At 37.2% G+C, this 72,089-nt stretch overlaps 1 protein-coding gene and 1 long non-coding RNA gene across 2 annotated transcripts; one reads left to right on the top strand and one right to left on the bottom strand.

Annotated features, from left to right (window-relative positions):
- Positions 1-25,068: 25,068 nt before the first annotated feature.
- Positions 25,069-59,217, bottom strand: LOC311069452. Its single transcript, XR_014603521.1, has 3 exons — positions 59,114-59,217; positions 32,180-32,256; positions 25,069-25,722 (listed from the first exon to the last, which is right to left on the bottom strand). It is a non-coding gene; the product is annotated as an uncharacterized lncRNA (long non-coding RNA).
- Positions 59,218-59,779: 562 nt separating this feature from the next.
- six2a (SIX homeobox 2a) lies at positions 59,780-62,808 on the top strand. Its single transcript, XM_084092958.1, has 2 exons — positions 59,780-60,846; positions 62,279-62,808. The coding sequence occupies exons 1-2, from the start codon at positions 60,287-60,289 to the stop codon at positions 62,586-62,588; spliced, it is 870 nt and encodes a 289-aa protein (XP_083949084.1). The 5' UTR covers positions 59,780-60,286; the 3' UTR covers positions 62,589-62,808.
- The last annotated feature ends 9,281 nt before the right edge of the window (positions 62,809-72,089 follow it).

Raw genomic sequence — 72,089 nt, 5'->3', positions numbered from 1 at the left:
CAGGCCCGTAGCTTAAGCTAGAGTTACGTTATATTTTTAGTCAACTGATCTCATATTTTCAACTAAAATTCTATGAAAAGGAATGTCAAAACCGACCAAGCAGTGAAGGATCTATCAGAAGAGTTGAGCCTAGTGATGATAGGAATTGGAGGACCTCTGAGGAATTTTGCAGACTTGAACACCACAAAAAGCACCACATACCGGAGTATGTCAAGATTTGTGTGATGAGGGAAATTCCGCATGGTAACTCTGTACATGTGTAGCCTAGGATTTTTGTTATGTTGAGGACTTGCTCGCATTTAGACATCTTAGAATACACCGTTGTTTTTCAGATCACTGTTTTCTGGCTATTCACTGCTATTTTTCTTCCTTCTGAAAGGTATATTTTTCCTAAAATAACAAGCGAGAGCTGCAGATTTGAGTCTTATTTCTAATAGTCCAGATTAATGTTTTGTGGACCCTTGTGAAGAAACTTAGGAAATTGTGGCATTTATAAAAAGCATGTGAGGTGGAGTGAAAAGACTGAGAGTGAGAAAGGAAAAAGACAAAAAAAAAGAGAGAGGGGCGGTTTTTGTCATCATATCTCCAAAGCCTCAGTTCTACATTAGACTCATGGAAAACTACTTAGAACTCCAGACGTGCTAGTCTTGCCAGAATCAGCTTCCATTCCAAAAGGAATTAATATTAATATTAGAGAGAGTCGACCCTGACATGTGCAATTTAGGCCAGAACCCGTATAAATCTATCCCAGAAGCCCTCGCTTCCGGTTGGCCGAGACCTGGAAAGCTGCAACTTCGAGAGCTTAGCGTCTGAAATATCCATCGGCCAATTATCTCCCTCGCCCCACTCGGGCTCGGAGCTCCATAAAAACTTGTCTGAGATGGACTTTGAGGCATTTCTGTTCCTCGTGTGGATGGGGCTCTGTGCCTCATATCCCATCTGACAAGCACTTAAATGTGAAGGACAAAAAGAATTCTGCAGTTCATCTATCACCTGTTACAGATCTGGGCTGTAGCTGAAAAGTAATAGTGTAGTGTTACCCGCAGCTAGAAAGAGATCCATGAAGTCTATTATTGAAACGTTAGTGTCGGCCTACAAGTGCTTCAGTGTTTACACATATGGTTAGACGTACATATAGGCCTACTTTTTGTGAGTTTGCATTTAAATGGAATTGGCCATGACCCACAGGAAGTTGAATTGGATACACAGGAAGTATAATTAACTGAATTACAATTTTCATAAATCAAGAAAAAATGAAGTAAAACATAATTCTATAGGAGACATTTCTATAAACCTTCAAGACTTTTTAAACGTCCTTAAGGTTAAAAATGGTGGCTTGACAAAGCCTTGTCTGAAAGTTTTTTCTTCTTTCTAATTAAAAAAACACATTGCAGTTTTGTGAAATTTCTTTAAATCTCAGTTCATTTTAATTCTACTTTGGAAGTATATAAAGAATTAAAAAAAAATATCAATTCAATTGTCATTGGCTTTAATACTATTTTAATAGAATAGTAAATGTCATTGGCTTTAATGGATTTTGCGCAGTTAGTAACTTGTCTTTATGATTTTTTTTGTTGTTGTTGTTGTTGTTGTTGACCAAACTATGCTAGGAGAGATGAAACATATTATTTCTGTGCAATGGATGGTTAGTGCGCTGTGCAGTCAATGAATCACTTCTTGTAGACTCCCATGAGAGACTTTATAAATGGAACATCTAGCTGTTGGAATTACAGTTAATGGAACATCTAGCTGTTGGAATTACAGTTAAAGAATCCGTTTCCACTGGAGTGTTATGAGAATGTGATTTTCATTTCCAGATTTATCGAACTTAATAGATAATATTCGGAACTTAATACTACATCTACAAAATCACTTGACTGAGCCACTAATGTTAGTAATTCCAGAGCTCCGTCAAGACCCTACTGTTCTCGGGCCTTGTTCCACAGCCTCTCTGCAGGTTCAGTGTGTAGCCAATGCTAATATTCTCAGCACCTGTGTAATGTGTGCTAGAGATTTGACTGCTCAAGTTAGCTGTGTCTGTCATGCTAGCTGTTTTCATCTTGCCGTTAATTTATTTCTCTTTGCCTCTGGCATGCAATCGCTCGTGATGGAGAAAAGTTGAGGGTGTTAATGTTTTTTTCTTTTGTGCAGCAGAACTGGCTGGCAAGGAGGAGAGCTGTCCGCCTTAAAACTCAAAATGACTAAGTATGACAAAGTGAATCAAGTGAGCTAATAGTTGAACTTTTTTGAGCCATGATGAATTGACTGTCCAACACTGAGAAATATTTTCATAATATTTACTCAAATACTCCAGGAAATGAATGTCTCCAAATGGCAGTTTCAATTTACACCCTCTAAAAAGTTTCCTTTGCTCCCACACGCTCTTCCCTTTACATCATGTTTTCGTTATATCTTTTTACTTTTCTTATAAAAGGAAATGCTAGGTGGTGGGATTGTGCAGATACTTAAAGTGCCACCGCATAGTATAGTTGACATATATTTGAGTATACTGTAGATGACAGAGAACCACATACAGCAGGTGAGAAATTCAGAAAGAGGGAGCAGTTTAAATGTTCAATATAATATAATATAATATAGTTTACTATTACCTGAGTTTTCCCTGAAAATGCCTAAAAACAGAATACATTTATTCATAGAGAGTTTTCACAGAACATCACGTAGGAGTATGAAATATGAGTCTAGTAATCTAATCTTTTTTTTATATATATTCATGAATACCGTTTCATAAACTCAGGAACTGTTTGGCAGTTGGAAATGTAGTTTACCCAGAGTTTATGAAACATAAAAATTAGGCTACTTATATAAGCTAGTACTCAAGGAAAAAACAAAAAGCTAATTTAATCAATATTGAAATTATTTTTTATAACCAATTCCGATTTTTTTTTTTTTCTTCTGTCAGTCCAAATCTGATGTTTATGCATAGGCTATCCAATTGGAATCTGGTCATATTTAGCAAGTGTGAATAGCAAAAAATCACATGAAATGCAGTTTTTAAAAAGTCATTTTGAGCTACATTCATATGTGGTTTGATATCCTTTTCAAATTGCATTTCTGGAAATCCTTTCCATGTCTGACCGCTCAAATCGGATTTTGCGTGGTTTATGTCACGTTCTCACACTGCGTAGGCCTATACGTAAACATGATGTTGTTAAAGGAAACAAGTTGGAAGCTGAGGGTTGTTCTGTTGCAAACTGCTGGTCGTACGGAAAATTACAATTGAATTACATTCATTTAGACGACAACAGCGTTTTGGGGTCCTGGAAACGCAAACTTTGAAAACGGGTTTCAAAGTGCAAGTTTTTTTATTATCTCTGTGCAAACCAAACTACAAAAACGTAAATTTGTGAAATCGTCGTGATGATTTTTATTTTTTTATTTTTTTACAAAGTGACATCACTACTACTGGATGGCATTCATAATACAGCGTTTTAAATCATTTTCGCGGATCCATGTGAACGGGGATCGTTTTGACAACGTTGTCGTCTGTATGCGAAAAACGCACAAGAAAAACATTTATGTTTTTAGTATATCGTTGTCGTGTAAACGTACCCAACCATGAAATATGCACCCCCCTCCACCTTAAAAAAGAGCATTCCATAAAAAACAGTGACACCCCCAGGTTGAGACATCATGGGACCCTTTCAACAGCGTGGTCGTAAGTAAGTAGCCTACTCTCATATTTTATCTGTTTTTATTGTGAAGCGTTGTGTAGACTGTATTTATCAAACCTGACGAGTCAACTCTGTTCATCAAACTTATTGCAAGAAAAATGATCAAATAGTTATCAGTAAATCTAAACTAACATTTGGGCCAAACTCCAACTGGTTAAAAACTTATTGTAGGCTAAATCTGCAACCCTGTTACCCATTCTGCTGTGTTTTTCTAAATGTTATTTGAAATATTTTACACACACACACACACACACACACACACAGACAAAAAAAAAAAAAAAAATTCATTAATATGTTTTATTCAACTTTCATGTTAATTTAATGTTTATTGTGAGAAATAATTAGATCACACACTGTTTTAATCTAGACATGTTGCTATATTTTGGTAACAGGGTTGTAAATATATCCTAAAATAAACTAAAATGGCTTATTTAGCTTGACCTCCTGAGGTGGACAAACAACATCTCAGTATCAGTGTTGGCTGTACCCCAAAACAAAAAACAAATAAAAACATAAAACACCGAAGATTAATTTTTACTTAATGAAATAGTGTATCACAAAGAACATTTAGTATTTTGTGTAAAAAATACAATTCTTTATGAGATATGTCAAACATGCTGTCATATATAAGTATGCCTGGAATGACACTGCATTGTGCGCCCAGTGTTTATCAGACATTTAGTGTAAATGTCTGTGATACACTGTTGTGTGACTTTGTGCTGTATACTGAGTGGTTTTATTAGAGTATTTATGCTATGTATGCTGTGTACCATGAGTTGGAGTACAGTTTGTAGTGATCCTGGTTTAGGCTCGGGGCAGAGGAACGGATCCAGGGCAGAAATGAAGTGGTTTAACTGAACGTGTAACCTTGAGAGTTCGGGTAGAATTACAGGTGTACTTCCTTTCCCAGGCTCAAAAGAGGGAGTGTAAATCTTTGTGACTGAGGAGAGATGCAGCCAGGCCTGCTATTGTCATACACACATTCACACACAATGAGTCAGGCAGGTGAGCGAGTGGGTCTTGAGATTTGGCGCGAGTGAGGGAGAAAGAAAGAGACGTGAAACCAGAGGCGCCTTGCTGAGGACCTCACCTGGGGATGGAGCGGCGTTCAGGCTTATTCAGGTGTGAGGAGGGGTGTGTTGCCTCACCTTCACGCACACACAGATACATGATACTTCCTCTGGTCCCACATCCCCACATGGCTCATTTCGCATGAACACAATCTTGCCAAAACATCAATGCACAGATTAGCTCTACTCAGATGCATGTATTTATAGTTAAAGATATTATTTGGCACAGGTTTAAAGGGAAGAGTTCACCCAAAAATTTAAATGCAGCCACGTCATTCCAAATGTGTGCGACTTTACTTATTCTGTGGAACACAAAAGATATTTTGAGTAAAATGTCTTAGTGTACAGGTTTTTTTTTTTTTTTTTTTTTTTTTTAAATCCATGCAATGAAAGTCCATAAAGTAAAGTAAGTCATGTAGGTTTGAAATAAATTATGGCATTTTTCATTTTTTAGAGGCAGTTTAGTATAACTGTTCTATAAAAATGTAACTTATACTGACAATATACTGTAACTCAGTTATTTTTTTAACCTGAATTTACTTGAGCCTTTAATATTTATGTAATTGACTCTCAATGTCAGTAATTATGTTTTATTTAATTGTTATCTTTATTACATTTTAATTAAGAGACAATGAGATCGCAAACTCTTGCATGTAATCAGGCAATCTTGATTTTATGGGTTTTTTTTTTTTTTTTTTTTTTGCATAAAAAAAGCACATGATGATGCATTATACACATGCTCCACTAAGCTAAACCCTTTGTGATCATCTTCTGGCTGCTGTTTGCAGTCTTTATGTGGATTGATTTCAGAAGAAACGTGATTATCCTCATCACTTTAGCGTCCACAGCCTCTGCGAGGCAGTTTCCCTTTTCTCAGCGCTGCAACCCTACACCAATATAGCTAGAGTTTATTTCACCCGTTTATTTTTACTAGCAAATCTCTTCCTTCTCTATTCCTCCCACTCGTTAGACTTCCATTGTTGGAGAGGAAGAACCGAGAGGATGAGAGTTTGCTAAACATGTGCGCTGTTGGAATAGTATTCTGGCTTCCCTTTCCCTCAAACTCAAAGTTTTCTTTCTCGTCAAACATGTTGAACACAACAAGACTTTTTTTTTTTAAATCATGTAAAGTAAATTGAGTGAAATGTAGTGTTTTAAATCACTATCTTCTTAGTTCACTTCATACAGTTGGCCTATGTCTTAACACTCAAATCATAGCTGTTTTCAGTATGTTTCATTGTGTGGTAATGTCAATAACATCTGACTAATATTTTTCCCTGAAAAGTGTGCTTCAGCGGGCCCAGATGTGCGATCTGTGGATGTTTATCACATTTTCTGTTGAATTTGGTAGAATGGATTTAAATACATTTTTCACATTTTAGTTCATTCAACTGTTCAAAAGTTTGTGGTCAGTAAGATTTTTTTTTAAATTATTATTACTATTAATTTAATTTAACTGATCAAAATTGATAGTAAATACATGTATAATATTACAAAGAGGTTATATTTTAAATAAATCCTGTTCTTTTGAACTATTAATTAAAGAATCCTGAAAAAAAAGCATCATATCCAGACAGCAACATAGTGTCAACCCAGATCCGGCCCACATCTGGTACACGTGGATTGCACACGGCCTAGATGTGGGCCGGATCTGGGCCGACAGTCCCAACACTATGTTGATGTCTGGGTAGTTGCATCATATTAAGCAGCACGACTGTTTTTCCAAATTTATTATAATGTTTCTTGATCACCAAATCAGCATGTGACATTGAAGACTGGAGTAATGATACTGAAAATTCAGATTTGCCATCATGTGAATAAAAATATTAAAATAGAAAGCAGTTCTTTAAAATTGTAATAATATTTCTATTACTATTTTTTTAAAAGCAGCTTTGTTGAGCATAAGAGACTTCTTTTAAAAACATTTGTAACATTTTAATTCCACAGAATTCAGCAAATTTTCCCCTAGGAATTAAACCTATTACCGTGCAGTGATGCTCAACTGTTTGAGCTACAGAAATGCTTTTACTACATGCTTTACAATGCTATTCTGCAAATTGTTCACCTGTATGAAGATGTTTGCGTTGGCCAGGAGTTGATGTGTAAGATTTTTTGTTGGTTTGAATCTTACATTTGATATTTCTAGGCAGTGCAGATGATATTTAGCAAAAACAAATTACATGTTCTTCAAGAACAAATAGAACAATTTATTGGAGATGATCATGTCAGTGCTTTGCTTTGTCACCAGTAGAGGGAGATGAAGAAATCAGTCTCTAGGGAGTTCAACAACACACTGTATGTGCTAAAGTGAGACGTGTTATTCAAAGGTCACTTGTTCTTCATTGAACCAGAGGCCTTTGAGAAAATAAGTTGCTGGAGGTCAGCGCTAACATGTGTTTGGGAACTAGATGTCCTGTTGGGCACCTGAAAGACTGTCTGAGCGGCATGAGAGAGGTGTGATGCTTCCTGCATCAGAGTTTGTTCAGACTTGACTCTTCTGGCAGCTTTTCTCATCGGCTTGGATGAACTCTTGCTGACATTAGTCTGAGTGTAACGTCTACCATGACTGCATCCGTATTCACACACACACAAGACCAGTGACCGACTGAATGCAGGTGAGAGGAGAGCCTGAAGGTGGATCGTTTTGAGTAAAGATGAACAAAGGGCAACCAATTTTTAAGAAGACAGACCCAGCAAAGCCTGCAAGACCTGTTAGACCTAACTGTCACCGATTAGGAACAAGGAAACGAGACAGAGTGTTTCCTTTTTGTCAAGCCAAATCATTTAAAGAGCGCATGTACGTCTGGAAACACATATTTGTACAATGAAGGTACTGTATATGAGTGTGTACATGCTCTTCTCAGGTTTCCCAGTCAAATTATTCAAACCCGGTGTCAGTTTCATAGCAAGAGACAATGTCTACACGAGACGGATAATAATGTCTTTGTTTGGCTTGTATCTGAGTTTTCAAAAATGTTTGGCACAAATGATTGGCATATGAAATATTTTCGTTGAACATGCACAATGGCAAAAAACACGATAGGCTTATCTAATTACCTTGCCATATGTCTACAAAAGTTTCACTCGGGATTAGAAGCACTTGAGGATCTCAGAGTTTAAAGAGACTAAGAGAGCTTTTAGGCTCCCGTATTAAGGGTGATGACAGGCCGGAGCTCTGTCGTGCGTTGGAGTGATGGCGAGAAGTTAATGACTACCTGTTCAGGTGAGAACAGCACCTACTGTGAAACCAGTCTGAAGACTCTCACTGACAGCTTCTCATGGGAGGGTGGGCAGAGGCTGATAGGCCAGAACTTCCTCTGAAAGACAAGGTAAACAGCAGGGTGAGGATGACAGCACAGGAATGTGAAAAATGCACTTTAATGGATCCTCTAGTGTTCTGCAGGGCAGGTCAGTGAGGGAGAATAGAGACGTAAAAGTGATGGGCTGAGTCTTTGGAAGAAGTAGAAAAAGGGAGGATGGAGGGGCGTGATGAGAGACTGGCAGATTGTCAAACGCATCTACAGATGTAGGTGAGAAAGGAGGGACCAGCTAGATGTACCAGAGATGGGACTCTCTACACAGTTACTTATTGTTCAAAGGGAAACGGCTTTCAGTAGACCTTTCGCACACAGTCATGCTCGCTTTGCGCTGCTGACAGATTTATCTTGGAGGACGTTAGCGAAAGGCTTAAGCTTTTGAACTCTGCTCTTGTGCCAAAAATATTACTCAGCTATGGCATTACATCATTAGGACTTTGTATTTTTAGGTGGTTGCAATGACTATGTTGGCAACTTATTTAGGAACATATTACAAAAAAATATGCTTGAATTTAGCATGAACTTGCTTATATTTTTACTTGTTATGTAAAGACTTAATGCGATTTAAATTTGGCTCAAGAATAACAGCCGTATTCTGTGATTAACTATAAACATTTCAGTCGGAATTTCTGTGCAATTCTGATAAACAGAAAGACTTGTTGAAATGCATTTAAAAGTGATTCATTAATTCATAAACAAGTTTAATATAACATTTTGCTGAAATCTTTGAATTCCCCTATTCTAATCCAAGCAGATCTGCTATTGTTAGAAATGTGATTTCAGTTGTTGACAATTGTGCTTAACCGCCACGGGATATCCCGTGTGAATGGGGTGTTAATGGGTTTCTTTATTGCTAGCGTAATACCATTGGTCTTTTTGTGTTCAGTGACACTTTAAAGAGACAAAGTGGAACTATTATGTACTAGCCTAATTCTTAAATTACATAGATTCCTAGGTGGCATAGAGCAAGACTTGCAAGACTATTTGATGGGTTTACAGAGTAATTGGTGTAACTGGTTTTGGTTTCTCTGACCTTTGACCTTTGACCACAGAGGGCTAAGATGCACCTGCAGCTGTGTGTCACGACCCATGTAACCTCAGTCACATAGGCTTCCCTTCCACATGAGAATACTGGTCAAGACAGCAGATGGATCCTAAAACAAAAATAGCTTTTAATGGTTTACTCTTTCCTCTGTCTTTAAAAAAGGTCTGTTTTAAAGGGATACTTCACTTAAAAAAATACTGTCATCATTATTATGTCTTGTGTCATTCTAAACAAAGTGTTTTCTTCCAAAAGAAGACATCTGAAAGAATGTTCACGCTGCTCACTTTCAGTGAAAGAGAATTGTGATCAAACTCTGAAATTGTCAAAAACAGTATCATCAATGTAGTCCATACAATTCATTAATTATATTCCAAGTGCACTTAATCTATATAATAGCTATGTGTGAGGAACAGAATACTATTGTGAAATTCTTTCCTTATTTGAAAATTGGTATTGTCACTATTCACTTTCATTACATGGAAAAAGTGCTATAATTTTGACATTCTGCTAAAGATTTTATTTTAAAATGACACAATTGTGAATAAATTATTTCAGATTTTTAATTTGTATAAATATAAAAATATATAAATTCAATACCTCACCTTGTTGATCTAAAGCTTTATTATGGTCCTGCTCTTGCTTATCCATTTAATGGAAGAGAATAGTGACTTTAATCAAGTTTTTTTTTAAAGAGGATACAAACATGTCATATAATAATTGTATATTTCAAGTCTTCTGAAGGCAAATGGTAGGGTTTGGCGAGAAACAAACTTAAAAAGTCATTTATAATTAAGCGCAAATCCTCGGCCGTTGCACTCCTGTACGTTCATGCGAGTGGAAAAGAACACAAACACATCATTTTAAGGTATCAATTATAATTCATTTTAATAAAACACGAGACGAAACATGAGGCCTATAGTATAAACCTCAGTTGTGTCAGACAGTCAGAATGACAGTTCTCGTGAGAACGAGTTAGGGCAAATAATGTAGGCCCCTAGATAGTATACATAACTGAACATACTTTTTTTTGTTTCTGTCTTTATTTTAAAAAACAACAAATTTAATCATTTATATCTTGATTCATTTTTGGTATTTATGATTAATTCTTTAGTACTGACGTGTTTTAGTGTTCGTGTGATGGATCAGGGGATGTGAAGAGAGAGTGTGAGGTATTGGTTGATATTTCCATGGTGTGTGAGTGTTTGTGTGGAGTGAGAGAGAGAGAAGCAAGATGTGGAAGTTGATGTTTCCCTCAGGGATGTGACATCCCTGCAGAGGAACAAAACCAATGCAGTATTAGTAACAGGATACGCCGCTAGCGCAAACTGGAAACTTGTACCTCCTTATCTAGAGGGCAAGTGAGTCGCTTTGTATCGCTTTCCCATACATACCTGATCCACCCAATAAGGTCCTGTTTGTGTCTGTGAGCTCTCAATTTACTGAAAATTCCCCAACGATCAGCCAGCACACAAGGAAACAATATGACTTTTAGTCTTACACAGACAATAACAACTGTTTGTGTAATTGAAATCGTTATCAATACCAGGCAGATCGCTACTTTAATAATGTTTGCACAAATAACACAATGAAATTCTGTGAATGTACTAATGTGAATATTTTTTCTCATTTCTCAGTTTTTTTAACTAGTGTATCTTGACATAGCAGGTTCAACCTGACAGTCAGCTGTGTGTGAACATGATTGTGTCTATCTGCGTGTTTACCATGGCTGTTTCATTTCCTGAGTACTTCTGATTTCTATAGTGTGCAATGTCTTTCTTTCTATTCTTTTGTTTGTAATGCAAATAATGGTCATTTTATGTTTATTAGTTTAAATGACATGTGCCAGTTCTCTTTGTATTAGTTTTTTTTCCCACTTTATACCATTTTCAAAAAGTTGCAATTTAATGTCATGTGGTGTAACCATCAAATAAAAAGTAACATTTTATCTACTTTTCACTTTTCATCAAATTTCATTGTTTTTGGGGAGTCGCATCACATGTTTTCAACCTGAACAATGTATCTGATATTTTAGGAGACTTCAAACTTAATATATCATTTCCCATATAGATTTTTTTCTGCTTGTTGCTTGCACCATTACTTTTTTGTTGCAGCACATGACTTTTATTTGGAGTTTTTCCAAATAAAAGCAGTGAAGCAGTTTTGTAAAAAAAATAAATATATATATATATATATATATATATATATATATATATATACATACATACATACATTAGTGCTGTCAGATTGATTAATCGCATCTATATATGTGTGTGTGTGTGTGTGTGTGTGTAAATATACATATACACACATATATATATTTATATATGCATACATGGGTGTGTGTACACACACATATAGATATAATAAATATACACAAATATTATATAAACAAAAACTTTTATGATACATGCAATTAATCACGATTAATCGATTTGACAGCACTTGTTAACTCTACAATAAGTAAATTCACTTCACCAGCTAATTACTCTTCGACTCTTCGAAGCCATTGAAATATACAGAGCTACCACAAAAATGGAAGTTCAAACAAAAAATTCTACAAATGGCAGCGCGCTTGTTTCTCTGGGGCATGAGGTCTATAGAAGAGGTGTATTCAAGTTATTGGATGTTTGACTTGGACTTAAGTAGATCAGACAAAAAAAAAAAAAAAGAGCATCATAGCATTGACCCTAATTCTGTGCTACACTGAAATTACATCAGCTCAAGGTCTTCAGCGTTAAGCTTAAGGTGGATGTTGCTATAGATTATGATAATAGCAACCAGACGTTAGCAGGGAAGGTCTGTGGTGAGACACAAATTAAAACACAATTGAGAGCTCTATTTGTTACCTCGCCTGAGGTTATACTGCTCAACATGACATCTTTGTTCACCCTTTCTCATCAGCTCTCACTGCCTTCGTCCGTTTCTGTTTCACACCGAGTTCCGAAGGGTCTTTGGTTGCGTGTTTTTTCACCCTTTTTCCTGAAAAAGTAAGGCGATCTGATCCGGCTTTCACTTTTTTTCTCCCAGAACAATTGCAGAAGGTCTGTGCAAGTGCAGACGGTGGAAAGAGACAATGAAAGAGTTCAGGGCTCGCAGCCTCATCTGTAAAATCTCCCTCCTCTGGAGGATGTCCATCTGCCTAGTATCTGGTTGCAGAATGGAGACACACATTTTGTCAATTTTGACAGGGAATTTCACTTAAAGTTAATAGTAAATGTGTGTTCGGTCAACTAGAGCCTCGTGGTCCAACCTACCCCTGAATTCAAGACATGCTTCCTCAGAACTCAAACCCTGGGGTGCTCTCTCTATTCATGACTTTGTCATGGTTCAATTTAATTTCATGTATCATTCACAACTCTTCAGTTTGTCCACTCCTGAGGATTTCAAGCTTTCGTATTTGCTTCAGTGGGAAGGGAGGGTTTTGTTTGTGAAGTGATTTTTTTATTGATAAGCGCCATGCTAAAGTGCTTTTGTATGAAGTGACTTGTACAATATAGATGTGTTTATGTAGAGATTAGAATGAATATCCATACAGTGCAGGTTTATCACTGTACACACACACACACACACATATTAGTGCTGTCAATCAATTAAAATAAATATATAATCACATTTTTTATCTTTCTTTCTTTGGCTACTCTAAATTGAAATGGATTAATATGTGTATATCAAACAAGTCGTCATACCAGTGTTTTTTTTTTTCATGTAATATTTTAAGTAAATAAATGTGTTGGCAACCAATTATAAAATCTTCATCATCTTAAATTACGTTTTTCTGTCATTACAAATCTCAACTGTTACATATCTTGTTTGACCTTTTTTTTTTTCCTTTGAGGAATGTTCTCCGTTTGATGAATGTTCATTTGACCCAGAGTGTTCTTTAAATCTGAGCACATTTAAAGGGAGCGTGTCAAAAGGAGATTGATTTCTGTGCATTTGACTCCAGTCTGCTGTGTTTATATCCAGTGCACCCCATTCCCTACACAGTGGCCGTGCGAGGACTCTCGTAGATTTGGATAGGCTAAATGGCAGTACTCTGTAAGTGAATGAAGCAGTGGTTAGCATCATGATAAAATATAAGACCCTTTTGGCCAGCTTGCAGGCAACATAGACAGACGGCCATGACTCATTGCTACTGGAGCCAACCTGTCTGCAAAAGTACTCAGAACCTGGACCCTGGGTCAGACCCCCCCTCCCGCCTTCTCCTCTGTCCCCCAGCTGCTGGCCCTTGACAGGACCATAGGCGGCCCCGTACATGGGGGTGTTATATGGGCTGTTTGATCGCCCCAGTTTCATTTGTGTGTGTGTGTGTGAAACGGAAAGTGGGTGTGATAAAGATACCTGATGTAATTTGCTCCATAATCTCCTGTTTTCCCCTCCTTCTCCTATGTTTTTATAATGAAGGTCTAAAGATTTTTTAAAACCCATTCCCCTGGGCATTTCTTCAGTGCAGTAGAAGAAGGGTGTTGGGTCACAAACCACCATGTCCAATGCAGTCATGAGTAATGTTTCTATTTTAAACCACAGCTATAAACAACATGCATATTTTCTTACAGTGAAAACAAATAGACCAAGTTGCTGAGAAGCCTTTAGCTATCAATAAACAGTGAGCGGCAATATATATATATTTTTTTTTTAATTTTTTTTTTACTTTTAGCTGGAAGTACTTTGCATGCAATATTTGTTTTTGTTTTCCCTGGAAAGCCATTGGGAGATACCTGCTATCATTTCATCAATCAATCCTCAAACCAATAAGAACATGTTCCGCATCTAACATGATATTTGTCTGTTTGATTTGTCTGCCAAAGTAATTTAGTTGGAAAAAGCAATATCTAAAAAATCAAGGAAGTATTTCTCACTGCATTTCACCAACGGAATTAGCACTCACAGAATATTAGCATAATTATTCTTTATTCTGGTTTAATTTGGATGGCATTGTTTGAAAATAATTGGAAAAGAGAGAAAATTCACATTACTTAAGATAGCCTATTACTAAGAGTAGTAAATCAGAAATGTTGTGAAGACCCAGGCTAATTGTCAAACTTTTTACGACTTTTTAATATTTATCAGGGTACGTCAATTTCTGTAATTATATAACTGATTGACTCCTGTCTGAATTTGTCAGATTGTCAGTGTGATTTTTGTGTTCACTTGATTACACAACAAATATAACAAGTCTCTGATGATACTGGAATTTTAGTTCGGAGAAAATAATTCAGAAAAAATCTAGCTTAAGAAGGGTTTAAAATAGATGTTTGAATCCAATATACAAAACCATTGCTAGAGAAACATTTTTGCCTCAAAACCATATAGTTTCTGAGATCCAGCCCTTTGGACAACTTTCGTGACAACTAGCCCCGGTCACCCCAATATGTGTATATCCCATAAGTGTGGAGGATATTTGCTTACAAAGATACGACCAGACTTTTCTTCATTTGCTTCTGCTGCTCTGAACCAGTTGGGGAAAATAGTCACAGCATTTCTAGTTTATTAAAATAAAAACCACAGACACACACATTTAATAACTGTTAATTATCACAATGAAGCTATATGCGAGAGTCGTAAAAACATGCATTAGAGTAGCATCAGCTGCATTCTTTGTTAAATTAAGGATTGTCAAGGCGGTAGTGAAAAGAGTGCTAAAATCTTTTTTTTCTCCTTTATTTTTTACCCTGCATTCGAAATTCCAGGCTGGAAAATCTGAACATAATCCGAAAACATGAAAAGGAAATGAGTGTGAAAGTGAGACGGTGAATAAACAGGCTTGGTATATTTCCATAGGGTTCTACATTGCTTGCTGTGTGGAGCAACTGGGTCCAGGCCACATATGTCAGGAATAATTAAGGCTCCGTCTCTCAGTCCACTGCGTCTGTCTACCCTTCTGTAACAGAGCTGATAAAGCCATGCCTCTCATGGTGTCCCTGATCATGACCTTTGGCCCATACCTGACCTCTACCTCCACATGCTACTATCAGCTATTCAATATCTAGCCTAGCCTGTGACTTCTGTTGGTCTCTGACCTTAGCTGGCACATAACCCTGATAAGCATCACTATTTTGACAGCTTGATGATATAGATACAGCAGTACTTAGTACAACATTTATGCATACTGATGGTAAGAAATACATCGTCTCGGAATAACCTGACTCTACCTTGAAATACTCAATTATATGGGTCACTATAATTTAAAACACATTTAAATTTATATATATATATATATATATATATATACGTTATAGGTGCATTTCCGGTTGTGAATAATTATAGAGTAAAAAAAAAAAAAAAATCTCATGTTCACCAAGGCTGAATTTATTTGATTAAAATACAATAAAAAGTAGTAATATTGTGAAATATTACTATTTAAAATGTAATTTACTACTGTGATGACAAAGCTGAATTTTCAGCATCATTACTCCAGTCTTCAGTGTCACATGATCCTTCAGAAATCATATGCTGATATGCTGCTTAATTATTATTAATGGTTCTTATTATGATGTTGCTGCCTAATAACTTTGTGGAAATCCTGCTACTTTTTTTTATGATTCTTTGATGAAAGAATCCTACGATTTATTTGAAATATATTTTTTGTCACATTATAAATGTCTTTACTGTCACTTTTGAGCAATTTAATGCAAATAAAAGTATTCATTAAAAAAAAAATCATCCAAACCTTAATAATAATAGTGTATCATGGTTTAGATAAAAACAATAAGCAGCAAACATTTTTCAACATTGATTATAATAAGGAATGGTCCTTGAGCAGCAAATGAACAGAAAACAGTTTGTTACAATTGTAACAGTATTTCAAATTATTCATGTTTTTACTGTTATTACTGTATTATTTATCAAATAAATGCAGCCTTGGTGAACATGAGACTTTTTTCAAGAACATTAAAAAAATCTTAATTGTTCCAAATCTTTGATCCATAGTGTATATAAGTATTTTTTTTTGTTAACAACTGTTTATTAAGTTTTCTTTTTTAAAGTCAAGAAAAACAAAAATACAACGCAAAAATCTAGAACCCATCCCATCCCACCCCTGGTAGACTTCAAGAAAATTCAAATCAAATACAAACATAGAATGTAGACCCAAAAAACAATAATAAAAATAAAATAAAAATTATAATAATAAAATAAAAAAGAGAAGAAAAAAAATAATAGAAAAAAATAAATAAATTACATAGATGTTTAAAAAGTTGACACAATATCAAAAGCAGCATGCCATAAATTCACGGTCTTAACATTGGATCCATGCATACGAGAGGTTGAGAGATGTATTTTTAAATTAATATCAAATTCATAAATATCATTGGTTTGGGTATTCAAACCTCATGACAGTTTACAACCTGTCATAAAAAGGTCAAATATTCAGATTTTTTAAGAGATTTATGGACAGTCATTGACTTGACCTTTTATTTTCAAGAATTTTAAATAGGGATTTTTTGTTCATTATAATACCCTAAATTGATTAATCAAGACATTAAAATGCACTTTATGAAGATAATTCAAGACAAAAAACGAGTGTCATCAACCCGGTTGTCACAGTTGCGAAAATGTGGACCTGTTTTTCACTTACCCAGTGTATACGCACTGATGTCAGAAGACTGACTTGGACATTAGATACTAAAGGCTTGTAACAGCCTCAGCACTGGCAAATATTTAGCTTATAAGAAACACGCTGAAACATCATGTAGATGATGGGATCTCGTCAACAGTACATTGCTGTGCCCGCTCATTCCATGCAACCCGTCAGCGAGGTTATTGCATCACTGAGTCCTGGAAGACCCATCAGCCTCCTGGCTCTGGGAATAGTGGGGGCTTCCCTCTCACTGGCAACAAGCAACCTGATCAGCAGGCATTATCACCTCATAATTACAGTCCTTTTGGACATATTAGCGTAGGCGCTGTGATCCAGTTTCTACGCGGAACCCAATTCCTCAACACATACCCCACCTCTCCAGTTTTTTACAGATGCCTTCTCAACAAACAAGCCTTGTATAAAAATATCCCCCGGCAGTAATGGTTCTCCGAAGCGGTTGGCCAGAGCGTCAGGCATGTGATGTGATGCGGCCAATGGGGAAGATGGGGTGAAGCGTGTTTGGTTACCTGAGTGGGGCATGATGATTTTGCATGGCCATGGTATTTATATCAGCAGTGAAAGTGTCATGGCGAGAAGGTCAGAGGCTTGAGTAAACACATGGGTCTGCCGTATCAGAGAGAAATCTGCTTGTTAAACGTGCAAGGCCTGTGTGAACACATTTACACAGAGCACATATGCTCCTAGCGCTTGTGGTTTTCTCATATCAAGAGGCCTGTCTGACTCGATGAGATCACTCAAAGAGAAATCGAGAGTTACATTTCCCCACTTCTTTATAGCACAATTTATGTCGATTGAAATTGAGTGGAACCAAAATCAAATGTACTGAGTCTGACTGAGGTGATAAAGTGCATATTTCCCCAGTGTAGTAATATGGTAGAGTTTCTTTCACACTTTCTCACACACATACACACTTGTCTAACAAGTCACACATGCAAATATCTGACCTGCAGAGCCAGGATAAAATAAAAGCCATGAGAAATAGCAGGTTATCATCGTGCTCTCTATGGGGTTCGCATTTACTTTCTGTGTGCTTCCCTTGCGTATCAGTTTCAAATGACAACATTGGTGTAATTGCACCATTCCAATGTGTGATAGATGAAACCCTTATGTCTTCCCCCGGTTATATGATGAGAAGAAAGAAAAACCTGTGTTTATTTTCTCCAGGCAGCTTCTTGCTGTCTCAAATGGAAACTATTACCTAAAGCTGTGTTGGGCCAAACAAATATCTATTAAAGCGGAATAATAAAACAAACTTACGTAGGCTGTGAACAAAATATTTGAGCCTTAAACACTAGTTTTGAACTCTAGATTTATGCCATGTTGGACTCAAAAACAGACTTTTTCTTCCAAAGCTGAGAAAGCATGAATCTCTGCAGTGTGTGAACAATCGCCTCCTTTTAAAACTAATTGCCACGATATATATCCAAAAGCAGGAGATTTAATAATGTTATTACCTATATTTTCAGGCATAAATTATGAGTGGGTTTTCAAGCTTTAACGAGTTAACCGTTTCAAGTTTCCTCGCCCTCCTCTCATATCATTCCATAGATGGCTTTCATATTTGTCGAGTTAAACGCGTCAATCCTCATTCAAGCTCTTGGACTCAAAGCAACTGTGGGCCTCCAGGACACCTGTGTTGACCATATCAAATGTGCCACTCAGTCTGTCTAATACACATACTGTACACATATGCACACTCACTTACTAAGACAAACTTGTATGTATGTATGTATCTATGTGACTGAACTATATATATATATTAGTCAGCTTTTATTTATTTATTTGAATTCTCTGCTATTTTTTTTTTTTTTTTACCAGTTTGTCATAGTTTGCGTTTTAGTGGTTGTATTGAGTTGCAGGTCTCTTGCCAGATTAACCACAGGCATAGTTCATTACATGAACTATAAACATATTTCAACATTTGACAAAATAATTATTTTGATTTTAGGGTTTGTGAAACACTTAGCATGAAAACAGTGTTTTGTGTTGTCTTTCAAATAAATGGCACTTGGATTGATATTTTGTAAATGAACGCACAGACGTTTTTCCTTGCAGGATAATCAAAATGCATATGGATTATCCTAAATCAATTGTAAGTGGGTCTCTGTTTCAGTTTGCAAAAATAAATTTTGGTTTTATTTTATTTGAGGACTTGAAAACAGACTAGTGCCTTCGTAGCTTAAAGGCAGAGTAGAATGCTGTATCAGTTGACATGCACCCCACTGGTGATGTGAATTGTTCTGTTAGTGTTTTGGTAGGTACCCAAATTTTGTAACCAGTCAGGAGTTTGTTAATGACTCTTCCTTCACTCAGGCAAAATGTTATGGTGCTAGTCTGTATATTTAGCAATTATACTGTAACGGATCTTTATTTGTGGTGGTAAAATATACCATTTAACATGTGCTTTGTAAAGTGTGCTAGAATTCTAACTCCTGAAGGAAAAAGCTTTCAAATCCAGAGAAATGATTTTTCTTAGAGGTGGACAAATAAAGCTGTCTCCAGCCCACAGTAAAAGCTCCCGTTAAAGAGTGCGACTAACTCATCTTAATGGAGTGTTATTTTTCTGTTCCGTCTCTCTTGGTAACATCATAACATTTTCCTTTTCCTCCCACAAATGTGAGCCCTGCCGTTGACATGGTATTAGTCAAGGCTCGCTGTCAGAGTCTAGCTGTGCAAATTCAGACGCAGGTCTTCGGCACCTGTCAATCAACGCTGCAGCACTGTCCCGTCCCAGTCCAGCCACAACAGTACGTGCACACCATCTCTGCAGCTGCTTTGGCCTCTTCCACCTCACCAACCCCACCCTTCGCAAATGCTCGCTTTTTATTAGCAAAATAAGCACATTCAGCCAGTTCGCTGATATCTCTGTTATCTCAGAACAGCTGAAGTCAGGTGATAAGTTCATGTTAATGTGAAGTTTGAAGTTCATCTGTGGGATACGAAAGCGCTAAAGCTATTTTTGTTTTTTCTTTCAGTGCTGAGTGAGTGGACACAGGAGTATAATCGCTCCATAAGGCGGTATATATATTATGCCGACCTGCGTATTCCACATTGTGTAGTTGCTCCCCCGTCGCTCACCTCTGGGTTGCAAATGTTCTTTTACTACTTAAATAGTTCCATCTCCTCCCAAAAAACATCCCATATGGTCCCCCCATTGTTTCGACTGCCCTACTCCCTGGTGTCATGCCTTGTCACTGTTATTATAGGCTTACACTCACAAGACGCTGTGATTTGTTGTACTCCTCTGGCTTTGAAGATCTAAAGATTTGTGCAGCGTGAGATGAAGATGAAGTCGACAGCCGTGGCCTTTCCCTGAAGCTCGTACGGCCGCACACATAAACACACGACGGAGCATGACTGTACACAAACTCTGACAACCCCGAGTCAAGAGGCGTGGGTCAAGTTACGATTTCCCCTTTGTGTCTTTAAAAATCCGCAGATGACAATTACGGCAGATTTGATTAACTGAGAGGGCGGCGCAGATAGTCCGGCTTTTTTACTAAGGGCCGGCAGCTCTGGTTTCACTAGCTGTCATTTATACGGCCAGAGAAAGGCAGGGGGAGTCCCTTTACTGCTGAGCTGGGGCCTGGGCCCAGACTTCAAACACTACTCTCCATAGCTCTTCACTTTTATAATGCGCAGGGAATGAGAGACCGCGCATACACAGCACTTGAAAAGCTACATTAGGGGAGTTTTGAGGGATAGTTTCTGAACTACTGAAGCACTCGTGCTTTACTTGAACCATTCTAAGTGTCATTTCTTAAAAGCTGTCCATGTGACAGCTTTCGTCTCTGTCGTAATCCAGTATAGTATAGATGTTTGTTTTATTTTATTTGTTTTTCAAATCATTTTTTTTCTTTGTTTCTCTTTCTTTTTTTCGACAGTCTCCGAGTTCCGCAAACAAACAGCAGCTGCCTTTTACAGTTTCTCCTGAACCAAAACAAAGAGCTTATGCTGCTTTCACGCATGTTGTCACCGTAATTACGAGATGTAAACTTGCGACGTTCTACCTGGAGATGTTCGCGTCCTCAAACTCGGATATCAACAGCCAAATAAATCTACAGCAGTCAGGTGGTACAACTAGAGTAATGTTATGTGCTTTGAGACATGAGGTAATTTAACGCTGTCTCTCGCATGACACTTTGCAGACTATGCTCTGGCTATGCACGTTCATGTTTTAGAGGAGGCGTGGCTTTGGAGACGCTCTGAAGGGAGGGTAGGATCTTGTGCTTTCAAAGCTAGCTTGCTATTGCTAGCCTCTCTGAAATTGCCAACTCTACCTTTAAGATCAAATGATTTCCATACTTCCCTCTAATCAGCAAACAGCAAATCCAATCTCTTCTTAAAGCCCCTTTTCTCCTCTCTCTAAACCAAAACCCCCTTTTGCCAGACAGTCTGTGACAAAGGCGGCCTGTAGTCGCTTGCGTTCGGTCACGAATGGATTGGGCCCACTTGTTTTTACAAGCACCCCGTGTCAATGGTCTAGTTTATTGAGACAGGTCTCCCCTTGGCCTGTGAGGCGCTCAGCCGATGGACGGCACGGATGAGTTACCCTTGTGTATAAATAGCTTCCTTCATTAAATCAGTTGTTCTCTTAATTGAACTTAAATAAAGAATGACTTATGCCGGCCAGCTGGTTTTAATAGAGCAGACCGGCTTGTGGTGTATAAGAGGAGCATTATTTCAGTGCACCGGGCCAATTGCAGGGTGTACTGGGTGTTATCAACATAGAAGGTGAAAACAGGAGAGGCCACCAGCCAGCCTAATGCATTCTGAGGTTTCATTGGTTTATTTTCCTAACAATGAAATAAATGGTTTGGTAATTAAATATTCGCCACTGGCTTTAGACCTAATGGGAATCTGTGACAAGTGTTAATGTATGGTGAAGAGGCTGAAAGGTTTGACACGAAACACGCCGTCTTCGTTTCATACTCTCACACTTTTCTCTATCGTCTTCTAAACCTGCAAGCAATTTCGCCATGGAAGGCCAATCAAACTCCTCTGCCAGGGCACAGTTTGCATAAATCTGCTAACCTAATGCACCGAGCTCACTCAGCTGCACTGTGATACTTTTCTCCAGCCATCTTTTTTTTTCTCTCAGTCTTTCTCCTCCCTGAGACAAGAATTCTTGAAGTGAGCCGTTGTTTGAAAGCGTTTTGTGGTCTCTGGCAGCAGCAGCTGATGGAAATTTGCTGAGTTGGAGCCCTGAAATGTTGCAGCTGTCTCAGAAGAGCTCGGCCACAGCTCTGAGTCTCGCTGCTTGGCCGCTGGTCAAACGAAGGGAAAGCATTGATTGACTTTCTCCCACCCTCTCTCGATTATTCTCTGTCTTGGTATCCCTTTTACGCCCAATCCCACTTTATCATATAACACTCTCTGTGTCTTTTTAACTTTCACGCTTTCAGACCCCCAGTCTAGTCCAGCTTGTAAACCAAGTAAAGCTATTACCTCATCCGTGGGTCAAAATATGATGAAGATTCCTTCCGCCCCCTCGTATGGTGGAAATCGAATAAGGTTGCATTACTTTACCCCATGTTAACAGGACCTCCTGAACCACAGATGGAAATGGAGAGCCATTTCTTGACCATAACTCACTCCAGAGAGATTTAGAGTTTAGGGGGAGATGCTCCAAAATAGTGTGAACTCATTTGTATGTGTGCTGCGCTCCACTAAGAGGAAAGCAGCCACTTGTCGTCTGGAGAGATTGAGTAATGCAATCCTTCACAGCCCAGCAGCCCCACTGCCACATACCTCACTAATAGCAGGTTGATTATCAACAAGACTGTCCTTTAACACATTCCCGACATCTGCTTTCTGTCTAAGCGTGGAGGGTGGATACACATCGACGTTGCAGAACACTCGCACACACCACTTTCATTGTAAGTGTATTGAAAAAAAGCCTTCTGGTTCAGAAATTATATACACGCACATTTAATGCCTGTTTGTAAAATTGTGCACACATTTACACTCAAACACTTTCATGTGCTTAAATTTAAGTATTTAGACTGTCAAACGCTGCTTGTGCTGTAAAATACACTCATACTCTATTTCATCCATCTATAGTATACACACTCTCAGTGATATCCTGTAGACATTGTTTGACACCATTTTGATTGAGAGAGTTTTAGACGTGCAGATAACGTGCCATATCCTCTCACTGATGAGCTCTGAGTTTTGTTAGTGGTACTTAATGGGTAGAATTTATAAACTTCAGAACTGTCCTGGAAGACCCTTTGGTTTAAGAGCAGTTATTGTAATTGGTGGGATTGAAGTATTTTTTTGTGTGTGTGTCTTTTTGTTAAAAAAATGGTCCAATGTCTCGGTGTAGGGCTGCATCCAGTGTAACATAAATTCACTCAGGCTAAAACATGTATATAATCATGAACACACACACAAACTTTTTACCAAATGGCTCCAAAATGTCAAAAAATTCCAGGTTTTACTGTTTTTGTAAGGACATTTGGTCCTCACAGTGTAGATTAAACAAGCACATCCGCACACACACACACACATTTGTATCCCTATATTAGTGAGGACATTGCATAGACGTCCATTGATTTTATATCAGGTTAATGATTTTTTCTGATATATCGTGTAACCCAACCCCTACCCATCACAGAAACATGCAAAACACTAGATTTAAATAAAAATCGATTTATAAGCCTTTTAAAATAAAAATGTGTTCACTAGTCGGTTACCATAATATTTCACTATAGTTTAGGACATTTGCCCCTCACAATAGCTTAATCTGTACACACACACACTGACTGCATATACAATCTGTGTATATATAAATATATATATTAATGCATATAATTTGCTTTTTAAATACTGACATTATCAGTCCCCTCTTTTGTTGCTTCAGACTCAACAAAATGGCAAAGCAATTTGGATTGTTTATCTAATACACATCAACAATGATATCAGACTATTCTTGCACTTTACCCTGCAGAAGTTCTATGTAGACTTTTTTTCCCCCTCTTACCCATCATAATTTTGTCTAATGCATTAAGTGAGCAAAAACTGCCATTGGTGTCCCATCCAACAAACAAAAACAAATAGTGCAGGATGCCCCTGGTCTTATGGTATTAATGACAATGACAATAATATTAACATGTATAACATTAGTGCAGCAAAGCATCTCTCAGTTTTGCTTTAATGATGACTTAAAAGCCTTACTACTGATTTACTGGTTCCCCACAAACCCACATCCATTTGATTGACACATGCCTCCCTGGTTGTTGGGACATGTTGCTGATTGAGGCATGGCATGCGATTTCCCACTGAACCCCATCCCTGATTTTCACTCATTACAAAGCCCTCTGAAAGTCCACCGTGTCTCCTCTCAGAACTGATTTCTCCAGCTTCTCGGTTTTCCTCTCGTATTGCTCCTGCGGCCGAGGCCAGTTGCTTGGGCAGGCAACAAATGGAATCAATTTATACCCCTGGAGCAAGGTGGTTTTGATGACATTTAAAATGTTCACAACGTAAACTCTGGATATAAACATTTCAGGTCAGGAAGAGTTTAGAAATGTCTTTCATAAACATACACAAGGAAGATTTTTGACTTGTTTTTGATAGATGGCCAGTCGTGTGTTCAAAATGTAATTCAATTTGTCATCCTATGTCCTGACAGAGAGAGAGGAAAGGTATGGAAGATGCAGGAATAAATCGGGACTTATTAGATCTGACCAGAAGTGTGTGTATTTTGGAAAATTAAAGCAGGTTGTGATATCTGCCTTTAGAGAAACTCAAAGTGCATACATATATATGCTCAAATAGAGGTTGAAAAATACAGATCTTATACATGAAATGAATAGTATTGTTCGGTAAACACAGAAGAGTGATATAAGCAATGAATCTTTCAGTGAAAACATGAATGTTTATTTAGCAATGTAGCCTCCTGCGACTCTGACTATTTAGAAACATTCCATTGATTTATTTTAATTTATTGAATTTGTTGTCCAAGTTTTCTCTGACACAATGTTTAAAGTGTTTCATTTTATTTCAGTATAATGAAAATGGAAATGAAATAAGTTTTATGTTAGATCATTTTTATTATTGAATAAAATGTAAATGTTTAAATCTAAACTAACTCTTGTATAATGCAAGCTACTCTGTAATAAGTGGATATCATAAAATCAGTATATAAAACATTAGTTGCTGTGTGTGTGTGTGTGTGTGTGTGTGTGTGTGTGTGTGTGTGTGTGTGTGTGTGTGTGTGTGTCACTCCCAAACTCCCAAAACAAACAATAAAAACGGCATAGGTATAAAGTAAATACAGTTTTTATTTACATTGTAAAAATGCAGAAAGTTTTCTGTTAGGGTGTATACAGTTAGGGAATAGAATACTGTATACAGTTTGTACAGTATAAAAGACCATTGTATATGGAAAGTCCCCATAAAACATGGAAACCCAAGTGTGTGTGTGTGTGTGTGTGTGTGTGTGTGTGTGTGTGTGTGTGTGTGTGTGTGTGTGTGTGTGTGTGTGTAAAAGCAGCATATTGTATCATTTTTATTCTATACTAAAGCAGGTAGGAATTCTCCTTCGCCGCTCACTTTTATATTCTTATACAAACAAATATACTATATCTTATAAATATCTTATACTTTTTTTTACTGTTACAGATCATAAGACATTGGTGATGCATTGGAATTACAACTAGGCTTAATTTCCCAGCCTTGTGGTTTTAGCGTTAGTGTTAAAGGACAAGGTTAGTGTTAAAACCCTACACTGTAAAAGTCTCTTTCTGCAGCTTGACCATCTTAATTGATCCTCCATTAGTGCTTTATAGACACTGTGTCCTTCGTCCTGTGCCTCTTTTATAGATACTAATAAAATGTTCAAAGTCCCTGTGCAGCTCCTTATCATGCAGCAGTGTTTTTATGCCCTGCTTACACCGGGAGTGTGACTCTGTCTCTCTACTGTACAGTCTGATGATGAGGGTACGGTTTCACGGCCCCTGCCTTCATGCCGCAGCCTGGCACCATTTTATGACTGGAAAAATAGAAAGAGGAAAAGAGAGAGGCATTAAAAAAGAGATATATAAAGACGGGATGGGGTGGGGGGATGCATGGAAAAATAAGCAAACTTTATTTTCTAATTTGTACAAATATGTTTATGCTAAATGATTTTATTAAATACACACATTTCACAAAAGCATTTACCGTTTTAAAGTTATATAAATAAAGCCTATATGGCTGACTCTGGTTCCTTGGCCAAGCAGCGCACTGGGGGAAATAGTGATTATAATGACAGGCCTCTGATTTCAGTCTGTGCGCATTGAGTTACTTGCTGTTATTGGTTTAAATCATATATTTCCGTTTCTAGTTAAAAAAAAAAAAAAAAGGAATGTGAAATATGGTGGAATTAATAACTCTAGAAGGATATGATGTGAGCGATTCTTGTATGTACACGACTGTAAATGATAAAAGCGGACCTTGTCCTATGTATCAACAAGTGTAGTATCTCCAGTGCTGCTGCAGGGGATGATGACGTTTTGTGGCTCAGTTATGACAGACTAAGAATAAGAACATACAACATCATTATATCACATTTATATCTTTATATATTTTCAATGCGCAGCTGCATGATGACAATGTTCACAATGAAGCAAACTGATTATACCATTTTGCTTGAATGTTTTTGCAGATGGTGAGATGGTGAGATTTTTAAGAAGTTTGTTCACAATGAGAAATGCGCTGTAGATCACTGAAAGTTATGCATTTGTTATTATTTATTCATTGTAAGAATGCACTAGCAGTGGCTGGTTGCATAAACTGCTTAGACTGGTTTTACGAGAGAGTCATCAATATTTTTCTTTAAGACTGGTCACAAATTTTAAAACTCAATAACATAAAAAGGTAGACTGGTCTAATTTGAATCTGAAAAGTTAGACTCATTATCCATAACCAACTGCTAGTTTGTCTGACTAGTTCTTAAGTCTCAGTCTTAACATAGTATGTTTATGCAACTGGCCCCAGAACAGCAAATTCTGTGGAAGCAACAATGTGTTAACAGTTTTCTAACTGATGAAAGGTGAAGATGCCTGTAAAAAAATTAAAAAGCTTGTAGACCTTTTTACAGTTGAATTTGTGTTTGGTATAGAACAACTTTTTCTGTTAATTTTTTAATTTATTTTTTTGTAGAAAAGTTACAATGTTTATCTATTTTGTTTAGAAAATAATATTTATGCATTGTTCATCCATGGGGGAAAGATGTTTGCATGCAACTGTGTGAGTGTGTAAATATGGTGCATTGGGTGGAATATTTAGAATTTTTATTTATTAAACCAATCTCCTTTGTTATATTAACTCGAATTTTTAATTTCAATGAACTCAAAATTGTAAGGCAACTTACTTTAAGTTAAACCAACAATATTTTTTTAAAGTGTAGTTTTCTGATTTGGTCCACAATCCAACAACCTAGTGGCAGCCCTATAGCACATATAGTATATTAGAGTATATTATCTTGATGTAGTCTTGCTTTCCAAGAAGAGATGCAAGAACAACTAAACCTAAGTGAATAATTTGCTGAAACACCTTAAGCCCCTTTCAAACTAAATTACAAAATCAAAGTAGCACTTACAAATAATTATGCTTGTGTTTTTAAATCAGGGTACGAAGGAAAACAACAATTAACAGTGAAAGTTTCCTCATTCACTAACTTTGTCGATTCGCTCTGATAGGAGAGGAAGTATCTGTTTACATTGTGATTACGACAATTTTGCTGTCGCGAGGCAGCAAATTCAAACCAGTCGCGAGGCTAGATTACTCCAGACAACATGAAGCCCGTACGGCCGCGCACATCCAGTCCTCCGCCATCGGCTGCGATTTCTTCAAAGTAAAATAAACCTTTATACATAATTACAGAGAATTCTGTATATTTTTCTGTCCGTTCCCCTCTAACAAAAAGGGTATATTTTAAGGGCCAAGCATGTCACGCTTAACCACCGGCCTACAAAGTAGATCACACATCGGAGGACCTGACCCGAGTCTCTTGTTTATTCAGAGCAAATTCTAGAGAGAGGGTAAAAGGAGCCTTATTCAGTGCACATTCCAAATCGCATGGACTGTCATATTTAGACAGTTCATATATCCCCGCTTCAGAGTTGCCATGTCGTGAAAACATTATCAAAGTAAATATTATGACTGTAGACAGGTTCTTTTATGCAAAGAGCGCTAGTGTGAAGTTGGGTCCAATCTTCGGGCCTTGGGCCGGAGAAGGTGAGACGGCTGTGAACATGAAAGCGCTGAGGTCGCTTAAAAGCAAAACTGAGTAATCAGCCGGGTCTTGATTGCGTTATTATTCTGTGCTACTGTTTTTCTTATCAGTCAGTCAACATTTTATGTCAGGAAACAAGCTGGAGAGACGCGTTTGGCTGTGTGCCATGTAGAGCTGTAAGCATGCACCTCAGAAACCCCACACGTGTGCGTACGGTGAGATCTGGACAGTGTCCCCGTGACCAGAGAAGGATGTGAACAATTACCAATTCTCAAAACACTACTTTACCGTAGTTAAATATATTACACGCCTTACACCCGCGGCTGCGGCCCTCTCTCGCTGCAGCCTGGGATACGTGGACCTTACAGAAATCCAGCCACCTTCAACAGGCACAGTCTACTGCAATTAACCAATCATCATAATCATCATCATCATTACCATCATCATCATCATAATCATAAACTCACTGAACGTGCTTTGTACAAGGTGCTTCGCACTAATTTGCACAAGCCAATGTTAGTTTTTGTTTTATTTTCACTTCTCTTATTGGGAGAGAATTTTTATATATGAAAATATCCAAACACCGTTTTGGTTTTACAGACATGGTGTAACAAGGTACAAAAAAATATATATCTTGCTTATGGTTTGATTTGACCTATTAATGGATGTTCAATTATAACATCATCCTTTATGTTTAAATGTTAAAAAAAACTAGAAATATCACGGCTGAGCAGACGGAGAGGGTTTATAACATTACTTTATGTAAATTTACTGGACACACCGAGATTTCACAAAATGTGTTTGTGCATAAACTACATTTGACAGAGCTGTGAGAGTGACTAATACATACACACACATTGGCTGTTATGTACGCCTATATTTTAGAGTTGTTAGCCTGTTTATGTATTTGCATGTATTTTATTGAACCAAAAATTCAGTTTGTATTATTTACTCACCCTCATGTTGTTCCAAACCTGTATTTCTGCTATATGGAACACAAAAGAAGATATTCTGAAGAACGATTTTTGTCCAATGAAAGTCAGTGATGTCCAAAACAGCATTAGACCCCCTTTGACTTTTTGACTTTAAGGTCAAGAAAAGACATCTTTTATGTTCCACAAAAGAAAGAAAACGTTGAGAAAGGTTGTAAATCATGACAGAATTGTAATTTTTGGGTGAACTCCCTGTATTTTACTTACTTACTTTATGGGGATGGGGAGGACATAAAAAGTACTAGTGATTACCACAATAAATGAAAGCACAAAATGTATTTGTCTATCATTTCTAATTCGTGTTAACAACCCACTGCGGTAGGTTGTAACACAGCACTCTACTTGATGCCAATTTACACAGTTTAGAAATATGCAGTAGCCTATAGATTTCTAATTTGTAACAAGCAAATAGCCTATAGGAAAACTACATTAAAGTTTAATGCATAAAAACAGAGCACCAAACATTGAAACACCACCCTTAAACCCCGCTCTCCACGCAAAACGGGCTAATAATTAATTGTTGATAATAAGGCTATTCCATGCACAGCACTGAGAGTTTTAGCTTAATCTTGTTCGGGGAAAAAAATCCACAGTAGGCTATATTATATATTTTTCACAACTGCATCTGCGTGTGGTATAGCCTACATGCCCCTGCAGGCCTGCACATAAAACCTCTGCAATAAGTCCGCATGAAATAAATACAGACACAATCCCTCCGGCCATGTGGGTGTCCAGCTGTAATCCCAACAGACTGATCCACTCCGTATTCAATATGGGGAGTAATTGGCCCTCAATGCGAGGAAATGCGCGGCGCAGCACACAGGCCCACAGACACTCGGTGCTGTAGAACTGGAAAAGGCGGAACTAGCTCATTTCGATCCTGGATTTAAGAGATGAAACTAATCCTGATTGCCACAAATCAAAACCTGGACTGTAGCCTAATTAGTGAACGCGGATATGGCTCCATGCATCAGAGACAAGTTAAACAAACAATTATATCTGTACTACAGAACCGCTTCTCGGAAGCTCAAGTTAAACCGTCGGTCGTCTGACTCACGTACATTAATAAAGCTAATTTACTGAAGCTGTCAGACGCAATAAGAAACGAAACGCAGCAGTGTTTTTATTGCGATTTTTTGATGATGAATATAGGCGCATTTGGGAATAGAATGCACATTTAAATGACAACAAACAAACACTGAAAATAAATGGTTTTAATCTGGTAAATGCTCTAAAAGATGGTAAAAAAGCAAATTGTTTAATAACAATAATTTAAAATAATAGCTAATTATAATGTCTATATAATTATTAGGCTATTCAGCATTTATCCAGAAAATGTTTCTAAAATTACGTCCAACCTACGTAAACAAAAATGCAATAATAATAATAATAATAATAATAAATAATAATAAAAATGTAATTAAAAACAGGATATTGTCGTTAATTATTATTGTCATTATTGCATTTTTGTTTACGTAGGTTGGACGTAATTTTAGAAACATTCCTATCTAACAGATCTCTCAGGTTTAAATGTGGCCATTTTAAATGGTCGCAATCTGAGGTCGTTTCTGATTTATGGACAGTCAACGGGATTGCGGGCGCCGTTTACACTCAATCACTAGTTGAAGCTCCTCCGACAGCACGCTAAACTGAGGGCATAATGTGTCCACTTGGGCTAAAAGCCGGTGTACGGTTGCATCGCAGTAGCATCTGCCTAATAGATATTGCAGAGACTGAACACAAATGGGCTTCGTATATCACTTCACACCGCTCACAGGTAGAGTCTGTCTGTATAAATGCTTTATCTTAAGTTATCTCTAAATGGCCCGCTTTAACCGTCCTGATGAAAACAATCACTGAGAGTAATGTGTTTAGCTTTAGCTTATTTTACAATTTAACATCCGCTTATACCGAAATAAGGTCACGCTGTAGTCTCTAAACATTGCACGTGTTATTCACGATTCTTGAAAGATAAACTAGGCGAAATCTACATAAGAAATCCGCTTTATTTGTCGTTCGGCTGTTAATATCTAAACCTGCTAAACTCACTCATTCAGTCAGACGCTTTCCAGAGCGCAGCTTTAATGATTGTTGTCAAATCATATGATTAATGACTCCACAACTGCAGCATTAGCTGGAACAGTGAGTTATTTTTTTATTTTATTTTTTTTGTTCATGACCAAACGGACATATGACAGAGTAAGAAAGTAGGCTATTTGCTTATAATATAGGCTAATATAATATGCCTGATTCTTTCAAATACGTTAAAACAAAACCAGCAAAAATATATAATTACATTGAAAAGATTGGAATAACAAAATTATTAATTTTGAGGTCTGTATGTGTGTGTGCAATAGTTTGATTTAATTAATCATCCTCAAATCACTAAACCTCTAAATTAGAGTAATTCAGGAGATAATTAGTCGCATTAAGTCCTTTGCTGAGACCAATATAATCTGGTTTTATTGCTTTACATCTGTGGTACAGAGTTACAAATAATTCTCATTTGAATATTATGCAAATTCCCAGCAGGCATCACACACATCCTCAGGGTAGCTTTGAGAAATAATTAAAACGAATGAATACATATAAACACTCATTGCATACAATAAACTTAAACAATATTATCAAAAACACAATTCATGATGATAATTTGCATTGCTGCAGGCGGCAATGGTTTGTAAATAAAGGTGTTTGTGAGCAGGTGTAGAGGGAGAGTGTTAGTGTGTGTGTGTGTGTGTGAGAGAGAGAGAGAGAGAGAGAGAGAGAGAGATGCTTCACTTGTGGTATCCATGGTCATGTATAGCATGTATGAAGGTTACTGTCTCTTCTGTGTCAGTGTGCAGGTTACTGTTTCTGTGGTCACATTGGCCTCTATCTAGGTTTAAGTGTGTGTGTGTGTGTGTGCGTGTGTGTGTGCGCGTGGCCTGGTAAATCCTATATTATAGGGACAAAATGTGTGCACAAAGATGGAAATATCTGAAATCTTTGTCCTTGTGGGGACATTTTTTGGTCCCCGTGAGGAAAACGGCTTATGAGTCATATAGGCTAAAGTGATGTTTTTTTTTTAAAATGTAAAATGGGTATGGGTCTGTGACAGGTAGGGTTAGTGTAAGGGGATAGAATATACAGTTTGTACAGTATAAAAAATGATTGTCTATGGAAAGTCCCCATAAAACATGAAAACACAACGTGTGTGTGAGTGCAGACTTTGGCTCAGTCTTATTCTGATATATTACCATTTGATCCTTCAGTTTCCTGCCATTGATCAAGCCCCACCTATTCAGCTGATGGGCCAGAGGAGAAACCCGATCACCTAACAAGAAAGAAGCAGAGGAGAGAGGAAGGAGAAAATGAGAGAAATGGTACAAGCCTTCACCACAGCCTCTTTTTCCCTTCTTACCTAAAATACATCCCACTCTGTGCATCTCAGTTTTTCTGTACCTACTTTAGATTTACACATAATTCATCAGCGGCAGCTTGTCACCATAAGCTGCCTGTGATTCACATTCAGAAATGCTACCAGGCGACTACAAATATTATCCTTATTTAGCATCTTCCCAACCTGTACGAAGTGTTGCCGTGATCACACACAGCAAAACTGTCTTGTATATATGTCGCTAAACCACAGACAGGCATTACGGTATCATATTAACTCAATGATTATTAGCTGACACATCTGTCATTAAGTCAAATATCAGGAGAGTGGCAATTATAGTCTGTGGATTCCTTTTACACTGACATACATCATCCTCATCTTCTCTTTTACACATACACATACACAAACACTGAGAGACTGAGTGACAGTAGATCAACTAGCCTGGCCCCGTGAAGGTCATAACCCACACCATCTGGATCTGATCGAGCTGTGCACAGAAAGGTGCTGCGTTTGCAAGGTATAGCCCCTTTAGCAGTGGGAACCTGCTACGCTCTTGCTCTCATATTCGACTGTTGAAGCTGGGCATCTGAATGCATATTCATACTTTGGTACTGCTGAAAGACGAGTGTAATGTTTGGAACTACTAGTGTATGGAAAATTCAGATGCTGGCAGGTTTAATGTGATGATTTAGCCATCCAATGTAAATGTACAAAACATTATATTCTCCCATGTGAGGGGATAAGAAAACAATGACAGACTTTTAGGTCTTTTTTGTGTAAAAGAAAACGTTAACGTGTGTCTGTCGGGAAGCTGTTCAAGTCTTTGCTTGGCCTGAGAGAGCTCAAGTCATTCACTCCAGCGGTGTAGCTGTCAATTACTGTCCTTATCGGCTTACAACTGGGGAAGGTGAGCGAGCGACAAACCTCTCTTTGAGGTTTTAGGTTACACAATATGGTAACAACAAACTGTCACTGGGCTTTAGAGGCCTCATCGAAGAACCTGGGGAAATTCCGCCCCGGGTCAATGCACATAGTGTCTGATTCCAGGAGTTTTGGGTGAGATTATCTCTTTGCAATGAACTTAAACTTCAAAATCTGCGCTAGTTGACCAATATCCACAGTGTTGGATTGAGCTAAAGTCTTTTTTTCCCTCTTGTTGACTTGGTTTTTTTCTTGACTGATTGAGCACCACTGAAGTAAATCTGTGGCACTTCAAATGCTGACGGATACGTCTCACACCCGATGATATATAAAGTTGGGTCTCAGTGGACCATGTCCTTCTGTGGAGTCTCGTGGTGCCCTTGTCACAACGCCACTGACAAATGATCAGGCTCAAATAACGGCACACTGCCGCTGTCAGTTCCACAGAGACATCTAAACAATATTTTGATGAAACTAAATTAAGCGTGTAAACGTTTCTCTAAAGAATCACAGCAGACCAACACTCTATGCTACCTGTCACTGCTGTTGCATTTCACATTTCTTTCTCTTTGTATATTACTTCTGAATTACTTAGCCTGAGAGTAAGCGAACAGAATCAGGCTCTCGGGACGGACATAATGCATGTAGATGGGAAAACTGTGCCAATTTGAATCTTAAAAAATTAACTCATTAAATAGTGTAGTTTTGCCACTATAGTTTCGCCAGAGTTCTAGATAGCTATTTTTAAGATAAATATTTGTACTATAATATGCTGATGTTTATGCTTTTTGTAGCATTTTTGTACATTACATCCTAATTAAATCTTAAAAGGATATAGTCCACACTAAAATGAACAATTCTGTCATCGTTTACTCTTTCTAATACTGTTCCGAACCTGTTTGACTTAATTTCTTATGCAGAACACATAAGAAGATATTTTGAAGAATGTTGAGCAAACAAACAACTTTGGAGCCCATTGACTTTGATTGTATGGAAGAAAAACCACTGAGTTTACTTAAAAATATATATATATATTCTTTTATATTTCACAACAGAAAGAAAGTAATACAGTTTTGAATCAACAGCAGGGTGAATAAATGACAATAAGGTTTGTTTTGGGTTGGAGGAACAGCTTAACTGGCAAGGGCATACATTATTATTTAGATAATGAAACTCACAATAAATCACATAAAACTATGATAAAGTCAGATACTGGTGTTTAATTGTGTATTGTTTAGCAGAGAAACCTCTTAATTGTGCAGTATTGTTGTCATATCAGATTATTTCCTATTATGTAAAGACGTAAGATATAATTGGAATTTAAAGGTCAAAATATGAATTCTTGGACAAAATAAAGCATTTAACTTGAGGAGAATGAAGCTAACAAAAATCACAGAAAGCAGTAAGTTAAAATGTTTTTCACTAACAAGCTATAAAGTACATAAACTTTTATGTTTGCTAAATTTATTCACTAGTGATTCCTGCCAAGCAATGTCAATTTTTCAAGTTATATGGAAGATATTAAGAAGATATTACCAGATATATCTCAGTTGTATATGTAGTTTAAAACAAAACATTGCAGCAAATGATCTGTCTGCAAAGGTCTGTTAATAACCTGTTTCTAATTGGTTGAAAAAAAATGTCGCTGTTGACCAAAGATCACTCTAAAGCATCAATGGTTGCCATTGTTGGTGAGGAAAAGCTGAGAGCGCATGAAAGACATGGGAAGCAATAAAACCACCCAAGGGCTCAGATTTCTTCCTCTTTATTCATATCTCCCTCCAAAGCAATTATCCATTTAGTTTGCTAATTTAGCTTTTCCTTTAAGTCTAGCATGAAGCAAGGTTGAAATTAAGACCTCAAACGGAGAAAATACATCTTATCAGAATACACCAGCCTGCCCTCACAATGATAAGTGATGGTTATTACTCCAAGGGTCATTTCGCTGTTTATGCTATTTCACAATATTGTTAAGCGGCTCGTATTTTACATGTGACAAAACATGAGTCTGTATCTTTTCAGCAGAATCTTAAAGTAAATAAACGGGGCCCTACCATAGCACTCCCCTACTGAGAGCAGCTAAGATTGCCCCATCACTCTTTATTATTTTTTCTACTTCACTCCTTGCTTTTATGCATTTTATTAAGAGCTGTAAAGCTAAGCGTCTTTTGTATAAAATATATACAAACTTCATTTTATTAGACCACAAGCCACAATTTCACTGTTTAACAAGAAAATAAGTTGAAGTGAAAAAAGTCACATTGCTCAGCTCCATCTAGAAGGCATTTAAAATGTCACTGCATCTGACCAAAGATATCTTTAACAGCATCGATGCATCAACAAAGGCCGGATAGTAGTCGGGCTAATGTAAGACTAATGCAGCAAGCGGGAGCTTGTTTTTATTACCGCGCAGCCTGGTGTTTGTGCAATTCCTCGATTTTCTAAAGCCCACGTTGACAGGCCCACTCTTTGAGCCAAGCCCCAGCAGATGTCCAAACATCGGTTAAAGTAACCAGCAGGACCCGTGCACCCAGTGCACAGAAGAAAAAAAACATGGTGGCCAAAGCGGAATAACTCAAATGGAATAGCCAATAAGTTCACACATCCAGGAAACAGAGAGTTTAATGTAATGTTGTGGTTTAACAGTTATAAACAAAGCAGACATCTTCAGCCCAGCGTAATCCCGAGAGGACTCCTTTATGTGACTTTCTTTGCAGGAAACGTGATGAATCACTTGACCTCTGATCCATAGGCAGCGAGGGAAGTGTGTGTGTATGGGTTTCTGAGCCATTCAACCAAAGTAAATGTATTGCAGTATGTAGGCCTAGAGTGTGAACAAATATTTTTCTTGTTCCATAAACAAATGTTTATGTATACACTGAAAATACCATTAAAAAAGTTTTGTTTAATATTTTTTTTGTGAAAACTGATATTTTTTGATTGATCTAATGGGTTAGTTCTATCATTCTAAAAAATTAAATCATTTTACTCACCCTCATGTCGTTCCATATAATGGTGTCGTTCATAAAATTGAGGTTAAACCAAACCACTGGAGTCACATGGAATACTGGATCTCTATAGAGGGACAGAAACCTCTCAGATTTCATTAAAAATATCTTCATTTGAACAAATGGTCTTACTGGTCTTAATGGCCGAAGATGAACAAGGGTCTTACTGGTTTGGAACGACATAAGGGTGAGTAATTGATGACAGAATTTTCAGTTTTGGGTTAACTAAACCTTTGCTGAATCATAAATGTTACTGACCATTTCTGATAAATGGTAGTGTGTGTGTGTGTGTGTATGCACTTCTATCTGAGATGCTTTAAATTATCTAGAATGTGCCTTAGACGTTATTTTGAGCTTTTTGTAGTTTGTGTCATAATACAGCACAGAAAAACTTAAAAAATGACAACATGAGAAGTTATATTTTTGTCTAATTGCTAAACATTACTTTTTTTTGTGTTCCCTTTTTTAATGAAAATAAACAAGAAATCATTAGAGTGACCTTTCTTGGTGTTTGCTTTTGATCCTGTCTGCCTCCTAATGTAGAGTTTGAGGAAATGATCCAATAAAACAGGATCGTCTGTCTAAGAGCAAGACAGCTATGAGCAAATCAATATGATACTGTATACTTCAGTGTTGACTCACCTCAGAGCAGTTCTTCAGCCTGTGCTCCTATCTGAGGGATTAATAAATGTATAAATGTTATACTTTACTTATACTTACATATCTATCTATCTGTCTATCTATCTATCTATCTATCTATCTATCTATCTATCTATCTATCTATCCTTGGGTCTATCTAAAACCCTGGGTTGACGTATAACAAATATATTTGATGGATATGTATAATGTCATACAATGCCTTTTGCTTTCTGCTCCCTTGCTGTGATGAAAATAATAATAATCAAAACAAGACTGTAAAATATAACAGTATGGTTTTAAGTTTTATGTAGTCTAGTCCAGCAGGTCTAGTCATCCTTTGGTCAACAGTTTTTAACATTTTGTTTATGAGAAACAGGAAATAATGATATAGTTCAGACAAACAATCTGATTTTCAAACTCCCTTTGCAAGTTATCATCATCATCTTTTTTGATGAAGTCCTATTCAGACTTAATTATGGCATAAATATACTGATTGTTCCATACAGCAGAATTTTCCGTTGAGGAGGGAAACTATATATCAAAAGCAGAAATTTTCACTCTTCATAACCAATTTATGGTAATTGTCATATTGATGAAAAGGCAGTTATGAAATCTGTTTTTGTAAATGTCAGGTTTTCATTTCAGAGCAACCCATTGCATAGACTTTCATGTCATGGTTCTCTATTATTTGTTTTTCCACTGCCTGTTGGGTATCTCGGCACAGGACAGTGATGCTTTCGTTTGTTTGGGGCTCCACTGAGGATGAGAAGCTCGTCTGAATCAGTCATTGTTTGTTTAGTCGCTATCTACCCTCCGTATTTGGTTTACAACTAAACTTTGCAACGTGAACTCTCTGCATCAAAATGATGGTTCACTTGAGCAAACCAAAAACAGATCTGAAACAAATTTATGTGATGTTAGTTTTCAAACTTGCTCTCTTAAAAAGCACAAAAACATGTAATTGTAAAAGCCCCAGGTTTGGATGTTAACCAAAAATACTCTATAATAATCTAGCCTTACTTCAAATATCTGTACATGTTATTTGCTATAGCATTGCTATAGCAATGAAATAAACGCAGAGAGAAGTGTAACTGTAATCTTGGCTGTAGGGACCCGAGGCCGTGCCGTTGTATCCCCAACAAGTCATCAGGATCAAGTTGCTATCCACTGAGGGGATTCAGAGAGGATTGAGTGTTAACCATCATGGCTTCCCTATAAACATGCAATCACACTGACACAGAGCCTATTGTGCAAAGGAGCAGAGAAAGTATGGACAATAGGGAAATGTTGGATGGAGAGAGAGATTGCAAGAAAGTGAGAGTTGAAAAAAGCTAAAAAAAGACGATAGGAAGAAAGTGAGAGAGTGACTGAGACAGAAAGGGAAAGGGAGCTCTGTGTGGATGGATGGGCCTGCAGGCCGTAGGGACTGGTGTAACAGCCTCTCGCTCTCAGGTGTCCAGTCGATAACTGATGCATTAGTCTAGAGCTCTTTGCCGGTTTTGGGTTTAAACACACATTTTCTTAATACAACATGACCCCATTTCCCTCTCTCATTAATCATGAAACACAGTTAGACTGGCCCATTCGGTCTCTGACAAAGGGGGCAAACCTACTGTTGAACCCCTTTCACACTGCTCACATTGACTCTTATGTGCCTGTTGACTGATGAGAACTACTGGATGTTCTTCTAATACACAGAGTAACTCAAAGTTAAACTATGCATTCATTTATGTGCTGATTTGTGGCCTCAATATACAAGTTTTCATTTTTGTTTATATTTACATTTCCTGTTAAGCCCAAACCTGGACATCCATGAAGGGATAATACACGATTTCCGGAGCAACTGGCTACAGCATCTCTTAAGGTACAGAAAAAGTCTTAAAATACATCTGCCTCATAAACAAATTCCTGTGGTTTGTAAAAGTTTCATGAAGTTTTGTCTACAGACATCCGTGACACATGCACATGGCTATAAGACACAAGTGAGCGAGGATTTCAGGTCAGACTTTGTCATCAGCTCATGGATTCTAGTTGTTTGCTGTTTGCCATTGGTGTATTTCCAGCCACCCACACAAGCTTGTCCGGTCTCTTACCCAGCAGCCCTCAGTCCTTCAGTATAGTCACATGTGTCAGATGTTCCACTGTGACTAAACATTTCTGCTCCCATTGGTATACACAGTTTGAATTCCTCAATTCATCTTATAAACTTGTTTATGAAAGTAAACACTGTGCCTTACGGACACAGGTCATGATCATTATCCATAATTTCAAGAAAATGGTGCAGGCAGGACTTCAGAACAGAGAGTAAAATGAATTCTGCTAATTCCTAAAGAAAAATACAGTTATTTTCCAGCATGTGTCGAGTTGCAGGTAAATCCCCATGTTGCCAATGGCAAAAGTCTGTTGTTGTTCATTTGTATATATTTTATCAAAAGCACAAAAAATGGCAAAACCATAAAAAGAAAGTGAACATACTCTAACAGTCAAATGTCTGATTTATATAGATTTTATTATATTTTTAATAATAAAATCATTTTAAATATCAATTATTAATAATTGATATAAAAAATGTTTTTTTTTTTTTTTTTAAGTAGGCTATATCAGGTCACACCTCATAAAATGGAGTGTGCAATTTTTTTTTTTTGTCAAGGCAAAGGTTGGCTTCTTTGCAGAGTTAAAATGATTTGGTCATTGCATAATGTCTATACTTCCATATGTTTAGTTTCATAGCTTGATGATTTAATAGCAAAAGTAATGGCAAAGAATAAGTCTACATTTTTTTTTATCTAACTTTTTTTGGTAACATCAACTTTTTGTGTATGTTTTTATGTATTACACTTGCATTTGTAATATACTTTATTTTTAATATTTAAATGATATATATATATTATAATTTAAAAAATATATTTAAAAATATTCATAATTTTTAATACATTTTTCAGTAATACCTATTGGTAGTGTGCTGTTGAAAAAGACATGTAAACACATCAGTCTAATGAGCTGTCATTATTCCCACAGTATAGACTGATGAGAGACTGTGACCAGTACATTCATCTTGTGTTCTCAAAGACTACAGAGCTGAACCTGGGTGAGGTCAATACTGCCATACTCTCTGTGGGTTAAAGCTGCATGTGTGAGTGACTAGCGGCAGCTCTATAAAGGCTTGTGAGATTGTGCAGGAAATAGAGGAAACTGGAGTCTGAGGGAGACTGGGAGACGGAGGCCACAGCAGAGCAAGGAGGAACAGGTCAGATTGGGTTTACTGGCCTGTCAGTCTGTCAGTGATACCCCCACTGCATCAGTCTGTCAGCACTGCGTACAACACACACACACACACAGAGACACACACACGGGACACGCGCGCAAAACTTAAAAATACCCTTTTCATAACAAATTTGCGGAGTGCTGCAAAATGTCATTTTCCAGCTAGCCTAATTGAGATATAATATAATATAAAACAGAGCTTGCTGATTAACACCAATTCTGAGTAGTTGCAAATATTGTGGATTTTATTGTGGAAGCTGTGTGTGTCATCATCAGTGGCAAAAACTTTGGAGAAATTCAATCCAAAACTGTGGCCGTATCGATGAGAGACAGGATGTTGCGGGAGAAGCAACACCATGTACACAGATACCTTTCGTGATACTGTGAATGTCTTCCAATATACACACTCATACACACACCCCCACAACACACTCTCAGAGATGGTATTTCAATACACAGACTGGGCAGTATGGAGCGCTTTCTGTCTGTGTGGTTTCCTGTGAAAGTTTAGCAGCTGATTTTACCATCGACCACAACAATAGGCCTGACACCAAATACTCCTAAACATACACACACAAACACACACATACAGAAAAGATTAGGCCGAGAGAGATCTCAGTGGATGTGTGTTGTTTTACAAGGTCAATAAGATCAGAATGTTAATCTTGAGGTGTAGCCGAACCTTCTTTCAGACATTAAATTGCTTATTACCTATTAAGGCATTAAGTTAAATAGTTCATAATTGTCTGATAATCTGCCCTCTGCCACCATATTCAATATCATGATTTGTGAAGTTCCATCATTGTTGTCTTCTGTCTACTCAGGGACACTATCTGGCTGTGAACCTGATGGACAGATCAATTTAGACCTTGAGATTCTATCGATACCAATCCCCATGTAGCCTCTTACCCAGTAAAGGCCACTTAAGCACAAGAGGTCCATCAAGTTAACATTGATTCCATCATCAATCACCTTCTGGATGGATGGACAATGGGCTATTTTAAAAGTTGCAAAGCCCATGTGTAATGTCGGATGGCCAGACACTGAGGTAACAGTGGCAGTATTTTAAGCATGGTGCTGTGTCAATAGTAGTAATGTTAGCTACATGTTACATACGTGTACATGTACATGTACATACACTTTAAACGTTAGATTTCTGTCAGACTAAAGCGATCAAAAATTTAAATAATTTAAAAAGCACTTTAGTACAGTATATATTACAGATATTAGGGGTGTAAGAGTACATGTATTCGTCCTGAACCGTCACGGTACGGACATCATGGTTAGGTGCATACAGTCAGACGACGAGTACAGTCAGTCACAGGCGATCCACACTCCAGTCCAGAAGGGAGCACCAGTAATGCAACACTGTTTGCTAACCACCACAACAGGAAAAAGAGCAGAAGAAGAAGAAGAAGAGACAATCTACGGACCAACCCAAAACCAGCGGTCAGGTGGAAAGCAAGAGCTTGCTAGTAGCCCATACACTGAGTTTTGATTCATTTTTGTGACGCGCTCCACAAACTTCACAGAAAGAAAACCAGGACGACAGACAGCGGCATTCTGGGTTTTTTTTTTTTACAAAAGCACAATGTTTCGTTTTTATTGTGAGTAGGCCTATACACAAATAAAAATAGACCCTTTACAGTTTCAAATGATGTTTATCTGTACGACCATAAATGACTGAGTATTTTAAGTTATTTCCGCTGTCATAATGAGACAAAATCATTTGTCATTGTGCCGAATTACTACTGTCCAGTGATGAAATATGCTTGTCCTGGAAATGGGAAGCTTCATTTGCCGCTTCATTCGCTGTCTCTTCATGGGAATGTGAAGTAGACTCAGATGTAGATGGCACTTTTTCTTCTCACTCATCTTTCCGTGATTTCTTGAAAAAGTATAATATTGAACTACGTGTATCTACCATTGTCACCGCATGTTAATGAACTCTCACATGCAAAGAAAGATAATCCTTACTCAAGTTACTGTACTGTATCAACTACCTCAGGGGGGACTAAATGCCGCTAGGTGTAAAAAACTAATATGCACTACTGTCTATTCAAAATAACTACTAGCATTGGGGATTTGTTGCTTTTTCCTGTTGTACCTGCTGTACCATTGTACGTACATACCTCAGGCCTCAGTGTTGTGTTTGCTGGCTCTTGAAGACAGAGGTCTTGTGACTGTCCGAAAGATAATCCTTTCAATATTTGTTTATACATTTATGTCATGTACACTTGGACAGACAGGTAGTAGCTTGACAATGCAAAAACCCACTGTAGCTTGAATATATCTGTGCATATTAATGTATTTATTATAATGGTGGATGACAGATGTTGTTGCCGCTTTGAATGGCGATCTTTTAAATCAATTGCCTGATCATTAGAATAGTGAACAACTAGCGTTACCGCCTAATTCATCATTCTCTCTCACAAGTTATGCTTTCACCCCACATCTTCACGGAAGTCTCTGTTTTCTCTCTCTTCTGGAACTGGGACTATCCTTCTCGACCCCCATCCATTTCCCTTATACAAACTGTACCACTGCTTCATTTCTCTTTTTCCCCTTGCTCTTTCTCTCACTCTCCCTCTCTGCGTCCTCCCTTGGCGCTCACTTGGGCGGGCAGCCGAATTCCTGTGGGGTATCCGGTTACCAGTTGCCGTGGAAACCAGTGGGAAGGCAGCTCCATTAATCATTTAGAGCGCGCTCGAAGTGGAGGTCAGCCTGATTGCAGCGGATAGGGTATCATCCCTGTGTCCCACCAGGGACCTCCTTGATTTGAATTAAAAAAGATTAAGCTCGCCCCCCCATGCACCCCTACCACCGTGGCCCACCATCATCATCGGCCCAGCCGTATCATGTGACCATGCTCCACGGAGCTACGCGGATTAAGAGATCGGAGCTGTGCGTTTGTTTTTCAGAGACTCGCTGAAACATTAGACGCGCACAGGTGTCTACAACAAGGAGTCCAGGAGCTTGTGTAAGAAACGGACAAAGACCGCGCGCACCCCTCCTGGGCATTCTCGTCTTATCCTCCTATATTGTCTTTCTTCTTATCCTTCTTTTCTTATATTCTATCAGTTACTTGTTGGAAACTGGAAGCAATAACTCAGTTTTACTCTGCCACTGACATTTCCCTCTTTTTCAAGCCTATGAAATGGTGCATTTGTTGCAAAACCTTTTTATAACTTAATAGGAATATGATTTTTACGAGCGTGTAGGACAGCTGCCGCTGGTCAGGGAGAACCGAGGCAAGACGTGTGCGTGGGCGAAGTCAGTATGACAGCTCTAGGGTCACAGTCTACCAAAGCCTGAAGCCTGTCTGGTTGGGGTTGGATCACCTTGATGAAATGTAAAGAGCAGTGAAATGACCGAAAGCGTTAGTCCATGTGAAGTGGCCCTTGGGCTCTGCTCGCTAGCCCCCCGTTCCCCAATGACGGCAGCATGAGTTTAGATTTACAGGGCCTCTGTGGGAACGACATGGAGAGCCATGAATCATCCAGGCTATGAAATAGTGGCACAGCCAGCTCCGCTGCAGTGGCTCCCAAAGGTGCCCGCCAAATTTACAGGCGCCTGTAGCACTTCAAAAACGTACCATAACTTAAATCCAGACGATTTTATCGTTCCGTAGAAGCAGAAAGGGAGATACGAGGAAGGTGAGGGGGGAAGATAGATGGGTTGGGGAAAAAGTACAACCTCCTTCATGTTAGTCAATTAAAATTCCAATGACAGCCACTTTCAGGAGTTTGGGATTCTGCATTCTGTAATAGAGCTTAAACTAATACTCATACGTAATGAGTACAAGCTGTGTTGCCTTGATAAGCTGAGGGATTTATCCTTGTATCCCAGTCATATGGGGCTAGCCCAGGAGAGTCATGTCAGTAAAATAAGAGCTCCAATGAGATTATTATCGGCTCTACTTGTTAAAATTAATGATCTCGACACCTTGCTCGTCCAAGTTACAAGGAGTTTGGCTGGTACACCGCCTTGTTAATGTCCACTTTAATAAGTGTTTCGGTAGCACCAGCCTCACAGGGCTTGAACAGATGCTGGCCAGCAGGTCAAGCTGTTATGAAGAGACAGTAATCAGACAGGCAATGTGAAATAATGTCTGTGACTTAAGACCTGTGTTGATTATTGTTCAATTTTCAGATTTATGCATTTATTTAAGTGAACATTAGTAAGATTGCAGATGCGATGTAACAGAAGTAGCGACATATTTTTCTTCCATATTGTGACGTACATCCGAGTGAAACAGATTATCGAAAAAGAAAAAATGAAAGGAGTAGACTTGGTTTAATCCATCTGTTGTTGATTGGTTGAAGGCTGATCTGAATGTGAGGACTAAATGATTGAAAAAAGTTTGGCACACATCACCACAGAGAAGTCTGAATGCATGAATGAATTGTTCAGAATGTGATCAATTACATGCAATTAGAAAATAAATATGGCTAATTTTCATTTCATGCCGACTTCATTTGCATACACTAAAACTCTGTTAAACCTTTTCCCCAAAAAACTTTTAAAAAATCAGCATAGCATATATGCATGTAAAAAGTACCATTCAGAAACCATCATAATGTCTTCACGACCTGTACAGTTAACACCATGTGTTTCAAAATTGATCACACTCCATTCAGAACCTCAGGATGTATAAAAATAGCCACATTTGGTTAATTGGTTTTGCATCCTAACGATGTTCAAATTACATGAAGAGTACAAGTACTATAAATTAGAGGAGGAAGATAAAGGCCAATGAGAATGTTCTCTGCTGAGATCTGAGTTACTGTAGCTGAACATGTACTTTGCTTTGGAACATTGAAGATATATGACAAATATCCATATGAGCAGGAAAATCTTCTCCAGCCAGTGGAGGTGCCTTTTGAGAAGAGTGGAGCTTTCCTGAAGTTCATAAGGCATACAGAGGGTACTTCTGCTGTCTAGCCAGATAGTTGCTGCTGTCTATAGTAACATTGCATGTGATGGAAATAATTTTACAGAATTTTGTTTTTGTTGTTTATTTTTACAATTTTCATTCAGCGTGAAATACACTACAGTGCATTCAGGATGTTTTGATGTGCTTATTCACATCCAGGTTTTTTTTTTTGTTTTTTTTTCAGTAGTAAAAATACATTTCCTCAATTGATTGTTCATTGTCCCAGAACAATATTAATATTGTGTTCAATTGATGTATTTGTTACCAGCATCCTACTGTAATTTATGTTGATTAATTGTAGTAAAATGTTTTGGGCTATGTGATTAATTAAGACTTTGTGTTGAACTTGCATCAAGCCAGACACAGATGTGTTTTCTCAAACTATGGCAGTAGTTCGCTCCAGTATTTTGTTCTGTTATAAGTCGAAAAATATTCTGTTGGTAATAAGGTTTACAGTTGCATTTTTTTGGGTGTTATATTTTTGAGAAATGTCCCTCTCAGTTGAGAAAAACGAACTAATATTTACTGATGTGTGCTACACGTGGAGTCATCACACCTGTCTGAGCCAGGCATGTTTGATACCTTGTTAAGCTGTTCTTTGTTGTGGATGGGACAGGTTGTGTCAAAGCGTTAGCTGACATTGGATGAGCAGCAGATGGCCTGTTATCTCTGTGAACTAGAACTCTGTTGCTCTGATCACTTTACAAATACTTCAGTCCACCCACTGAGTTGGTCACTCAAACTGAACATGAGCTGATAAGATAACATTTACCGCCAGACAAGCTGTAGGTTGACCCTTGTGTTGAATGAACTAGAGCAGCAATGGTAAAAAGAGATAGTGGGGGACCAAAAAGAGATTGAGAGTGTAGCTGCAGTGGAAAAATGTTTTTATAATTCGAACATCGAGATGATCTGAATACTGTGAACCATTATTCATATTCTGTTTATTTTTGTTGAGTAGTATGGGTTAATTTCAATAGTCCTCTTTAGACATACTACTAACTATACAGTAAGTAACTTCACAACTGTCAACGAACTCATAATTTGCACCTACATGTCAACTAACTCTCATTAGAGTATTAGTAGACTGTTAGGTTACAGATAGGGTTAGTAGAATAAGTTGGCATGTAGGTGCAAATTAATGAGTTAGTTGACATAGTTGCGTAACTGTAGTAACTTTTTACATAAGTAACTTTTCAAGTAGCCTACATGTCAACTAACTCTCATTAGAGTATTAGTAGACTGTTAAACTCACTAGAGTTATACAGTTAGGGTTAGTAGAATAAGTTGACATGTAGGCTACTTGAAAAGTTACTTATAGTCCGTACTAGAAAGTCTGTTGAGGAGCTTAGAAATAAAGTGTTAGCAGATATTAAGCACACTCTACTAATACTCTAATGACTGCTAATGGGCATGTAGTTTCAAAATGACTTATAGTTAGAATGAATGAAAGTGCTAACTTAGTTTATATTGTAAAAAGTTGTGAGGACATCAGGCTGTGTTTCTGAAAACGTGATGTATGTTCTGGTCTTCATCTCCAATTTATTTGTTGAGTGCTATTAAAGACTAAGTAGAGGGGGAGGCTTGATTTTCTGAACAGGTTGATAAAAGACAGAGACCAGCCGAGCAGAAGGGAGAAGAGTGCTTTTTCTCAGCATTGTGGGGACATTCCCTCAGTTCAGCTTTAATTAAGCAAACCGCACGAGCGACTAAGGAACAATGAGACATCTGTGTGTGTGTGTGTGCTTTTGTGATTCTGCGGTTAAAAACCACAACCAGGAGCAGGTCTGCTTCAGTGATCGCAGGTTGCTGTTACATAGATTCTAAAGCCATGTAGGTGTTGCCATACTTGTTTAACTGAGTCATCGAGACGTGATTCACAATCACAGGCCGAGACAGTCTGAGAAAGAATGTGACGATAATGGCCAGCGGTTCCTGTGCTTGTGAAGTCTGTAGGTAAATGTACGCTGTGTAAAAGATGGATGGATGGGTAAAATCCAACTTGTTTTATGTCTTTGTGGTGGTCAAAACTATTTTTGATCCAGTGAACTCCTAGAGACCAGACTGAACGCTGATGACAGGCCCTAAAGCTACGACTGCTATTTATTACCGCTGTAGCATTTCAGCACTCTGGTAAAGTGAATGTGAGCAGGTAGAGCTCAAAAATGTATCATCCTTTCACTGATAAAACAACAGAGAGCAGAAACAGGGCGGCTATAAATCGCAGATTGATTCCAGACCTGGATTTTATCGTCCAACGGTTATAGAATATCTGGTCAGCGCGATTCTGCCGTGCCCCGTCTATTATCCAGATGACCAAGTCCCATAAACCGACTTTTCACGTAATACTTCATTCTTTCTTTCATGACAGATTTTATTTTTCCAGGGTTTATCCTCTTTTTCCTTTGCTGTCCCTCTAGTGGGATCAATGTTCTGTATTGACTTAGGATTTTAAAATCCTGCCTTTTGTTGCATGGACTTTGCTTTTATTACAGGATGGGTCTCATTTTACCTATCAATCACTGAGATGTCACAACAGCTCTGAGCTCTTTAGCCTTCTCAGAGAGAGGGCAGGAGGAGGAACTCCTTTAGGCCAGGATCAAGACCAGACACAGAACATCGCTTTAGCTCTCTCTCACTTTTCCCTCTTCTCTCAGTTCATGTGAAATGTGCATTGCAATGGCATTCGTATTGGTTGTCTGTTCGTTTTGTTAATCGTTTTGTTATAAATATGCATCATTCAGGTCTTTTACGTGTGAAAGTTGTAAGTTGCAATAGTGAGTATTATGTGTCATAGAGTGTATAACTTCATCTCAATACATGTTTTTGAAATGAGATCCTATGAATTAAGTTGAACAGCTTTCATAAATTGAACTTGACTCGCCAATAAACCCCCCCCCATTCTGCCGTCAGGTCGACTGCAGGACAAGCCCCTCTTGCCAATCAGGAGAGACTGATCTGACTTAGTGTTTTGCAAAAAACACAAACGGTGAAATTCATACTTCAACAATGTCAGCTTTCCTCGGCTTGCCTGTCACTCAACGGAAAAGGCCGCAAAGCTTCGGTTGCAGCCACTGAAAAAAATACAGATGCTCGAAAAGAAGATCCTGTGTCATTTCCTGTTCCTTCATTCACTTCCTGACCTTTTCTGTGATCGGCTCTATGTTACTCGCCTTCCCACCCTGCACCATCTGGTACTTCCTGCGCCCGGTGCTGGCTTGTTTGGTGTGGCGGTCGCCTCTGATAACCTGACGGAGCGAGTCGCTTGAGCTTTTTGCTGGGCAAGGTGCCAGCCTCCTCTCCACTGAACCTATGTTTGACCGAAAGCATGAGGAGCGGGTGTTTTTTTTATTTCTCTTGGAGGCCTCACTCAAAGGCCGGTTCTCACTCTGTCTAACCTGCACCGAGGCCTTTCGCAGCTCACAGAACAAGCCCTGAAAGAACAAGCCCTTCTGTATGCAGAGAGTCTTGCAAAATGTTGTCTTTTTAAAATGTGCAAATAAAAAAATAAAAAAATAGATCCTGTCTTTAATAAAAGCAGCATTGAAAGCTGTGGCTAATTTAAAAGGTGAAAAACAGGTGAAGGCCTGTCTTCATTGAATTAGTATTGACATACATAACCCTCCATTTACGCTTTTCTCAACTAAGTCAATGTCTTCCTTTCCTGTTCCAAGCAGTCCTGAATGATTGAATTAGTGACTAGATTAGACCGGACAAAAATTACAAATCTGCTGATCCAAAAGCACTTTAAATGCTTATTTCCAGAAAGGACACTTCAAAGAAACCACTATTTACTGCTCAATTCTTTATTTAAAAACAACAACAATAATAATAAATGTGCATTATTGTTGATTAAATTAAAAATGCTATTTGATTTGCCTTTTGACTTTTTTGGCTGTAATTTAACAATCCACATTGATTTGGTATTATTTTTTTGATAATGGCTCAGTTCTTGAGTCTAAAAATCTATTGTATAATTGGTGGTACTTACATTGTAAGCAGTGCAGGATTATTATTATTTTTTTATATACATATTTACATAATTGATAGTCCTATCTTGCTGCAGTCAAATTGGTATTTTGAAGATGTAATCTCAAGGAAAATAAATGTAAGGCATATTAATGTTGTTTTAAATAAAGCACAAATTAGTACCCTTGTATCTATAGGCATTTACAAGCTCACGAAAACAGCACCAGGCCACGCAAATAACACCCTTGATGCTACAAATGCCCACGACTGCAATAAACACTCTTATGCCCCTTGAAAAGAACCGAGCATTAATGAGTTTGCCAAAGCGTCAAACTCCAATGTTGTGTTTGCTTTTCCGCTCCATCAGGGAATATAATGTTTAAGGGCCTTTCGCTATCAGTGACCCAAGAAGAGGAGGCATTTGTTGAAGAAGTGGCTGTTTAATTGCGGAACTGCAAGGCTGTGCAGAAGGTTGCTAATGCGCCTCTGAACAATGACACCTTTGGAAGTACAGTTACAGGAGAACAAGGCCCCTAATTTATGTCAGCACTATTGCAGGGTTGAATTTATTGATGGTAATGCAAGCTGGTGAGATCTGCTTAAAAAGCCCCAAGGCCTCTTATTATACAACTTGTCTGTCTTTCACACTAACCTGAACTGTAACTGTAGAATCTTAGCTGACGTGAAGGACATATGGCATCCAAAGAAACCATTAGAAGGACAGTACCCCTCTCGCTCAGAGGAACGTTAATGAACCCAACGCCCCCCTTCCACTCTCATACTGTTGAAGTGTTGCTAAAGTTAGACTGTGCATTTTTATTAAGGGAACTGTGGAAGTCATTTGATGGAAAGTGAATGCTAATTTTCTGGTCGCTTAAGGATTATTATTCAAACACGGGGAGAGGAAATATCAGGATGGAACTGGAGAACAGGACGAATGCAGAAAGCATCTGGCCTGTAACCGAGAGGTCAGCTGGGAAAGCCACAGTCCCACATACACGGCTGGGTGTATATATATATTGTTTTAATGTGCAGGCCTGCACTCTGTCTGCATACACTTTTTTTTTTTTTTTGAAAAGTGATTTTTGTCAAGGGTTAAGATGAAGACGTGTTCTATAGGCATGTTGACTCTGAACCCCTTTGACCCTCTAAAAGACGCAAGAATGTACTAACTCTCAATAATTCCACCTTTGTGTTTTACTGCAGTGGTGGGAGAGGAACATCCAGCTTTATTGGCCATTAGAGGCCCTAAAATTTACCCAGTACCAGTCACTTCGCTCTTTGAATATTAAAGTTCCTCTCAGAACCTAATCAGGAAGCATTGGGCATCCATTTCATATATTCGTATCACATTAGAGGTCAACCTCATCGTGACTGTGAGGTTATCGCAACAAATACAGACATGTCGATACCAGTATTGGTTATAGCTTGTAATCTGACGACTCAACAGTTCTGTGAGGTGTAACTTACTACAGGCACTGCAATCAAAGCCATAGTGTCTCTAGAGGACAATATTGATATTTTGTATATAGTATCCACACAAGTGTAAATACCGTTAAAGGGATAGATCACCCAAAAATGAAAATTCATTCATCATTTACTCACCCTTGTGTTGTTCAATACATCCTTGGAAAATAAAATAAGATATTTTAAGGAACATTTTAACTGTTTTTGTCCATACAATAAAAGTCAATGGGGTTTAAAACAACACTGGATCCAACTGAGTTTCATTGTATGGACCGATTTTGTATTCTACAGAAACAAGAAAGTCACTGAAGTACAGTTTTGGAATGACATGAGAGTGAGATGACCGAATTTACATTTTTGGGTGAACTATCCCTATGGCCTAGGCTTCTGAACTCTGTGCTGTAACTGTACGTCTCCTCTAGTGCAGACCAAACCTTCCCCCATTCTTCACAGGACGCCAGGAAGCCTCTGAACAGCTGCTTAGACACTTGTCTGAACTGAGTTACTGCAAGGTGCCTTTCTTTCTGCTTTTATTGATAATATTACTGTAGTTGATGTAAATATGGCTTTGGCGTAGTGTCTTTATATCAGCGTGGGCCACGGCTGGCCGGCAGACCAAAATCATGACCCCCGTTCCTCTCTCCCTCAGGTGAGGCTCAGGCAGGGGGCTGCAGGAAGCCATAAGCATGCTGGGCAACAATAAATATCCAAATGCTCTCCTTTCATTTTTTTATATGCTTGTAGTTGATACTCGGTCATAGCTTCATACAAGAACATAAATAACTCCACAGGCTTTATCTTGAAGGGCTAGTTCACCCCAAAATGAAAAAAAAGTCATAATTTACCCACCCTCAAGTTGTTCCAAACTTGTATGAATTTCTTTCTTCTGCTGAACATAAAAGAAAAATGTTTTGTTGATGGGACCCATTGACTTCCATAGTATTTTTTCAGCAACTGTTTGGTTACCAACATTCTTCAAAATATCATCTTTTGTGTTCTGCAGAAGAAAGAAAGTTTACATTCAGGTTTGAGTACAGGTACTTTTTAAATACAGGTTTTACATTTAAATACAGGTTTGGAACAACTTGAGGGTGAGTGAAAGATGACAAATTTTTAAAAAAAATTGGTGAACTATCCCTTTAATTTATCATTTAGGAATTTTTCACACAGTAAGGATGATAAATAATACAGATAAAATAAATCATTTTACTTGAGATAAATTGTATAGGCATTATTAAATCTTACTTGAAATTAATTTGGAATGTCATATTCAAATTAGACATTTGTTGCTCTTTTTCACAACTTTCTCAAATGCCTCTCTTTATTGGAGGATCACAAAATTATTACAATTATGTTAATACTACAATTATTATTACAGTTATTATTTTGATGGTCCCTTTGATACATTCTATTAAGTAACATTACACCTACATGTCTACTAACTCTCATTAGAGTATAGACTCAGAGTAGGGTTAGAATAAGTTGACACGTACTTGCAAAGTTACTTAAAGTCAGAAGAATGTCTGTTGGAGGATCATCACAATAAAGAGTCAGAGTATTAGTAGACTCTCTGCTTAATATCTGCTGAGTTAGTTGACATAGAGTTGCAAAGTTACTTATTGTCAACAGAATGTTCAAAAGGGACCATCAAAATAAAGTGTTACTATTAAAATAAATTCTAATGGAGTAAATAGAGAATATATTATGTGTAAGGCTGCTGTTCACTCTCTCTTCATCATCTGTGGCATATACAGACACTTCTTTCTTGCAGTGCACCATCTTACAACCATCAAGCCTTTTATCTGTCCTGACCTGTGGGTGTAAAGTCCTCTTTAATGCGTGACTGCTGAGGACACTTGTCCAAACGTCTGCTTCAGCTGCCACTTACACACTCATGAATTATGATGGCAAAGTTGTTGTTGTCCTGCACAGTATTTGTGCTACTGTGCTTAGTAATGCACGACTGCATTGTACAATGAACAATGTAGCTGCTTCCTCTTTATGATATTAACAGTTTGAATTGGTTGGATTAAGTTGCCATCTGATCAAAATGGAGGAAAACAGGCATTTTTATGAAATCTGTCACCAACGTTTGACATTTTTCTGCGCATTTTTGTCATGGAACACAGTTGTATAGTCTGCTTGGTCTGAAATGTACATTTATTCTAAATTTGATAGAAATCAAATTGAAATCAATAGAAATCATCAGTGAAATCAGTGATTTTTTTTCCAGGTTGTGCTTGCAAAATAACTAACAAAGAGGGCAGTATAGTTACACAGTCTGTGTACCTACTACTAGCAAATGTCTTAATTTTAGCACATGGATGAAATTAACAGTTACCATATAAACCATGGTAATATTTATCACATTAACAATATAAACAATCCAACAAGACATTGTGTCTATCGTGTACCAGTTTTGCTTTATTATGGAGATTAAAAAGACTATGTATTTGGTTTATGTCTATACAGTTTTGTGAAATATAGTCTTAAGATTTTACATTTTCAGATTAAAAACAATTGCAATTTAAAATGAAAAAATAAAATAAAACCTTTGATAAAGATAAAACCTTTGCACAAGAAAATATTTTGTAAAGTTTGTAATCATATCGATGATTCCAGAAGGTTCCAGTTAGGTCTAGTTTGGGGGAAATTATAACTGTAAGTGACTGAAACATTACAGACTGACTTTCTCCTTTGGAATGGACACATGTAGCCATCCATCAGCTCTGTGTATTTGAGGGTATATGTGCATGAATGAGTCTGTGGGTGGCCTGGACTGATGGTAATATTGCAATTTGTAATCAGTTGACAGTAATTCCACTGTCCCCAAGGAGACGCTTCTCCAGCACATCCACACACACACACACACACACACACACACACACACACACACACACACACACATTCGGTTTCCATGTTTTATGGAGATTTTCCATAGACATAATGATTTTATACTGTACAAACTGTATATTGTTTCTCATAACCCTACACCTAAATGCAACCCTCGTAGAGAACTTTCTGCATTTTTACATTATCAGAAAACATCATTCTGTAAGATTTATAAGTGGTTTTCCTCAAGGGGACCAAAAAATATTTCCACACAAGGTCTAAAATGTCTGGTATTACTGTTCTTGTGGGGACATTTCACACAACCCAGAACGTAGGGTTTACTAGGACCACACACACACACCTACAGCCAAAAGACATACTTGTGAAAACTACACCTGATTGATATTATTATAAGCAAATGCAAACACTGAAGTAGGCTTGTATGTTTTGTATATTTAGACAGGCTGGATGTATCCTTTTTAAAATATATACTGTATATTTAGTAGGCGTCAAATAGTAGGTGTGTTCTATTTAATATTTTTTTAGGAATAAATACGTGCATACATGTTGCATATAATGTTATGGTGTGTTTAAAAATATTATCAGACATTTTTCATTAGATTAAGTTGTCTTTCATGCAATGTAATCAGAGATATTTCATTGATTTAACTAAGTGTGCTTATTCTGACACACTTTACTTTAACATTGGCATATTTTTTTAAAAGCATAGAGTATTTCAACAGTTTATTTAGTTACATTCAGAAACTGAGGTGGCTTTAATAAACAAATAGTGTTATATTTAATTTTTTAAACCCTAAATTATTTTCTGAGAGATAACGAACAAGTTTTTTTTTTTTTCTAACAAGTCATGGAAAATAAAAACGCACATTAAGAATGTTTAAAAGAAAGTTATTCATTATTATAGTCTCATATGTGCTTGTGCTCTTGTCTCTCTCATATTTTAATTTATATTTATTATATTTGTTAACAACCAGGTTGTGGTAAGTGATAAAAGATGTAGGCATAGGTTAAAGTAATGCCATAACACACAATATATGGATGAAATGCTTGCATATCCTGTTTTGCACCTATTTTGTCTACAAGTGCAAAACAGCAGCCATCAGACCTTTCTTTCAGTGACCTTGGTGTTGATAGAAACCTGGAGAAGTGCGAAACATGGAAAAACTGAGGCAAGTAATATGAACATATGTTCATACTCTTCAAAAGCAGTTATTTTCAAACTGGGGGAAAAAAAAAACTCTGGAAAAAGCCTCCTCTCTCAGCATCCACCAACAGCCACAATCTTACTTAGTTTACCATTTTATTAAATATATTTTCCAGTAATTTGTTATATCACATTTTCTAAGACAGAGATGTAAATATCAAGTTAAAAATAACTATCAATTAAATTCTATGACCATTCATTTAAATGGTGTATATGCTGAATCTGTGATTATATTCACTCTCAGAAATAAAGGTACAAAAGCTGTCACTGTGGCAGTACCTTTTCAAAAGGTACACCTTTGTACCTCCCTCAAAGGTACATATAGGTACCAAAAGTGTACATATTAGTTCCAAAAGTGTACATATTAGTACCTAAATGGTACATATTAGAACCCTTTTGAAGGGTACTGTCACAGTGACAGCTTTTGTACCTTTTTTTCTGAGAGTGTTCTTGCTACTGTGCAATAGTGAGGCAGTAGTAAAATGCAAATAACATCAATCACATTGTAAATGTTCTATCATAGACACAGATTAGCATTTTATAGGCGTTTCCTTAACCTGAAAGTCTGTTAAATCATAGTCATGTACCGAGAGCCAACAATATGTAAACGTTTGTACACACATCTAACCAAAATGCAAACAGTTGCTATGTAATCTTTACAATATGTGATTTCATATTGCCACCTTAGAGTAATTCTACAAATACAGCAGTTTTTATCCTAAACAGGCAAAAAATACTTTATTATAGTTACAGAAAATGTATATATAATTGCTTTTAAAATGCCATTTCTGGGTAATTTCATCAAGCACAAGCCATAATTGAATAATTGCATTTGGAAAAATAGCCAACATTAGAAAAACATGATACACCTTCACATAAGGTATAAGGATCACACCATCCAGCACAACATTAATGTGTCACCTTCTGTCTTACCTCTACAATTCATGAGACAACTTACTTTGATATGCATTCAGCTGTTTTTTTTTTATATATATATATATAAATTCAGTCATGTAGTCCATTGTAAATCGCAGAATGTATCTGCACAACTTTCTGATTGTTTTATAGTAATCACAGTAATGTTACAGTAAGCATGGTCCTTAGGGACCTCTGTAACCAATGCACACTTCTAACACTTCATAACAGCAATATTATTACTGGTATCAGGTAGCCTAACATATGATGTATTAAATATTAAACGATCATACTTCATACCACAATGTTTAAAAAAAAAAAAAGCTTCAGAAAATGTATGTTTTTGCATGCACACAGCTCAAGCAGTGAGATTCCTCAAATACTTTTCTATTCATTTTCTGTAATTCATCTTTATAAAACTATAAATGACAAATTATTGACTAAAGGGTAATTTTTTCTTTCTTAAATACTGTCCTACAGTATCGATTGAAATGTCAGCATTGAATTGACCTGTTTTGACCTGATTTTTTTGTTCCATCTAAAGATTAGCTGCCTTGCTATTTATTTCACTTGTATGCTCCAGTAATTATATAATTTACATTCAGAGGATTTTAATATGATTAAAAACTTTTATGCATCTATTTTCTCCGCTGCCATGCTCATTATTTTATCATGTATCATTTCTGCTATTTTCATAACGAATTAAGCTTGATATTATTTTGAGCTAATCTTTCATTTTGTATCTCTGCATTCTTGAGTTGAGAGACTGGCGCAACTGGCGTTTCAAACTAATCAGAGAGACAATCAATGCCACCGCTCAGACGCGCACACGACAGTCTCCTGGGAGAACACAATCACAATAAGTTGTGCACCGATAAACCAGACAAATTTCTAATAGTTCCAAGTCAAGACAAAAGCTAGTTAAGTGTACAGGAACAGCCAAAAATGGTCAAATATGTTGCATACATCACCAATAATCCGTTACGCCTCCAAGCCCGCATTTGAAGAAACGCACTTGTTGCATAGATGGCAACATCGTCGTTCTTATTAAGGATCTCATCGGTCTACAATAGAAAATTATCTGGAGCATATACTAAATTTCGTTACCAACCGAATCAAATATACATTAATTGTGAGAGTTTTAATATGTTTAATAGGTGTGTGCCGTAATACATTTATGTTTCGATTTATGTTTTGTAGCCTACTACTAATAAAATACTAATATTTATCTATTTTCGAAATCTAGTAATCATCTCCAAACTGAAAATTACTGGCAAGTAAAATGTGCTGTAGTAGCCTACTGATAGGTCTTAACAGTATAGTTACGCAATCGTTTTTTGTGCATTAATGCATTGTGGTCATCAAATGCAAGTTCAAAATGATTATGTTACACACAAGCATTATAATTTAAAAGGGTAAACAAAGAAAATATCTTTCTTTACAAACAGCAAAAAAGGAATAAGAGGTATAAAACAAGTAGCCTACATACAATTCTGAAAACATACCAGACATTGTGTGTGCACTTGTTTTAGTCACTTACTATATTGTATCATAGGCCTATAAATTATCTCGTTATGTTTAGTCTTTGTGTGTTTAGAAGTAGGCTACATTGGAAAGTGTTACTGGGCTGCCTGCCTCGTGATTGATTGCATTATGCACACTTAGCCTATATCGACTAGGTTTTTTTTTTTTTTTTTTTTTTATTAGGCTATTATTAAATGCAGCTAATGTATCTATTCGCGCTGAAACGTTATTTCAATATTTAATTACGATGGGTGTCTTGTTTTTCTTCCACCGAACCGCACATTGACACCACAAGTCTGGGTTTAATTCTTTCTATTCCCGCTTAACATGACATGTCTGAAAGAATGTAACTCATCAGGTCTTGTGGTGCAAGCCACGGAGCAGCCGCGCACTGCCGCCACCCTGCGCTTTCCAGAGAGGAAAAAACATCTTGCAATAATCAGTCCAATTAGTGGAGGTCGCGGCTGCGCGCTCTCCGGTTAGCTGTGGGAGGTTGTCAAAACAGGGGGCGGCTATTAGACGAAACGCGATCCCCATTCATCAGCATTGTAATAATCACCATGCAGACGAGCAGCGCAGGTCCTTCGAAGTTCTGATCAAAATGATCCGTGGAAACAAGCCGTTTACAAACAGTGTCAAGGCGAGACGAGTACCTTGATTTGGCCTGTCAGTGACACCACCCCCCCACCCACACACACAGACACAGAAAGCATCCAAAATCATTTCAATGTGTGTTTTCCATTGCTTCACTGTACTGTTTTAGTTTAATCACAAATGTCACAAATAGAAAAGATTGGTATACCTCAATTTGTGACTATCACTGAATAAGTCTACTATAGCCTTGGGTGTTAAATAGATTATCATTTTATGTAAATCAGCATTAATTGGTGGAAATAGTCTTAAATTCGCTGTCATCAACAATCATCAACAATATATTGGTAATAGTTTCAGTGTCCAGGGAATGATCCACATAGATCAGGTAAGGATATCAACGTAACATAAGAAATGTTTCCTTACAGCAAAGTGCAACTTGGGCGCTTTGCATTCATATCAATTTCCAAGGGCAGTGGCTGTCTCCGAGGTTGGCATTAATAGCTTTGCTTTTATTTATTTATTTATTTATTTACGTACTTATCAGAAGATCAACAACAGTAATTTACACTAATTGCGTACAATTCAACATTAAACATTTTAGCTGTAATCTGAGTGTAGATTTTAGGATTGTTGTCGTTTAGGCTATGTTAATTATATGGCTAATTCTATATTTTATATTTTGTGTAATAATAACAACAATAATAATTGTTGTTGTCAAAAAAATGTAAACAATTGAATTCAAAAGATTCTAGTTTTCTTGATTTAGGGCCTATCAAATCACAAGAATGTATTCAAAGTGCGTCACAAACATTGATTACTTGTTTATCATTTATTCGTCAGAACTTGCATCGAACGTGCAGTAGGCTATAGATATTTAGAACCAGTGTAGCTTGCGACTGTATTACGCAAAATTGCCAGTTAAAAGGGTTGATGGGAACTTTAGCATTGTAATCTTTCCACAATAGAATGTTAAAGCGTTGACGTGTTTTGAATAAGTTCTGAAGTCTTTTTCACTCACAAGCCACATCACAGGCCTTCACTGCACCAGTGCAGTATAAAACTGCAAAGACTTTAAACGAAGCAATTTTCTCTCTCTCTCTCTCTCTCTTATAACAAGGCATGTCTCAACAGTGTCAGCTTTTTTATTTCATGTAATATATGATTTTGCTTAACTTTCTTGTGGCCTCAAGAATCATTGAGTTGAAATCAGAGTGTTCCTGATGAAAGCAGAACTTTGTTTCTGTGCCACGGTACACGGTGAGTTAAAGTTCAGTCAACAGACATGGACTGATGATATGCCAATAACGGTGTGCGTAATAGGCATCATTAAAAGATGCGCCTCTCCCTCTCGGAGCTGTAACAATTTCGCTAAATATGTTTTAAGAAAAACAATGTTCTATAGCCTTGGTTCATAATAAGTATACATATAATGTACATGAACATCTTCTACTTCGATTAACTTTAGTCAACAGCATTTTCAATAAATCTAAATGGTCTTACCGGCACAATCGTCCCTCGCAGTGTTTCCTATCCCTATGATCGTTGTTCATTCGAACGTGTATCCTTGAAACCCGCTCTATACTTAAAAACGCCCTCCAACCCTGTTCAACTCTAGTCCATAATGCCTGGCATCCACGCGTGTGCACATGGAGAAACATACCCCCCTGTTTATCTTCAACAACTGCTAAATAATGCATAACACGGGACAAGCTACTGAAGTGAACAGAAAGCTAAACTAAATAGATTAATGTAGGCCGGACGTGCTTGCAAAACTATTGTCATATTGTGATTTTCTTTTATTACATTTGATAGCAGTAATGATAATGTCCTGCAAAAGAATTAGAGAGACTTTGTGAATGATTTCTGAGAGTTCCCCAAACGTTTAAATAGTTTTGCTGTGATCGACCAGTTACAAAGTAAAAGGTTTGCATAGGCAGGGTAAATTGTCTGCTTATGGTCACTCACTTATGGACTCTGGGTCCTTGGTTTGGAAAGCGTCTGGAGCGCAATCCTGCTCTGACACTCTCATCTCAACTGCTGCTACCTCACTACCTCACAGATCAGCGCTCTTTGGTTGCTAGAAGTGTCTGTCAAACCCCCGGGTAAAAAAAAGTAATATACAGGGAAAGTCGAGGCTATATTTCGATGTCGGTGGGCGGGCTCAAAATGAAGGGAATAATCTGTCAGCCAGCCCAAGGAGCCACCTCAAAGCATATCAGGTTACCTTGAATGACAGCGTAACCATGGCAAATAATTTGACTAAAACTATTGTCTTATCCTCATCATCCCCGGGTCAGATAACCAACCAATCACAGTTCACATAATCGCTTTTCTTGCCAGCTTAGAATAATATTATTAAAACAAGAGAGCGAGGTCTTTCTTCGGGAGTGCGTTATGCTGAAACGACATAGAAGAGGTGTCGAGAGACTCGCGCAGGAGGAACAACTTTCTTTCGTGTGCTTTAGATGGATATACGGTGTATTATGCTTGCTTGAACGGATCTAAAGTTTTGTGCCTCTCTTCGCCAGGAGTGGGATTTGATTTCGTCTACTCGAGAAGTCGTCCGAAATTTTTTGCCTCCAAAGGGTTTACTTTAAATCTGTTGAAGAACTGTCGCTGTCATCGGTAAAATAGACATAAGTAGAAAAAGTGGACGTTTATTCGTGACAAACCATGTCTATGCTTCCAACATTCGGCTTTACGCAAGAGCAAGTGGCGTGCGTCTGCGAGGTCCTTCAGCAGGGTGGAAACATTGAACGTCTCGGGCGCTTTTTGTGGTCTCTGCCGGCTTGCGAACATCTCCACAAGAACGAGAGTGTGCTCAAAGCGAAAGCTGTGGTCGCTTTTCATAGGGGAAATTTCAGAGAGCTTTATAAGATTCTCGAGAGCCACCAGTTCTCTCCGCACAACCATCCTAAGTTGCAGCAGCTGTGGCTCAAAGCGCATTATGTCGAGGCTGAGAAGCTCCGGGGCCGCCCTCTTGGGGCTGTTGGGAAATACCGCGTCCGAAGAAAGTTTCCACTCCCTCGCTCCATTTGGGACGGCGAGGAGACAAGTTACTGCTTTAAAGAAAAGAGCAGGAGTGTGCTGCGGGAATGGTACACTCATAACCCCTACCCTTCCCCGCGGGAGAAGAGGGAACTAGCAGAGGCAACGGGGCTAACAACAACACAAGTCAGTAACTGGTTTAAAAACAGACGTCAACGCGACCGAGCAGCGGAAGCTAAAGAACGGTACGGGTCTATGGTCTGCAGCTAAATAACTGTTTATTATTACTATGTGTTTAAACGTAATTAGAAAGCATTATTTACATGGAATGCATTCATTCATGCCGTGAAATTAAGCCAGAGGTGAGTAGCTATAATATAAGAAACTTGCATAAAAGAAAATTGCCCTTAGATAGATAGACACACAGTCACATTTGTTCCCTAGTTCTGTTAATGTCACTTTATATAGTTATTTATCAATAGCCTACTATTTTATTTTATTTTATTTTTTTACAATATAGGCCTGCTTTTCTTAAACGACATTTTTAGGCTATATCCTTTCCTAAAAAAAATTACACAAAACCCGTAGTGTGTGTATTATGGTGTAATTAACTTTAGGGGAAATCGTCCATTTTTAATTAATTGGAATGTTCTTCGAATTGTAAGAGTTATCTGTACGTAGATTCTTGTTTAGAATGTGTGCAGTTGCAATCTCCTTCTTAACGGGTGTCTTGTTTCACCCGCAGGCGAGGTAGTCAAGTTGAAACCACATTGTAAACCATTAAAAAATATCTCGTACGTTTCCCGATTCTTTATCCTTAATTAATATTTTATGAAAGAACCTTTATTTGACAAGTTGTGATTGAAAATCAGTAGCGGACACGGTTCTTAACCTAGACGATTTAAACCATATTAATAAATGATTAGGGCCTATCCTCGATAATATGCTTGAACGTTTTTTTATTGTAAATTATTAATATCGACACGAATGAGAACAAATGATTGATAAAGACACATACACACAAATGTACATCAATCGTTTATGCCCTATATTTGTGTCAAGGGGTATATTCTGTATAGCCTAATTCATGGGCACATACTTTTTAAAAATGTCCTTTTATTTTATTTTATTGATTTTAAGATGATTTTTCCTAACACAGTATTTACAAAAATATTTCACACCTACATAACCAACCCGCTATCTTCAACTTATAATAATATGAATTGTTGTTTTAGAATTAAACGAATTTACGAATTAGCCTATGACATTTTTTAATATTATTATTATAAGAAGAAAAATATGTTAACCACATATGTTAATATTTGTTTGTTTGTTTGTTTGTTACTTAGTTGCTCCTGCAATGTCAGAGATATACATTTTAATTATAGCTTCATACACTTAAAAAAAAAAGAAAAAAAGAAAGAAAGTTGCTGCCTTAAGTAAAATGAACTGGAATGTTTAAGTCACTTCAACTTAAATTACATTAAACTGACTTAAAAAAATAGCTGAATCTTGTACAACTTGTAAAAAAGTTGAACATTGTTTAACTTATTTTTATTAAATTAAAGCAATGTAAAAACACATGTTGTCATAACTTATTGATCATATAATTGTTTTACAGTGTATAGTTTTGAATACTAAAGCTCTAACCCTAACTCTACATTTTCATTTTCACAGAGAGAATAATGAGAACTCGAACACAAACAGTCACAACCCATTAACGTCTTCCATGAATGGAAATAAGACTATTTTAGGAAGCTCGGACGACGATAAAACGCCGTCTGGTACCCCAGATCACACCTCGTCAAGCCCGGCCTTGCTCCTCACGTCAAACTCCGGACTTCAGTCCCTCCACGGCCTCGCACCTCCACCTGGTCCCAGCGCCATCCCAGTGCCTAGTGCTGATTCCGTGCATCACCACCACCATTCATTACACGACACTATACTGAACCCTATGTCATCAAACTTGGTCGACCTTGGCTCTTAAACATGTGGACCCTTTCAAAAGGACGCTTGTACGTGAACGTTTAGCGTAAACATCTCAAGACACGTATAAAACAAAAACAAAAGAGACAGGCAATGGACAAAGAGAGTTATGGATGTTTGTCGGCTGACCTACTTGCAAAGCTGATATGGAGGGCCTTGATAGAGGTATTTTTCTAGAATGTAATGCCATGATCTATTGTTAATAAACATGATAAAAACGTCTTAATTGTTGATATCAACATTATTTGATATCGTTATTAATTTAGATTGCAATTGACCCAGGAATCCTCAGTCGCATATTCCGTTTGTTTACATTTTAAAAATGTTTTAAAGGCCATTCATCGTTTCATTTGAATGGGATTTCGTTTAATGCAATGCTTTAATACCAACGACTATGGGGCATCTCTTCGTTTTTATTTGTATTTTACTTTTGGAAAGCGACTGCATGTAACCTTTGGGATCAATAAACAATAAACTCCAAACTCATCATATAGTTTCATTCATATACCCTTAACAATAAAATCAGATGCATTTACCGAGCAAAGTAAATGTTTGAATTGTTTTGTTTTAGCCTACATGCTGTGCAATGGTTTGTTTAGCAGGTGTCCAGATTTGATCGTGAAACCCTGTTTACTTTGACATGCATTTGGTCACTTGGTGGTATCGAAAGTTAAACTAGTTTTAAATTGTGATCTTGATTCAATCTTATAATTAGACTTTTGGAAGTTATAACAGTTTTGACGTTATAACAGTTTATGCGATGATGGTAAACAAATATAAAGACAAAGTATTTGACCACTGCACTGATAGTAGCCTATAGCTTACTAGCTTTCAAACTTTGAAGTGTAGCCTATATTATATTGGCCTATATCCTTTATGCTTAGTTTGTTATGCCCAATTTTCGACAGACCACAAATACAAGCGCAGCCTGAATGATTTTTTTAATACTTTTTCAAAGTTCAGAAACTTCAGTGTGTCTCTATAGCTAATCTGATATTCAGATATTATTTCACTGTACTCCATAGTATCTATATTACAAATACATAAATACTCCAATGCCGCACATTTACACAGAATGTTCCTTCTTTTAATGATAATTGTATTCCTACACTGTAAAAAAAAATATAAAAAAATCTAAAGATAGATTATATATTTTCTTGCTTTTATTATTATTATCAATATTATTTAGTCAGTGAAAGATTTAGTGGGTCATTCAGTTGCAGTTTGTGAAAGTGAAATAGTCATTCAATTGAATGTGAATCTAAATGATCTTAAAGTTTAATGACTTTTACCGACGTACTTTCACAACATCAAAATGTTTTGCAAAAACGTGGATTCAGGAAACTTCTTTTTTATTAACAATGCCATAACACGAACTGCTCAACATTTAGTAGATGTAATATCAATCAGTATTAACACTCTAACCAGTTCTTCTGAGGTCTACAAGTATGCAATATAACCAAACCAAACAGTTATAGACAAATCTGTTGACACTCATCCAAAAATGAGCTGATGTGATATTTCATAGGCTATCGCTTTGCTGCATTCTTTATTTCCCACAGGATTAGGGTGTAATTCGCTTTGGACAAAAGGATCTAAATGCATAAATGTAAAAGTTAGTCTTTTACTCTCATAAATCTACATGTTTACAGTTTTTGATCTGGTAGTAATTAATACGTTAGTGTCCACGGGATCACATTAGTTTTCAGCTCTGTTCGCTTGCAAAGTAGGCTATTTCTTTCTTTCAGACAAGATGGTAGCAATTATTTTGAGCAGCCCCATGAACCTAGGAGACATCAAGTTTGTTGCATTATAGCATTCTCAAAAAACAAGGTTTGTATCCCCAGAGAATAGCTAAATTAGCCTACAATAGGCTAATATTGTCCATGTCCTTTTTAGAATGCTACATATAGGCTACAGTATGTTGTCTATGCATGCTTTTGGAGAGGCGGACAGGTCGTAAAAAATTCGGGCATAAGATGTAAAGAAAAGCTCTCTCAGTAGTGAGGCTAATACGCTATAATTGCAATCTTATACGCTGAGTTAATGCTGGAAAGCTTGTTTATGAGGAGATGGCGTTTAACAGTGTTGCAATTTTGCGTTAGTTGCTTTCCTTCACCAGTCTCCTTCACTCTCTCAGTGCTGTTATCTCTTTCTTTCTTTCTTTCTTTCTTTCTTTCTTTCTTTCTTTCTTTCTTTCTTTCTTTCTTTCTTTCTTTTTCTTTCTTTCTTTTTATTTGGAATGTTTGCTCCTAAAAGCAGCTCCAGAAAAGTTTTTAACTTTGACTTTCCACAGAGCTGCATTTTTTATTTTAGCTTGTTCTGTCAAAATAGTTCGGTCTCATGGAAAACTAAAATAAGACAGCCTATAGATGAATAAAAAAGAAAATGTTACACTAAATCACAGGCACAATAATGTGTGTTTAATGTGTTTAAATGCTTTAATGTTGCAAGACTGAAAAACGACTTTCCTTCGTCGTTTTTAAAAACTATTTTATTTTAGACATCTAAAAACGTGTTTTTTTTAGTTTTTTTATAATTCTACAAATTACATTGTTTAGAATTGACTCAAGACAATTAACCAATTAGCCTAGAATTCGGTAGATTTCACTACACCGACTTGTATACTATTTGTTTATATTATCAGTTAATATGATTCGGCCAGAGCTGGATTATTCTTTATGTTGTTCTATGGGATTTATAATTTTTTATAATTTTATAGGCTAGCTCTAATCCAGATTCACCTCGCTATAGCATTGCAAATAGGCTATTATGTTTGTAAAAACGTCCTTGAAAAAAAAACATGCATAGTGATTAAACTACTTATGTCAGATTGCTAATTTAAATAAAAGCGAATGGGCCTATTGTTTGATGATTACAGTCTGACTAAGAGTTAACACATTATTAAATTCCATATGCAATCCTAGAATATTAATCGGAAATAGGCTGCATAGGCCTAACTGTCTACTCGGCGTTATGTATCCCTTAATAAAAGGTTCGAGAGAAGGAGTTCCTCTAATGCCAAAGTACTTTTTTTATTTTTTTATTATATATATTTTTTAGGCTATACTCTATACAGGTATAGGTTTCTTCAATGACACATTCCTGGTTGACAAGGTTTCTTCAATGACAAATCAGGTCGCAACCAGGGCGTCGTGTCAGTTGCCTTGTGCACGCAGAGCAGATACATTTTCACAAATAAGACATGGGCTATGAAACATCTTCACTTGTTTGGGACACTGTTACTTTTATCCATGAGGAATGTGTTCGTTAAGTAGCCTACTTTTAAAACTTAGGAGGCTGAACACAATTTTAACTAAACTCTTGCTGCAAAACTCATTGTAGCCTACTCCACATGACGCATAAAATAGTAGTAGCTAAAAGGTGAACTGAGCTTCTAACGCAGAAATTGCACGCATTCATTCCCCAGCCCTGGTCGCTGGTAAGTTTGCCGCAAGAACTGAAGAGAAGGTTTCAAGCCCAGGTTGTTCCAGAATCAATGACTATGCTAAAAGACACAAGGTGGCCTTGCGACGCGTTGGAAAGATGTAGGCCTATGTGTGTAATACTTACCATATTTTGGGGGGGACAAATGTACCCAGAATTTAGCCAAATCTGACAAAACCTCCTTTTGGGGACGTAATCATTTGTAAAAACGATACAAAAAAATAAATGAAAAACAAATTTGTAAAACTGCAGAACGTTTTCTGTTAAGGTGAGTATAAGGATGATGTTCCTTAGTCTATATAACCAGGTTACTTATAAATAGCCTACTAAGGAATTATAAACTAGCTAAACTAACTAAATATAAAAGTAATAGAGTTTATACAGTAGCCATAGTTAGTCTAGCTACTGTATAAAATCTATTACTTTTATATTTAGCTAGCTATAAAAAAAACTTAAGAGGTCTATGTCCCCATTTAGATGTAGTAGCCTAAACGCGCGCGCGTGTGTGGTCCGGGAGTATTCCCTATAGGCCTACGTTGTAGGGACTAAACCAGAATAATAAAACCTGAAATTTTGGAAGTTATGGTGTGTGTGTGTGTGTGTGTGTTGTTTTTGTGTGTGCTGGTTGGTTGCCTTGCTACAACCTAAATAACATCGAAAATAATAGCGACTGTGTGAGAGCATGAATGAAACTCTTCAACTGCATACAACTCTTAGTGTAGAGTAGTGCACGCAATAGTCATTGACGCCATCTAGTGAACGAATGAGTAGTTGTAGAGAGGCTGCTTGACTGAAACATATGCTAATTGTTTTAGGCTTAGGTTACAGCAAAACGAGTAATTGCTAATAAAAACGAAAAGACTGTTGAGAATTTCCCATGTGAGAGTATAATGACACATAAAACAGAAGAGTGAATATATAAGTAAAATATATATAAAAAGGATTCTTCTACAACCACAAAGTGCCAAGCAAACATTGTGAGGGAAAGGGGAATATAAGATGGTAATTTCCATTCACTCGAATAAGTGTTGGGCATCTAGAGAGGGACTGACTGACCAACACAAGCCTTGTCTGAATATGAGCAGTCTAAAACCTTTGGGGAGAATAGAGTTTGTTTTTAGACAAGAAAAGAGGCTACACAAACTTAACTGTACTTTAGGATCCCTTTGAGCTAATTTCACATTATAAGAAGACTTTATGGCTGCTCAACAAAAAGTGATTGTCAACCTGCCCTCGTCGGAGATTATGACCTGGAACACACTGAATAATTATGATTTTCAAATATAAATATTACAAATTATTTAAATTACAAAACAAAGGACAAACATATTTTGATTAGATACAGATATTAGACATACATTTAAGATATTTACTTAAATCTATAAAAGAACATGGACACATATTAACCTTTCATCATCAGCATCTTGACACTTTGATGAGATAATAGTAGAGACTTGTCATAAGGATCCCTTGGCCCAGTTATAGCTTTTTTCCTCTATAGCTTAAGGAGCTTTTTGCCACAAATACATGTCATTATCCTCCCTGTACTTCAGTTGATGGAAAGGGAAAAGTATTTATTCTTTCATGTCAAAAGTACATTTTCTATACAGACTTTTTTTCAAAGCAGATTTACCCAGAGAAATGCCATATGTATGCCACATAATTTATACTGTACATGCATGGCACTTTTTTTCAAATTAGTGTCTATAAACAGACACATTGAACTCAGACCAGTTCATTGTTGTCCCTGTCATTGTAAACTGTCATGATTCCTGTCTTGTGTTCCCCTTGTCTTGTGTGGACTTTTGCTTGTTGCTGTCCTATGTTCCTGTCCTGAGTTCCGTTGTTTGCCCTGGATTGTTTGTTTTATTAAAGTCGTACTTGCATGTGGATTCTCTCTCCGCCTCGTCTGTGCCTACCTCATCATTACAGTATGAATGTAATCCGGACGTTCTACATCTGCCGTGTTGTCTTCCTCAATGGGCCGGTCCAGGCACATAGGACAGCAACAAGCGACAGCTACAACAACCAACAAACAACAACTGAAGCACAGAGGTTTAAATACAAACAAGCTAAACAAGACAACAAGGGGGCATGGTTAATCAGAAACACCTGGGGAGACTAATAAACAAGAAAAACTACAAAGGACTACAAAACATGGCACAGAACAGGAAATAACAAAAGTCCACACAAGACAGGAATCATGACATAAACTCTGCCACCGAAGCATTAACATTTGTAACATTTACTGGATGCACTCTCAATTTGACTTTTATTGTTCATCACAATTTAATATCAATCACCTTCAAAGGGGTAGTTCACCCCAAAATTAAAATTCTGGGTAACACTTTATTTTACAGTGTCCTTGTTACATATGTTACATGTACTTACCATAGTAGTAACAGTAAATTATGCATAATTACATGCAACTAACCCTCAACCCTATAGTAAGTACATAGTAAGTACATGTTGCTTAATATTACTCAGTAGCTACTTAAATATATAATTACACTAACAATGACACCTTGAAATAAAGTGTAACCAAATTCTGTCATCATTTAATCACGCTCAGGTTTTTCCAAACCTGTATGAATTTCTGTCTTCTGCTGAACAGAAAGGTAGGTATTTTGAAGAATATGGGTAACCAAACAGTTGATGGACCCCAAAAAATACTATGGAAGTCATTTGGGTCCATCAACTGTTTGATTACTGACATTCTTCACAATAACTTATTTTGTGTTCAGCAGGGGAAAAAAAGAAATTCATACAGGTTTGGAACAACTTGAGGGTGAGTAAATTATGACAGAATTTTCATTTTTGGCTGAACTATCCCTTTAATGATTCTCAGGGAGGCCTGGGAGACCCAGGCAGAGGTTTTAACGGGGTGTTCGCGACACCTAGAGATTCAGCGGCAGTACTACAAGGTGTTCACCAATTTATATTTATAGTTTAAATATGCTATATATATAATAAAATGCGAGATAAATATAAAAAGCAATTATAAGTTAAAGTATATGACTGATTTGATGACTATTATAATGAATTTTCACAAAGAGTTCTGTTGTTAAAACCTACCCCACTACTGGTTGTAACAACGAGGTGGGTTTTAACACTGACAGAAAACGTCGTGGATATTATGCTATTTACAATTTCCTATGAAAGTTTTTTTTTTTTTTTTACATTTACAATTTTGACACACACACACAAAAAAACCCGCACTGGATTCACTATTTTTGAAAAAGATTCTGAAATAGTCAGGTGGTTCTCACGCCAATGGATCTGACATCATATTTCAACTGTTTTTTCCTTACATTAATATTGTAGGGTAGCCTATATGGGGGAAGATGTCCCCCTAAGAACAATGTACATTTATATTTAAATAGTAACATATTTAGATATACAGTAAGTTTAGCATGTGCCGAATGGAGATGTGTCCAATGTGTAATGGGAAATACAGCACATATAGAAACATTTGCTAATTTTGTTGTCATAGCTACACAACATCACTATGGGGTAATATGGCTCCCTACCTGGGGCATCTTACCCTAATACATAAATGCATAAAAAGATGATAATGTATATGGGCAACTGACTGAGAACCTCCCGAAACATATTTTGGACAGGTTTAATCTACAACATGGTAGTAATGATCATCTACAACAAAATAGAGAGAGCTTTGGTATAGGCTAAGCGGATATTTACTTACTACAATAATCTTTAGAAATAAAATCAAAAGTTTAAAAAGTTGTACAATTTTTTTTTTTAGATTTACACATAAACTGACCACTAACTGCAACTTTTAGATGGCATTTTATTTTTATATCAACTGTCATGAACTCACTGGATAGTGGGATGTCATAGGTCAGGGATGGGCAACTTCAGTTCTGGAGGGAGAATCTGAATCAGAATGAGCTTTATTGTCAAGTGCTTATACAAGGATTTTGTCTTGGTGACAGAAGCTTCCAGTGAAAAAGAAATATATAAAAATACACAATATACAAATATATATAATATGTACAGGTATGCTTTATACAATGCAAGGGAATGTGAATATGAGGTATGGTATTCTAAATAAATATGAGTATAAATAGTATTTATTTATTTATGATTTATTTATAATCCTGAAGACCTTGATTGATTAGCTTGTTCAGGTGTGTTTTATTAGGATTGGAGCTAAACAAAGGCAGCGAAGGATAGATCTGTGCTGCCTTCAAAAATCAATCAGATGAAGGTATCTAAGTAGACAGGAATCAGATGTGACACAATCATAGGATTCGGATGTGTGCACACATTTATCACTTTGGGGAGCGAAGAGCAGGCCATCGTTTGAATGACTATTCATATTAGCGATTCATAGATATTGAATTAGGACTGACTCAAGTATAAATAAACATAAGAATAAATAAATAATTCTGGCATGTATGTCCCATTCTAACCCATCTGGGCGTTTAGAATTTTTGAATAAAAATCTTATTCATAAGGGGTCATGAGCATTTACATGTATAATAACATAATAGGCCTATTATATCTACAATATAAAAAATTATATATATATATATATATATATATATATATATATATATATATATTTGTTTAAGCTGATCACCAGCATCATCTTTACAGCCTCCCTACTTTGCTTGATGTGGATTTCTTAGCAAATGTGTAAAAAAAAAAAAAAATTGGAATTGGTTTTCATACTAAATATTTGATTTGCACATTTGGCCAGTAGGTGGCCTAGGTGACTACTGAAAGTTACCTGTTCTGGTGTACAGCCTTGGCTTAAAGTTATGGCACTGACACACATTTTGTATTTCGCAAAGTTTGCTGCTTCATTTGTGGTGTTGATTTACATTGTTTCTAGATGTGCCCAAAAAGGCACAAAATCACTTTCCCAGACCTTTACCTGGACTCTTCCAAGCTGGTGGAATGAGCTGTCTAACTCAAGCCAAGCTGCCAAATCTTTAGCCATTTTCAAGAAACTGCTTAAAGACGCATCTATTTCGTCATTAATACTAACACTTACTATTCTATATATCTACATAGAAAACTAAATAAAAATAATAATAAAAAAACCTGTACTGTACTGTGCTAGACAAAGTGAGACTAGTTACAGCACTTGCATATTGTTGCCCTATTGGTTTGATTGCTTCTATTGCTCTCCTCATTTGTAAGTCGCTTTGGATAAACGATTAAATGTGCTAAACGATTAAATGTAGATTAATTTTAAATAAAAGCTTCATTTGTCGAAGAAATTTACTTTATCACAAAAACTCAAATTTCACTGTTTTTTTGTTTGTTTGTTTTTTTGGCCCCGGCATAAAATTACCAGCTAACATCATTTCACTAATCATTTCATCAGCACATAGGAAGTGTGAACAAGTCACATAAAATCACTCTATCATTCTGATTGGATTATAAGAGCAGTCTGATTGCTATAAAAAGAGGGAAGAAGTGCATCTCCAAAGAAACACATGCAGCCATCATCACTTTGCATCAAAATGGCCTCACGTGCAAGGAAATTGCAGCAAAGAATACTGCGTCTGAAAGTGTCTAAGGGCTGCGAGTGCAGAAATTATTTTCTCCGATGAAAGCACTCTTCCGACTGTTTGGGACATCTGGAAAATTGATTGTCCAAAGAAGAAAAGGTGAATGCCACCATGAGTCCTGTGTTGTGCCAACAGTGAAGCATCCTGAGACCATCCATGTGTGGGGTTTCTTTTCAAGGGAGTGGGCTCTCTAACAATTCTGCCCAAAATCACTGCCAGGAATAAAGTTTGGTATCAAAACGTCCTGCAAGAGCAACTTCTCCCAATGATCCAGCAACAATTTGGTGATTATTTGTGCATTTTCCAGCATGATGGAGCACCATGTCACAAGGCAATTGTGATAGTGATAGTGACGTGGCTTGGAGATCATTACATTGAAATTTTTAAACATTACATTACATTCGAGTGGACATGCAGAAGCCCACAAACTGTGATTAACTCCAAGTACTAATTAGGCAAAAATGGATCTCCATCAGTCAGGATTTTGCCCAGAATCTGAAGGTTATGAA

This window comes from Abramis brama (assembly GCF_963993115.1).
Source record: "Abramis brama genome assembly, chromosome: 19".
Lineage (NCBI taxonomy): Eukaryota > Metazoa > Chordata > Actinopteri > Cypriniformes > Leuciscidae > Abramis > Abramis brama.
Note: the sequence above shows the minus strand (reverse complement) of the source record. Positions and strands in the feature narration are given on the sequence as shown.

Bases quoted from the DNA above. Each gene is read 5' to 3' on its own strand.
- six2a (XM_084092958.1), top strand. From the start codon at position 60,287: ATGTCTATGCTTCCAACATTCGGCTTTACGCAAGAGCAAGTGGCGTGC. The intron at 60,847-62,278 runs GTACGGGTCTAT...TCATTTTCACAG, and splicing joins GCAGCGGAAGCTAAAGAACG to AGAGAATAATGAGAACTCGA.